This window comes from Temnothorax longispinosus, chromosome 1 (genome assembly GCF_030848805.1).
Source record: "Temnothorax longispinosus isolate EJ_2023e chromosome 1, Tlon_JGU_v1, whole genome shotgun sequence".
NCBI lineage: Eukaryota > Metazoa > Arthropoda > Insecta > Hymenoptera > Formicidae > Temnothorax > Temnothorax longispinosus.
Window position 1 is genome coordinate 16076722 of NC_092358.1, and position 72089 is coordinate 16148810.

General features: G+C 37.8%; 5 protein-coding genes across 6 annotated transcripts; 3 read left to right on the plus strand and 2 right to left on the minus strand.

Moving 5' to 3' along the window:
- The first annotated feature begins 1602 nt into the window (after nucleotides 1-1602).
- LOC139824346 (adenylate kinase isoenzyme 1) lies at nucleotides 1603-2889 on the plus strand. Its single transcript, XM_071796878.1, has 2 exons — nucleotides 1603-1793; nucleotides 2149-2889. Exons 1-2 carry the CDS (start codon nucleotides 1658-1660, stop codon nucleotides 2697-2699), a joined length of 687 nt encoding a protein of 228 aa, XP_071652979.1. The 5' UTR covers nucleotides 1603-1657; the 3' UTR covers nucleotides 2700-2889.
- An 8650-nt stretch (nucleotides 2890-11539) lies between these two features.
- Nucleotides 11540-46936, plus strand: LOC139811607 (photoreceptor-specific nuclear receptor). Of its 2 annotated transcripts, XM_071775911.1 has the most exons (9): nucleotides 11544-12060; nucleotides 12540-12709; nucleotides 19121-19529; nucleotides 25455-25558; nucleotides 36090-36204; nucleotides 42157-42275; nucleotides 44497-44708; nucleotides 45078-45363; nucleotides 45669-46936. In XM_071775911.1, exons 2-9 carry the CDS (start codon nucleotides 12589-12591, stop codon nucleotides 45905-45907), a joined length of 1605 nt encoding a protein of 534 aa, XP_071632012.1. In that variant the 5' UTR covers nucleotides 11544-12060; nucleotides 12540-12588; the 3' UTR covers nucleotides 45908-46936. The 2 variants fall into 2 exon arrangements, with proteins under 2 accessions (XP_071632020.1, XP_071632012.1); XM_071775919.1 differs by lacking the exons at nucleotides 36090-36204; nucleotides 42157-42275 and having other exon boundaries at nucleotides 11540-12060.
- Nucleotides 38580-41264, minus strand: LOC139811599 (uncharacterized). The gene is made up of 2 exons (XM_071775898.1): nucleotides 40839-41264; nucleotides 38580-40529 (listed from the first exon to the last, which is right to left on the minus strand). Exons 1-2 carry the CDS (start codon nucleotides 41234-41236, stop codon nucleotides 38666-38668), a joined length of 2262 nt encoding a protein of 753 aa, XP_071631999.1. The 5' UTR covers nucleotides 41237-41264; the 3' UTR covers nucleotides 38580-38665.
- Nucleotides 46937-66134: 19198 nt separating the features above from the next.
- Nucleotides 66135-67531, plus strand: LOC139811933 (uncharacterized). The gene is made up of 3 exons (XM_071776466.1): nucleotides 66135-66603; nucleotides 66681-66791; nucleotides 66895-67531. The coding sequence occupies exons 1-3, from the start codon at nucleotides 66480-66482 to the stop codon at nucleotides 67413-67415; spliced, it is 756 nt and encodes a 251-aa protein (XP_071632567.1). The 5' UTR covers nucleotides 66135-66479; the 3' UTR covers nucleotides 67416-67531.
- Nucleotides 67447-71243, minus strand: LOC139811923 (uncharacterized). The gene is made up of 3 exons (XM_071776438.1): nucleotides 69182-71243; nucleotides 69007-69106; nucleotides 67447-68845 (listed from the first exon to the last, which is right to left on the minus strand). The coding sequence occupies exons 1-3, from the start codon at nucleotides 69943-69945 to the stop codon at nucleotides 68387-68389; spliced, it is 1323 nt and encodes a 440-aa protein (XP_071632539.1). The 5' UTR covers nucleotides 69946-71243; the 3' UTR covers nucleotides 67447-68386.
- Between the last annotated feature and the right edge of the window lie 846 nt (nucleotides 71244-72089).

Below are 72089 nucleotides of genomic sequence, written 5' to 3' on the forward strand. Positions count from 1 at the left end.
TTCTTGGCATTGTAAACTGAAGTAAATAAATGATTCTATTCTGTATATTCATAAAAACACTCGTTTATCTTTGTTTGTTAATGATTCATAAAATATTCTTATACGCGGTACTTCGGAGAAGCGACATAAAGACTCGCGCATCAAGTGTACTGTGACTGTTATATGAGCCGGCATTAAGAATTAATAAGATACATTCGCAATCGGAAATCTGATACTTGAAGCTATTTAACTTATAAAGTTACTATTGATTAAAAATAAATAACATTATAATAATGTTACTAAGTATAATAACTTTTAGCGTTTTCTATTCTAATTCGCGGAAAATTAGTGTTACCATAAATAAGAAAATATTTTATAATTTTTTCAATATTTTTTTATTTAATTGACAATTATATAAAAATACTTTACAATATACTATTTTATAATTTGTTCTATATATATATATATATATATATATATATATATATATACACAAATATTGAACAAATTATAAAATATTAATAAAAAGATACAAATATTGAAAAAATTATAAAATATTTTCTTATTTATGGCAACTCATATGCTAATTTCTGTTTTGTCTTTCATACACTTTTAGCATTACCATCTCGTCGATGATAAAAGATTTGTACATTTCTGATGATAAAACAGTGATTATATAAGGTAAAACTCGATCCTTCTTTCGGAATAGTCGAATAGCCAAAACAGTCGATAATGTCAGTATTCTTCAATTACCACCGAGCCCCCGGGCAGTCACGAAAATTTACCCAGGGTTGTCGGTCTTTAATAGTATCTCGTCGGTACAATTACTCAATCAATTAATTACAGAGGTCTGTCGACTTTGAGAAACGGCTAAGTGCGGATACTTTATCAAACGACTGCGCCAACCGTCGCTCCGTTAGTTGTTTTATTATCTTTGACCTTCCAGAAGGTTCTCCAGACAGGAAGGGGTATTACTTGCCGTTAACGAAACCTTCTAGAAAATCAGAGACAAATTGCGGGAATTAGCATTGGCTAAATTACGGCTTTCAAGCAGTAGGCGCTTGTAATTGGGCGCCGCGGTACCGAGCGTCTTGGTAGGCGCAAGTTCTCGGTGCGTTCACATTGCGCGCGCTAGCGTTGCGTCACGCTATCGAAAGCGCGCACCTGCTTCAAAGCGAGATTTATCGACCGCGATTTTTGCTGGTTTGTACACTCGACGACAAAAATAAAAATTAACACAAATGACATATAGTGAAAATAAATATTACAGTTACTATTTTCCCTCTTTCTCGAGTAAGGTAAATTACCAACGATCGAAAAGATCGACGATTATTTTAGCTACAATAGAAGTTGTTAGCAAATTTATAATTGTGTTGTAAGACTATCGCATAATTTCGAGCTGAATTAAAAGTTACTGAATTATTAATTTATTGTTAATTTTGCTAAAATGTCATTTACTTCTATGTTCGTGACATTCTTCAGATCGATACTGATCCTTTTACAGCATATTACACATTACCATCTAATTTAAAGCTTCAACTTCAAGGTTCTTAATATGTCATACAAAAAATATGTAACTTTTATTCACGTGATTTTGCTTGAAAAATATCAAATAAAGCTATTTTTAATTATTTTTTAAGTAGTTTAAAACAGTAAACAGTACTCGTAGAAGATAAGGATGGGGTTGAACTGCGTGCGGCCTGTCGATCCCTTGTGTGCCGTGATACCAAGAAACATTGGACTCGATGCTTCATTAGTTAGAGAATCAGGACTGCCGATTATCTTTTTGATTGGAGGTCCAGGAGCAGGAAAGAGTTTGTTGAATTTCTATACTTACGATTTCATATATTTTATATAAACTAAGCACTTCATTTGAATAATCAAATCAATAAAGTTAATACTTCTTTCATTCGCAATTTTAGCTATTTTTGGAATATATTATATAAAATTATTGAAATATATTATATAACAAATTATTAAACTCTGTTGTGTATTATTACAATTAGTAGTATAATAGTTGTATAATATCCATGCATTATATATCTTAAATTTGTATGCAAAATAAAAATAAATACATTAGTTTCGTGAGTAAATTTCAAGATAATAACTTGAAAGCAATTTTAGTTTCTTTAGATTTAGGAATAATTTTAAATGATCTTTTTCCTGCAGCGACACAGTGTATCCGGGTAGCAGAGCATTACGGTTTCTGCGCCATCGTAAGCAGAGAATTGTTGCGCAACGAGGTGTCCACCGGCTCGCAGAGAGGCGTTATTCTGGCGTACTTGATTTCTGAGGGTAAACTAGTTCCCTCGGATGTCATGGTGGAGCTTATCAAGGTGCGGATGCTGAGCAGCTTAAGTGTCTCGCGAGGTTTCTTGGTGAGCGGGTTTCCCAGGGAGAAGATACAGTGTCAGCATTTCAATAGACAGATCCGACCGCCGGATCTCGTCCTATACCTGTACGTCAGAAACTCGCTGCTAATGGAACGAGTCCTAGCCAGGACCATCACCGCCACCGAGAGGCAGGAGCGCAGTATCGATGAAAATTGGCGGCGAATTAAGGATCACAGTCAAATGATCAAACCTGTCCTTAGGTATTACAAGAAACAACTGGTGGTCATCGATGGCGAAAGAGACGAGACGGAAGTTTTCCAAGATATTTGCTGCGCGATTGATAACGTTTTGATGAACTTTCCTAGTACGTCCGGTAGAAGCAGTTAATTAGAATTTACATGATAACTGCGCTGATAACTGAACATGACGCATCGATTATCGTGCAAAGTTATAAGTTATTGATGGATTACGTGAAAATAAACTTTGCTTTATTATGTGCTAAACAACTATGCTATATATTAAAACAATAATTATATATACATACCGAAATTGTAATTAATATTGTAACAAATTTTACAACATAAATAACAGGATATGTGAAAGAAATAAATATTGTTTTTTAATTTATTATTGTTATATCATTATATTTGTTATATTACTGTTATATTTATAATAAATTGGTTTGGTTATAATCACAAAATGTTTTATTTCTGGAAATCTATTTATTTTTAAGCAAAAGGTAGATTTATACTTCTTGTTTTATCAACGCCAGAATGAATAATGAAAACTATGCATTTAGCACTGGAAAGATTAAAAAAAGATAAAGAATTTTACTTTATATACTCCAAGAGGCCTTAAAGGGCGTTTTTGAAGAGACGTACCCAACCCTAACCTCCAACTTTCATCCACTACCTTACTGTTTCCTCCTTTGGACCAACGGTTTAACGTCTCTTCCAAAAGACGGAGCCCAGTTTTCTCCGCATCTTGCACGGAAGGGCGCGGTTTTTTCGGAAAAAAACTTTTCCATGATTCATGGCTCTAGTGGACTCGAACCTGGTTCCTCAAATTACGAGTCTGGCGCTCTACCACTAGACCACACCGCCGCCCTCACTGGAAAGATTATATATTCGCTTTTATTCACCAGCGATAAGTTATCATTGTTTGATACGTATGTACGAAAGAGCGTGAGATATTTGAAATAATCAATACATTAATAAATTATATATATATATATATATATATATATATTAAATTGCAACAATTCTTGTAAGAATTATTATATATACTTTTTTTTTTTCATTTTACGAATAGCACCCATACAGCACATAATATTGCAGTAATATTGCAATATAGTGGAAATATTACGTATTACAATGAAATATTTCAGAAATATTACTGATGTATTACACGTTTTCAAATAATATTGAAATATTACAGTAATATTGCTGCAATATATTGTTGAAATATAATACTTTAAGTAGCAAAATAATGTCAAATGACATTTTAATGACATCTTATTGACGTCATTAAGACGTTATTAAGGTATCACACAATCATACGTATTGCACAGATAGTATATACCAGTTAAAGAATTTTGGACTGAAAGAAAGAAAAATCTAAATAAAAAAATGTGATGGAATCAAAAGAGACTGACTTGTACTTTTGGGGAATAAAAGTGATTAAGATAAATTTTATAAGTGGTATTTAATTTTATAACTTGTTATTTGTTTTGTAATAATAAAAGGTAATTATATATACAATTAATTTTTAATTAAGAGCCAGTAAGTAAATTGATAATAAAATAAATGGATAAAATTTAAAATTTATATTTCTTATATAATCAATATTAAACTTTTCAAATTACGAGTTTGTCACACGGATAAACAGAACGTTTCTGTGTGCGTAAGTGGAGGGAAGAACGCTAGTGTGTGTGGCTATGCCAGGCTATGCGCTTGGTCGCAGCTCGCAGCACCGACCCCCACTATTCCCGGTCTTCTCTCGCTGTCTCTTGCATGGCTCCGTGGGACCACGCAATCACGTAGTACGACATCGCACAGAAACAATCGTTTTAATTTCAGGTAATTTTTCTTTATTTAATAAATATTGTTCACACAAATATTTTTAAAAGTATTTTTGTATAATTATTACTAATATGTACATTGTACATATATATTTGGCGATTTGTCGTTAAATCCAAAAATAGAGATTACGTGGCATAATGGTCTGCAAAAACCACGTTAATATCATAAAAATCATTTCAATGACCATCTTAAAATACATATATTTGCCTTTATAACCTTATTGAACGAGTCTCTAATGAAATTATTTATTAACGGCTTCATACTTAAATCTTGATGCTAACTTAACCTCAAAATTTTTAATAGTTTAATCTAGAGTTCCTATAATAAGAGTTAAGCCAATGTGGTGACGATTTTTGATTGGTCCCGTCATATGTTTCAGCCAAGTTAGTGAGAGTGAGACAAGCTGTAAGTGGGAATGAGACAAAGCTATCATGGTCGTCATATGTTTCAGCCAAGAAGTTAGTGGGAGTGAGACAAAGCTATCATTTGGCTGTATATGGCGGCGGTTTGTCCTAACTCTTATTATAGGAACTCTAGTTTAATCCAACTGGAGCCCTTTATAATAAAAAAAGGAGTTTTTATTTAAAAAATTTGACTTGGACCCTACTGGGCTCAACATGGGTTCCAGACTCAAAATCTAATAAGATCATCCATTATTTCTCTATAAACCCTCCAACTTTTATCTGAAACATTTACAATATCAATATCCTCTTCTAAAAAGGGCATGTCGTAGGTACTGTTGTCACTTTTCCGCGATGCCGATTGGTTCTCTTGCTGCGCTTACTTCATTTGCAGCTATCATTGTATATTTTGACAGTTGTGTGTATCAAGGGTTAATAGTGTAATAGTAATAGCATAATGTTAAAGCTAAATAGCGCGCGCGAAGCGCGCGTCTGTAGTGTCTAGTTATTTTAATATTGTATGTAACAATACTATTAAAAATAATTTAATAAAATTTAATAAAAATTATTAAAATGGTTTTTTAATTCCTAGCAATATTATAAATATCACGCAAATATTATAGTAATTTTACCGTAATATTACTGATATATTGCAGTAATATTACCGCAATATTACTGAAATAAATATCAGTAATATTACTGATATTCATTTTTTCGGACATTTTAATATTACTGAGATATTGCAGTAATATTACTGCAATATTTCTGCTATAATTCATTGTAATATTGCAATGGAAAAATAATATTGCTGCAATATTTCTGCAATATTATTTGCTGTGTGGGCATATATACTTGCAGGAAGGTAAAATAAGATACCTGTTAAAGTTTTAGCCCTTAATATTAACATTAACAGGTCGCTCATCGCGATTTTTTATTTTTCATTTAGTAAGATAGAAAAAATTTTATAACTATCTAACAAACAGTAATACAGCATTGCTCCACATAGAGTTTTTTTTAGTAAATTTACCGCTCTACAAAAAAGATCTATCATTTTTTCATAAATTCAACCGTTCAAAATATATTCAAAGTTAAAGTTTGATAAATTTTATAAAACTTGTTTTTGCTTCTTGTGAATTTTGTATCATATCGACTATTAAAAATTATGAAATAATCAATACATATTTTTGTAGAAAATTTAACGATCTACAAAAAAGGTCTCTTGTATTTTTTTCATAAATATAACCATTTAGACGAGGTTTATACTTTGAACTTTAAACCTTAATATCGTCTAAATGGTTATATTTAGGAAAAAAATATAAGAGATCTTTTTTGTAGATTGTTAAATTTTCTACAAAAATATGTATTAATTATTTCATAATTTTTGATAGTCGATAAGATAGTCGAAGATGTATATATGCTATTTGTAAAATAAAAAAAAAAGTTTCTCCAAAATGACACCTTAATATATATATATATATATATATACACACAAGATTTAGGAACCATGGGATAAACTTTAGAGTGTGGTAGATCTCACCAAAAGAATCGATTTTTGTTAAAGAATAACGTGTCTTCCGACACATCCTTAAGGAGCTACGCATTCTTTCTGGCACTACATGTTTTTTTATTTTATTTTTATTTACACATTTTATTACAAGAGATGTTCAAACTGCCTTGCATCTGATTACATTTTAATTATATCTGTACAATGAATTCATTAATACACAATATATTTCGTAATATACTATACATATATCTATACACATGTATGCACGTGTGTATGTATGTACACACATAAAGTGAGTCAGGAGAAACAAAATATCTAAATATCTTTGTTAGGTCGTCGATAAAAAAAATATTTAAGAGAAAATACAGTTTAAAAGGCCATATATGATGATACTTCTCCAGAAATGATATTTCTCTCTTATGGTTATTTTCAAGATCATTTTGAGGTAATTAGCACACATACATACACACACACACACATCTCTTTTAATGGCACTAGTTTATTTCTAATTTAATAGCGTTATAATCGGCAAATTCATTAACTTGTACGTAGCACTATTATTTTCAACTGACTGGACTTAGAAATTTAAGATTGACAATATAAATGATTTGATATAGATAGAGATAATGCATATTATATGTTATTTAAATTTACTTCGAGTAAAGTAACAAAAATCTCATAATTAAGAAATCTCTAATAATTAACTCTCTTAATAATTAACAAAAGATGTATGTGGAAAATCTGTCCTGTGAAGTTCTATATTGATGTAGTGATATTGTGATAAAATTGTGATGAAATTTATATACTTTTATATAGTATTTGTATTACACTTGATTTGTTAACGCCACCTTCTCGAACGATTTGCCTAGTACTGATATGTGAATTTTTATTTATTAATCGCAGCAAGAATATTTATCAAATTTTAGCTTAAAAATGTTTAAATCCAAGGTCATTTGAAGATCATAGTAGAATCATAATCATTGAATTTGTTTTGTATTCGACTCTATCAAATTGGATACAATCTGGTGTCATTTAAAAAAAATCACTGATCTGAAAATAATTTTGAAAATAACCTTAAAAGAAAAGCGATTTGTATGGTCATATATCTGGTCTCTTGAATAGTGCAACTTTTCTCTTATTATTGTTAGATATTTTCTTCTATTTTCAAACTTAACAGAGTATTCTCTTTTTCGTGACTCACATAATATACAGTATATAGTCTCATATATACTAGTATATGCACGCCCGCGCGTACATATGTATATATTGCTTTTTTTATATACAGGGTGATTTGGAACTGGTGGTATACAAGAGGGAAAATGTGATTCGACATAAAAAGAAAATAAATCAGGAATGTAAAATAAAACTTTTTTATACGAAGCTTTGTTTTCTAAAAAAAAATTGATTTGCTAGGTACGTTTATTTATGAGGTCACGTTAAATTATTATATGTCACGCATAATATTGCGAGTTAAAAGAAATCAGTAGCCTTTGAATACCTATATACTTGAAGACATAAAACACACTGGAAAGTGTCCATACCAATTTAATACGGAAAACATAATTATGTATACGACAAAGTGAGCAACATTTCTAACAATTTTTAATAAAATATAAAATTTTTGAAAAGTAAACACATCTTGTCTTATTGTGTAGAGCCTCGAAGTATCTTTTTAATATTTATAATTACAGATTCGTATTAAGTGCACGCGTACTAAATATTCAAAGTTGTCTTCCTGTAAAATAAAGCATATATAAAAAAGTTTTGTCCTATACTTTCTTTTTCTTATTTTTTCAAGTAGAATCACTCTGTTTTGGCTTCTATCACTAATATACAAATACATAAATGCATATGTGTGTACATATTTACATAAATTTTTTTTATATTGTATTACTTTTATATAATTACAAGTAAGATATTTATTTTAATTTTAGTAACTTAATTTAATTTCTTTAAAAATAATATCAATATTACTTAGAATTTATATCTTGAGGGGAAGCTTTTAAAAATAAAATATTTTTTCTTTTCATTACCATAGCTTCTTTTAATGTGTTTTTTATACAGCAAACCCCGCTGTTAAATATCATTATTATATCGGAGGTCATAATTTTTTTATCAAGCAGAACTTGACGCAACGCATAATCTCGTATTACGTAGGTCGCTGTCGTATTTGTGCTAAAAAAAAAGAAGTTTTTTCTGAGAACTCACATAAAGTACTACATATATATCTTTATCACACATGCATGAAAATAACGCTCGTCTAAGGAACGTTGCACAAAAGACGCGCTAAGAAAGCAGAGACGTGTAAATTTGCGGGGTGATGCTTGAGATGTGCGCACCGATCGGAGCATCCCCTTTGAGGTATTCATCGAGGGAAGAAGAGCGACTTCCTCTCTGCTGCTCGTTCTACTTTCTAGCGTGGCATTAAACGAGGCGAACGAGAGTTTGATGGATGTCTCGCAAATACTCGGCTTCTAAGAAATTGATCGTAATCGTATTCTCAAAAATTTTAATCCTTCAGTAAGGATTACGCAAAATTTACGATTATCCACATATCCTCTATCTTAAAGATATCGCGAGAATCCACAGGAATTTTAACTTAGTTGTGATGAAGTTTGCGTAAGAGCTACGATAGAAATCAATTTATGCGACAAATTACAAAAATTACTTATTTTAACAAATTAAAAATTAATGCCAACTGTATTTTATATTACTTGCATAGTTATCATAACGAGTAGAAAAAAATAATTAAAGTGATGAAACAAGGAATAATCAACCAAGTATGAATATAATATAGTAATTATAGATAAATGTACATGTATATTTCTGTAACAATATTAATTTCATAATATTAATTCTTTATTGAGAAACTGAATATTTCACCTAACCTGACCTAATTTGATATTTAATTAATCACGGAAATTATCATTACAAACAATGATCTTATATAATCCATTATCCAGCCTATACGCCAACGATAAAAACACATTGTTGACTTTTCGACTCTCCAGTTTTGAAGCACTCACTTATGGCGTAACGGAGAGCGTGAGAATATAAATTTCCATTAATTGTTATACCGCTGAAAATGGCTCAATTTGGAGCCAAAACATTCTGACCTTCTATGTGGAATATTTGAATAAATTAATTTCATCTAAGATTACGCACCAATAAAAAACAGCATATTGTACTCTCATAGCTCTTCAATCATATGTGTGGTTTATTTTCAAAAGTCCTAAATCTTTTTACTTTTATTTAAATATTTAACAATGCATCAGAAAATAAAATCAGATATGGAAATTGAATAGATACGCGAATTGAAAATTAGAACCGTAAGTTTAGGATCAAGTTAAATTCTAATTTGTATTATGTTTGTCCATATTACATTACGGTATTTATATCATAAAATTGTATTATAAAAGGCCGCAGTGTAATTTTAAATATAATTTTATCGTATAAATACGTAACTTTATACATATAATGTAAACGTTTTCTTCTCTTATAATATTCGGATGATTGATCACCGTCACTGTACCATTTCTATCTCCACAAACATATATGTATATATATAAATATATATACACATATATATATGTATACATGTGTACATATGTCGAACAATCCTGCCGTCCCATACGCGCATTCCCATGTATTGCCATAAGCTCGCGCGCGCGCGCGCTCCTCCGCTTCTCAATCCCCGATATTCCACGTAGCTTTGTATCCCCTTTCACTCCGGTGGATCGCAATTGTCTGCGTGCACACCAACACGCTGACGCCAAGTTCCTCGACTACTCCGCGTTTGCTGGATCCCTTCTACCCCGATCCAACCCTACGGCGCGCGGGTGGATGGGTGGTTGGCTGCGTTTATGAGGCCGCGGGCCCGAAATTGAAAGGCATGCAGCTTCGCTGGAAGGGGGTCGCGGGGGGCGGGAGGGCATGCAGCAGTCACCGACAAGCGAAAGAGCGTATCAGAGGGTAATCCTATTGGTGGACGCCGGCGTCGCGACGTCCCGGCGTCATTGGTCCATCCGCGATCCGCAGGGCGTGGCGACGTCAGCCTGGTGGGGTTGTCACATCCCTGGCAACGATTACCAGAAGGCAACCAGGGGTTCGCGCAACGGCAGGAATCCAGCATGGCGGCGACCCAGGCAGCAACCCCTAGAACACCGTCGCGAGCTCTCGCCTACCACACCACGCCGGCCGCCGCCGCCGCGCCGCCGCCACCACAACGACGCCCGGCATCGCGCGGTATATCGGACCCGTTGCCGATTGCCCGCACCCACTCTCTCTCTCGTGGATCTCGCTCGATTTGTCCGGGAGAACACTTCAGGAGTCGAAAGTTCGATCGTTCGATTAATTGCTCCGTTAGCATTTCCTTTTGAACGTTGATTCTCCGGCGAGAATGACAGGGACGACTCCGTCGGTTCAAGAGTTTCTTTTTTTCTCGTGGAGGACTGTTTGGAATATTTTTATCTAGAAAATATCAATTCTAATCTGACAAATAATACAATATTGAAAAGTATAATTCATCTTTGACGTGAACGTAGCATGGAAATTGGCATTCTGCAATCATCTTGATAATGCCTCGCTGCTTCTTGATAACATTCAACTTTTTCCTTTTCGTTTATATTTCAATTATGACTCTTGTGCTGCGAATTATATAAAAATAGATCGAGTGAAAGTTTCTTAAAAAATTGTTTAATCAAAGAGCAATAAAACAGAAAATTACGTAACTTTTATCGTCAAGTCCCGCTCGTAAACCTTTGCTTGTAAATCACTCGACCATATCCCTCGGCCGGATTCGATTAATCTACGGCAGATCAAAAGAGTCCCGGCCGTCGCGCGTCGTTCAGCGCATCGTCACTTTTTATCCAGGCGATCCGATGCCGAGGCGACTCGGCAAAGAGAAGCTCGCCGTCGCGTAGCCAACGATCAACAATTGCCCCGACGCTCCAGGTAGGCGTCGTTTCCCGTGACGGCGGCGTCTCGCTTCGGTAGGGGGGCAGTTTTGGTCTGGGGGGTCGCCGGGGGTGGGGAGATACCACTATACCAGGCGTCATCGGAAAGGGTCGGAGGGGTCGGCGCAGGCGCCTCGTCCCGACGACGGGCGTCGCGGCGAGGCACCGCGTCAAACGTGGAAGCTATAGGTTAAATCCTCCCGCTCCTCGTTTTTGTCGTTTTTCCGGCGTTGCCTCCTGATCCCGCCTTCAAAAGTGCCGGCGGACCAATCGGCGCCGGGCGTTGCTCGTCCGCTGCCTCCGACGGCACGGCAAGCGCCACGACGACGGCGACGACGACGGCGACGGCGGTGGCGGTGGCGGTGGTGGCGGCGGCGGCGTCGACGACGCCGACGTCATCCGCGGGTAACGACGACTCGCCCGAGAGATCCTGGATCGGGACGCCGCAGACGTCATACGCCAATCCGACATCGACAAACGATCGTTCCGCCTACTCGTCGATCTCGATAGCGCGTGAACCGCGGACACCCGCACGATATCTTCCTCGCGGTACCAAGATACTTCTTCTCACTTCGCGTTCGCCGGTCTCGATCGCGCCTTATGATTTTAAATTTCTTCGGATTCGCCCAAGTGCATCACATTCGCTGGTACCGGTGGTGATTGTTGGATTGGAGAATCTGAGATCGAATCGGGTCGAGCGGTCAAAGAACTTGGTGGTAGATTAAAGAAGATCGGGAAGTCAGTGATCGCAGAAGAAGTGACCTACGTTTTACGGTGCGGATATGCAAGCTTGAAATACCCTGAGTGAGTCTGCAATGATTTTCAATTGGACATGAGCACATTGGAGCTTAGCTTTGAAAGGAGCGATTTTTAGTGAAGATAAATTAAAATACTCTTTCTTCATTAAGAGGAATTAAAAATTTCTCGTTAGAGATAAGAGATATGTTTGATAAGATAGATAATTTTGCTAAAGAAGAGTGAAAGATTACTTTAGTTGTTGCAACGATTATTTTAAGAAAAATGTTATTTAAGAAATCATCTTTAACTTGATTATAAAATTAATTAAAAATCTTAGAAATTAAGTCCGCCGAATTATAAAAATAAATATATCAAACTTATTGTGATATATTATTTCTCGTTCGAGGTGTTTGAAGTTAATCCTCATAAAACAAAATACATTTTTGGACTTTGTATATTTTATATTAAAATATGGGGTAGTTGCATTAGGTTGCAAGAGAAATATATTTAAATTGTAAGCCACGTACAAAGGAGTTGCATGCCAGTTTTAGCGCATTCGACATCGGCCGGATAACGAATGATCGAGGAGGCAGGATGAACGGAACGGCGACAGTCATGGCCACCGAGGATCATCAGCATCAGCATCAACAAGGGCAAAATGAACCGACTTCGGAGCACCCACGGAGTCCCGCCAGTCCGCTGAGCGTTAGACACGGTAAGATAACAAAAAAGATATATTTAAAATATTAGATAAGCTCCTCGTACGCAAAACAACATGAAAGGGTCAATGGCCACAATATGAACACAAATAAGGAAGTTATAATTGAAGTGATCTACTGTTATTCTCCGATAGTTGAGGGAACATACCTAGACAGCACCATGTCTCAATTTTGGACATGCGTGCTGTCTGGGATACAGTTAAATATGCTGAAAATATAATAAGAAGATTGAATACATTCGAAAGTCTAATATATTCTTGGAACTTTTGTACCGCGCGTGAAAGTCAGTCGAGATTATAAACCTTTAGCATGATGGCTAGGTGTTAACCTCTAGTGAACAGACTTGACCTCTAGTTTTCATGCATGCGTTCCCGCGCGTTATAATATGCGTCTAACACACGATATGTCTTCATGCGCGCGTTATACAAATACGACATAGCTTGCATTTTTAACTATCAATACAAGTATAATAAAGGTCGACAAAAATGAACACAATTTACTTATAATTACTAGTAACTTATTGTTGCACGAATTAATAATGTTATTATTTTTTGTCATGTTTTTTATTTAACTTTTATAATAAGTTATTACATAATATGACGCGTTATCGCGTTAACGTGTGTCTAAAAGGATTAAATCTTTCTAATTTCAATGTGCCAAGGCACACGTAAAAAAAGATACAATTTTAAATGATGGAATACGTGGAGATGCGCATTTATAATGCACGGAAACTGAAAGTAAGGATAACTGCTAGTTGATAATAAACAAGTGTACGGACTTATTAAGACAAGATCTGAGAAATTATATAAAAAATATATATTCGTCGGAAAGAAAGCAGCAATATATTTTTTTACAAAAGAATATTTTTAAATCTTAATCCTTTTGCTGCATATAATTTTTACTGTAGATCAATAATTAGACATTAATTTCCCCAATATATCCTCCCCGCGACATTTCTTTCGCGGCTTAATGTAACGCATAATGTAATGCATAGCGTAATATAATGCATAAACTTGCATCAACGCGCGATTCTTCTTCCTCCGGTCGCGCCAGGTCAGCCAAGATTTGATTATTCTAATGGTATAATGTCGTTGCCTACATGTCACCCTCTTTTTCCCACTTATCCCACCCCACGACTGTAACTCGCATAAAAGTCCGCCGCGGGGGTGGACCTAGGTGCATTCTGCCCATCGTTTCGCATCGCCGGCTTTTAGCGACGGACAGAAGTGCGAGATGATTTTCTCTGCTCATTCCAATCTTTTTCCAAGGTCTGTTAAAATAATCACAACATATTTTTTAGCCATAGACTGTTAACGATCCAAAACTGTAGATATACTTTTTTTATTGTACTAATTTTATTTACAATTTAAATTTTATTTTGGACATTAAATATGTGTAATACTTAAATAAAAATAAATAATGTATATTATGTATAATGTGTGTTACTCGTTGTGTATTGTTACTTATTTACATTTTTTAAGTTTAATACGAGAAAAGTGATATTTTCAAACACTAAAAGTTTATTGAATCAAAGTTGGTTTGCAAAACTACACCTGTAAACTTTAATCCAATGATTCGGTGACATTCTCTGAAATTTGTGTAATACTAAAAAATGCACAACTTGAGGACATTTAATAATAATTTTACCTGTTTGACAATTTTACGGAACTACAGATACAATTCGATCTCATGTAATTTTTGTCGAATCACAAATGTTTATCCAATCTTGTTTATATTGTATGCATGATGACACACACTTTCTCAATCATCAATAAATTCCCGTTGTATATTTAAACTTTAGCCGTATCTTGAACTGTAGTTTGAATTTAAACGGTAAGTATACCGAGCTTCTGCGATTTTTTAACACATTGTATCTCACTGTATTTCGTCATCATCAACTTGCATTTATTTAAAATAGCTGTGTTTAATACTATATTTGCCAACGCATCAAATACTGTTGTCCCAGTAACATTATTTCGACATTTTTTAAATCTTGATGGCAATAAATGCAAGATTTGTTTTTTCTTTCTGTCTTTTGGAAAATAAACATGTACACATGCGGAAAGACCGATTTTGCAGAAGTAAAAACTTAGCTAAATACAGATTTGAAAATAATTATGTTAGGCCATCTAAATAATTATATTAGACGTTCAAGCTGATTGCTATAGATTAATAGAATACGTAAATTTTTGCAGCATTATGATGCTTGAATCTACAAAATTATTTTAATGGTCAGCATAGTTATTGTTAGATCTGCATCTAGCCTAATTTTTATATACTTTAGTAAAACCGTTTTTTCAGTACATAGCATTCTTGCAATAATAGCTGCTTTTCTTTAAATCTTTTATAAAAATCTGTTTTAAATCATATTTATAATTCCGTTCGATAACACTTGTTCCACATATTTTTTCGGTAAAAATAGCAAAGCATAAAGAAATGTTCGCTAACGTTGTATTCGCGAAAATATGCGACAAATTGCGCTAACGATTAGCCGAAATTAGCAAAGAATGTATCGAAAAAGGGGGAACAAACCACTTTTTTTATCTCTCCAACTAACGCAACCCCTGGCCCCACTCGCAACTCGACCCCCTCTCGCTTTTCCCGATGATCCCATAATACGAGGGCGCAGGTGGCGCCTTGCCATCCGCCAGCATTGATATGCTAATGAAATTTGACGCCCCTGCTTTTGCGTGCGTTACTCTCGGTGCGGGTGGCTTATAGCGGGTGTGTATTTTATATTGGACCATCATTTTTCTCCTCTCAGTTAACCCCACGCGGCCGACAGATTGCACCGCGACAAGATTTGATTAGCTTAATGCCGTCATTTGCGAACGCGTATGTGTACGTATGCGCATTTTTAAATATATATACATTTAAAACTAAGAAAATAATGATTTTACAATTATTTATCTTTTGTGTACTCCAGCTATGTAATGCGTAAACCAAATACAAAGATCGAAGGTAATATTAATCGGTGATTGCGAATAACTGTCACCGGTTTATGAATGAAAAGATATAGTCATCACAAATCGATTGCATCTCAACGTTATCGTCGAACAGATATTTCGCTGTTCCGAAGATTGAATCAGAATGCGTCAGAATATACTCTAATCGACAGGATTAGAGGGTGTGCGTTAACGAGATCGAAAAGCCCGGACGCTTATACAAAGTCACGTGAGTTGAATTAATAAGACTGACACCGGCCGCCTGTCCCGACGTGATTTGATAACGATCGGGAGCGATGCGATTTGATGCAATCGGATTGTCCAAGCTGTAGCGAATTCGTAGATAGGTTTGGGTTTCCGAGAGGCCACGTTGAGATAAGAAGAGAATTTTGGCAACAGTATAGGATATCTCTTTCTCTGACGGCAGAGTTATTATATTCGATAGCTTCCTGGCACCCCACGAGGAATCTCTGCTCCTTCTTCGCGTCCCCGAAGGCTTACCGGATGGATCGCGAAGACAAACAGTATTTACATCGGGAAATGAGTTTGGAAAAAGCTCAGGAAGTAAGAAGGCTCGAATATAAATATTTATGTCGAATAAATGAGAAGGGACCATTCCGGTGTAAACACGCGTCGCGCGACACGCGTCGTCAACCTGCTGCCTACTTGAATCAGAATTTCCGAAACTTATCGCGATTTTCCTTCCGTGAATATATTTCTATAATATGAACGAATATAAATCGAGAATCTCTATATGTACAGCTGCGTCAAATACATTTATTTATTTACACTGTTAACTATATATTAAAGAATTATATTTAAAGCAATACCTTGAGTTAAATATTGTTTTGTTATTTTTAACTACCATGTGTGTCAAAATTTATTATTGAACTCCATTATATAATTTAATTAAATTAACGTCATATTGAGTATAGGAGAGAGCAGTAGCGACCTATAGGAATAATTAAAAATGACTAAAATTGAATATAATTTGATACTAAGAATTTAACAGTGTAGCATAAGTGTTATCAAGTTACGATTAAACTTTATTTTCTAACGGTGCAATTACATTCCGTTCTATTTTTATTCACGTCTAATAGCAAGCCTGTTTCAATGAAATTCCATTTTCATAAAAACGCGATTGCGGTCTCGTAAAATTGGCAGCGAAAAGTGCGACGAAAGAGGTGAGGTCTCCTCGAATCCTCGAAATGTGTTGCCAATACGATAAACAGGTTTCAGCGGAAAAATCGCGTGCGCCATTGCGATGAACATCTGCGCGATCAACGAAATGCGATTTTGCTTCTCTCTACTCGGCTCGACTTTATTAGTCATGCCGGTGTCCTCAGTGAGGCGCGAGATCTCGCCGGAATTGTATTTGTCGGCCATCCCCGAACTCGATCGAAAACTCGTTTCGGCCTCGTTAATGCTGCGGGGTCAGATAAAATCCGTTTGAGAATTACCACGCGGATTGACAAGCGGGATGATGTCAAGATAGCGCCCGCACGAAACGATTTCGCTGCGCTAATCGCTATGAATTGCTAAAAATGACGTGTCTTCGACAGTCGATGAGAGATTTAAATATTTCTCATTGTTTGCTAATTTCAAAATTCTGTTTAATTAAATATAAACAATTTATACTTCGTAAAAATGCTACATTCTAAAAAGAGTCTTGGACAAAATATGTCGTTGTTCACTTAAGTAATCATCTCGAAGTACATGTTGTTATGAAATCTAATCGCTGTTACGTAATACGAGGATGTCATGTCATCCCGACGAAAAAAAGGGACGACAGAATCCTTTGAATCGCTTTTGTCGAAAGTTATGAGAGGTTTCAATTACCAATTCAAGATGATATCGATCGCCAATTGAATAACGGTGAAGCAGACCGCGCGAACTTCACGGTCCATAATGGTCGAGCGTTAGCTGGTGCGCGCAATTATTTTATGCGCGATCGCGATGCTCGACGACCCTCGTTCTTCGAAATCAATCAGGGACTGTGGCAGGGACTTTTCGACCTGCCCCGGCCGGGGGTTGATCGCCCGAACGTGCGAAAGAGATTTCTGGGATTAAGCCGAAAGTAACGGCCGGCTGATCGAAATGAAAACGCCGAACTGATTGTGGAAAAATGATACTTTGATCGTAAATCTCGGGCCTTTCGTCGCAGCGCCAAGGAAGCGGATTCTGCGACCAAAAAAGATAATGGATTGCCACAGTCAGACATGATATTGCAATTGGAAAGATAATGTGATTTTATCTTTTCCCGCTCTCGATCGCGATATTGCGGTCCACAAAGAATTATATCGATTTTCGTTCAAAATAAAGTAATTATTATATAATGTATAATAAATAAAACTAATTTTTACACTGTGCACGAAATTGTAGGAAATTGTGACGTTGAAAACTGTTACATTTCTGTCTCGTTGAAAATGTAATGGATTAAATTAATAGAAATATGTAAATGCCATAAGTATAATTCAGCTAAATTGAAGCTCGTTATAATTAAAACTGTAATTAAAGTTATAATCACAGATAAGCGCGGGGTAATTTAACAATCCAGCGATATTTTCAATTAAGTTACGCAAGGATCAAACTAATATTATTAACAATTCCAATTTCATTTTACATTTGTATTTTGCAAGCAAATACCTTCGTAAATTTATTTAATAAAAGTACGAAATTATTCAATGTTTTAGTCTGAATTGAAAAAATTTAAAACTGGATTTACAATCGATCAAATTACAATAACGCTTTGTATCACCTTTCGATCCCCACGAAAAAATCAAGACACTCCGTCAACACTTTCGTTCAATCGCAGTCGCTGCAATTGTACAAAGTGTGGCACGAGATTACAAGGAAAATAATTCGTATTGATACTACTCGTATTCGTACTGAAGAATACGAGATATTTTGACGATGGCAAATTATCGACATAATCATTTTTTCGGAAATGTTTTTCTTAAAAGATTTCGACGTCTGGATAAAGACAGTATATATTAATTTATGCTTCCCTGTTTATATCTTTTTATTATCAACGCAAGTCATTTACCGATAAAATTTGTGTAATTAACTCACTCTTTGAGTTCAACACCTTTTTGACACCGGACTCGTTAATTTTACATTCAGACAGGCTGTAACTTATAATAAGAGTTTAATATACTGTCACAAAATTTGTAACAACTTTTGTAATAACAAAGTTTTGTAGATTCGATTAAAAAATTTATACCAAAAGAGATACATACATATATTACAATTTTAGTCCCTGTGTTTTCTTCTTGTCAAACAAACAAGATCGTTTTGTACCTTTTAAAGTGCTGTTGAAGTAGATTATATATTTTATCCACGCAATAAGGCAAAAAAATCTGTATTATATAATAATAAATAATTAAGCGAATACAATATTTGCCTCTTTTTCTTGTTAGATCTCATTGCGAAAATTATGAAATAAACGAACTCGTTTTCCAGACTCAGGCGAGAGCAGCGTCATTTCCCCGGGCCTGCCGGAGCGTTACAGTCCTCTGGGAGCGACGGGGTCCACGTCGAGCCACGATCCTTACGCCTCCCGGTCGGTCCAGGAGTGCCCGGTGCCCCTCTGCAGAGGAATGCCGACGGACTTTCCTCTGGCCCGGTCGCCGTACCTGACCGCACTCGGGAACGGTCACCCGCACTTGCTGGGTCAGGTGCAGCATCAGCAGCAGCAACAGCAGCAGCAACAGCCACAGCAGCCGCAGCACGGCAGTAAACCGCCGCGTAGCCTCGGACTGATATGCGTGGTCTGCGGTGACACCAGCTCCGGAAAACATTACGGGATACTCGCCTGCAACGGCTGCAGCGGCTTTTTCAAGAGGAGTGTCCGACGAAAGCTGATATACAGGTGAGTCCAAGTTTCGAATAATCGGAACATAGCATCTAGATTCCTAGAAATTGTGCAGTGCAGGAATAAATTGTTGGGACATCGAGATTCATGCTTAATAGTTTATTTCGGTTTTAAATTAAACGTGCTAAACCTGGATTCGTATATAGAAACAGGACTGCATTCCCGGATTCACAAGTCTTCAGAAGTCTGTACTAAATGAGCTCGGGTTTTAATTTAATTAGGCAACAGTTGCGCTCGTCTACCGCGTCTACACTATTAGCGCTGCATCCGCACGGAGAATATAATTGGGATTAATTATTATTCACCCAACGACGTCCTAATTCCTTAACATAATTTTAATGCATCGCAATGTAACAAGTAATATGGATGTACAGTCGCGGTTGCAACGGGCAGAATTTTAATCGATCAAGTTGAGCAAAAGCGCAATCTCTTTCTCTACGATACGAGAGATTGTACGATACGAAGTACCGTATCCGCGAGTGGATAACAATATTCGTCACGGTTAAACGTCCCTCATACGCGATAGTTCATCGACGCACTCGTTAACAGTCCGGCAACTCAATCCGTGACAGGAAAAGAATTGTAACGCCGCGGATGTGGCATCGGGTCTGGGCTCTCGGCGAGACGCCGCTTTGCATTTCGGTCACGAAGCCGTGCCTGTTTATTTTTCAAAAAGCACGGAGGGTTAATAGCTGCGCTAGTATCGAGTGCCGCCGCGCGCTTGCGTGTCCCTGACACGGATCGAGCGCGGGGACGAGCGAGACCGGGACGGCCGATTCCGAACTCGTGCGCGCGAGAGGGATCCGATGGAGATGGATGGCCGTTCCCGGGGGACGGTAATAGTTCCTCGTACGAGCGCCACCGGCTTTGCCACCGGCACTCGGATACCCCGGGTATAACTCTCGTCGCCGATACGGCGGCGGCGGCTTTTGGGTTAGCTCTCGATGGGCCCCCGGCGGATTCGACATTATACCATCCCGCGCTTGTGACCCGGCATTAGGATGAGTTCACTCAACTTGGCCCACATGGCTCCGCTCGATACTTAACTCGATATTAACCCTGGATGATCCGAGAGCAGCCATCGATAACCTTCCTCTTCAGTTTTAAAACTCTATATAATTCTATTGTAAAAATATGAAAAATTTACGAGTCGAAAACTCTAAGATTTATCCAAGAATGGTCACCTGGGGTGATTTTTATACGTAAAAATTTTGTACGTAAAAATCACCCCAGGCACCATTGTGATATGAGCTTCAGTTTTTCGACAATTTTAATGTTTCTTCCATATTTTTAAATATTTTTTTGGTTTTTCCTTACTTTTTCAGAAATTAAGTAAATCTAATATATACATACCTACTGTCCTCAAATACTAATAAATTATAGAACAATAAAAAATATGTAATATGTATTTAATAACAATGACTTTCAATTGGAGTGTAAAAATCATCCCAGGTGAAATTGCTTATAAAAATATAATCAAGTTAAGAGTAAAATTAGAAGTTACGTATCTCTTCAATTATAGATTTCACAGTAAAGTCGAAAATCAATTAAATCTATCATTTGTATAATTTTTACAACACGCATATTTGACTGATAAAAGTGTTTAAAGGAGAAAGAGACACATCAGATAATGAGAGGAATAATGTTTAGTAAAAAACAGATACATTCTATCTTGACGCGAGCGTGGTAAGCGAAAAATTTTCGCTCTCGATCACGACTGAACGGAGGCAAAGAAGATAAAAGACGCGGCCTTTTGTTGTTGGAGTAGCGACATTTGCGTGCGAGAGTTCAAGTGTGAGCCCCGCGGGAGCCCGTGCGAACATTTCGGCCGTTCTTATCCACGCACGATGCACTTAATTGCATCTAACCGATCCGTGAGGATTTGCGCTAATCCGGCGATTGTGGGCGGCGCGCCATCGCGGCGCATCGCGTCGGGACGCATCTGTCGCATCTCGTTCCCCTCTCCGCGGATAATTGGTTATCTGTGCGGAGGCTCTTCAGTCTTTACCGTGTTGTAACCGCCTGACCGAGGGCAAAACTCTGGTCTTCTTGTCTTTCCATTTTCGCAAACGATAAAATTAAACGTCGATAGCGTTGATATGTAGATAGCCAATATTGTGCGTCATAGCGTAGCAAAAATTTAAGAACATTTATAGTTAGGTCGTTTAACAATCCCTTGACGCTCTAAAAACTCTTTAAAAAAATGTCATACTTTGCGATATGCAAATGCAAAGTAATATACCGAGACATAAATATTCTATATGCATTAAACTATTTCATATATTTTATACATTAAAATATTTTATATATTTTACATTAAAGTATTTCATACATCTCATTCATTCAAATATTTCTATTTATATATTTTATTTATATATTTTAATACATAGTTTACATGGAAAAGATCAGTTCTATTTTCTAAATCTCATAGAGTGATTTCGCCATTAATATATTAGACATTAGAATGATTGCGATAGTCACTCCAAAAGAAAAAGTTGTCACTCTAATTTGAGTAAATGCGGGCATGAGGTTCTATAGGAGTGAATTTTGTACTCAAATTTTTAGCGCGGCTACTCTACCGCAGTGATACGATCTCTGCACTCTAAAGCTATAGTGAAAGAGATAGAGAGAGAGAAAGAATATATATATTCTCGCATAATATATTCAAGTATATCAGTGTTGATTTGACACTCTTTTTTCTTTCTATGTTGTGAATCGTGATTCACTATAGCTTTAGAGTGCAGAGATCGTATCACTGCGGTAGAGTAGCCGCGCTAAAAATTTGAGTACAAAATTCACTCCTATAGGATCTCATGCCCGCATTTACTCAAATTAGAGTGAACTTTTTCTTTTGGAGTAACTATCGCAATCATAATCTTCTTATAAGAATTTCAACTTCTTATTTTAACTTTTTTTTTTATTGACCTAAATAATACTTCGTTTAACTAAATAAATGATTTCATTCAAGCAAGTTTCCTTTGTTTAATATAATATAATCTCATTTCAAGTTTATATATATACTTGCGTGTATACAAGTATATCTGTATTTGATTTCATGTTGATCAGATTTGACGTTTCTTTTCTTTCTGTGTAAAGATCGACTGATAAATGACTCTAAGATAGAGTAAAATTACGCTACAAAGTAAAATTTTCCACTCAAAATTGTAGAGTGATATAATTCACTCTTATGATCATTGATCTACTGCATTCGAAAAGAATGCTCTTTCAATCAAATGGAGTGCGATTTTACTTTTTCTTGGAGTGGCGAATCACTCAAAGTGCACAGGGTCACTTTTTGTTACACCTGCATTTCACTCGTTTTGAGTGATATTTCACTCTTCGACTTTTAGGGAGTAATTTATTCAAGATTTATAGTATTTCTGCATTTTACGATTTTTTGGAACAATAACGTATATCCAAACGTATAACAAAATATCATTTTGTACCCATCAGCTTAATCAGCTGAATCGCACTTATTATGCAAAATACACACGCCGCATATATATGAGAATTAATACCGTAAGTTTTCCGCCAGCGGCTGTCGTCAGACCGCTGTTAGCGCGATTTTAACAAACGCCAGTCACAAGGAGCCGTGCGCTATCTTGTCCTGAGGCGTTTTAACATGCCAAGGGCCCACCGACCGAATCGGTCCCTCGGCGTGGTGCCGCCAGCGTCAGCGGGGGGCTCGCCGTGCAAATTGATTTGCGTTCACACCCCAGCGGATCCGCAGGGCGCGAGACTAGCGCCCCTCGCTGCGCGGGCCCCCCTCTCCTGTATTCACCCTTCAGAAGCATATCATACATTTATTTACGCATCTCTCTGTTCTACGAGCGGCCGGCATTGTTCGCCCCATTGAATTACCGGAAGCATGTGCTGCCGGTTATCACGCCCGTCGATCGCCCTACTTTGCGTTGTCGGATGCACGTCATGGATGCACTGGATATGTGTTGTTTATTGCTGTTGTGCCGTCAGCGAAGCGACAGGCGCGCTGTAACCCTTTAACCAATAGGCCTACGTTAAACGATCTTTCTGATGTAACGTGCATGATGTTATGAATGCTAAGAGGCAATAAACGACGCGTGTTAAGCCATACGCATCGGAGAAGATTATAAATAATTGATGCAAAAAATAGAAGTTTATTACTAAAGAACACGGAGGTAAGAATTCATAATTTTTTCGAATAATTTGCTCCAAGAAACAGTGAGAGAGAAAGAGAGAGAGAGAGAGAGAGAGAGAGAGAGAGAGAGAGAGAGAGAGAGAGAGAGAGAGAGAGAGAGAGAGAGAGAGAGAGAGAGAGAGAGATACATTATTTTATACTATTTATTAGAAATTTTTAAAAATTATATAGAAAATCATATATCTGATAAATTGTCCGAACTCTTCTTCTCTTGCTTAAATTCTTTATTTGTTTCAGCTGGTAAAAATAATTATTTTAAATTCACACGGCTAGAAATCTAACGAGTTCGTCATTCTGCGCGAGATCGATCGATCCTTGACGACGACGTTTCATCAACAATCGTCGTAATTCCGTCGTAGCTCTCTTGTCCCTCGCCGAGAGGTCGAAGAAATTCGGGCGCACTTGTCGGAAATCCGGGGTGCGCACTCTTCGGGAGATGGTGTTAAATTCGATTACTTTCATTGTTGGGCTAACCCGGTTATCCCTCCGAGCTGACTAACGTAAAGAGGCGACTGTCCTGGGGTCACGTACTTTCTTCTTATCCCTCTTAATCTCGTCCAATTCAGCGACAGCGTCCCCGCCACTTCGTTGCCTGACCTTAAAGGAGTCCTATTTTTCTTTCCTTGTTACGCAGCACGGATATAAAACCGCTATACGATTCCAACGAGACCGGAAAATTGGTACGCAATGTGATTCAGATCCTTATAGCATCGCCGCGATCCTCTTTTTCTCGTTAGTAACATTACCTGCGATTACAGTGTTTGACGGTATCTAGATAAAATTATCTCTATAGATGATTATCCAGATGAAGAAATGGAATAATCTCTATTTTATTTAGGTAAAAAAAATACAAAGTATATTCATTTTTATCTAAGATAAAAAATTATGTCATCTTATTTAAAAATTATTCAAGATAGTAGGATTTTCATTCTTTCTACTATTTCTTTATTTAAATAAAATTGGATTCTTGAATGTTATATGTATAAAATTTACATTACAATATTGTATAAAGACTTATTTTTGAAAGAAGTAAATTATTTATACTTACTACAAAAATGTCATTATACTCGAAAACAGATCAACTTCTAGTAGTAGCAGAGAGGAAGATTTTTTCCGCAATATTAAAAAAAAAGAATAATTAGCAAACACAATTATTAGTGGTAACATCAAAGTATTTTCGTATTTGGAATCTAAATCGAAAGAATCTTGTATAAATTTTCCAAATGTTAAAAATATTTTTCTTAAATATAATACATTCCTGCCATCGTCGGAGTAAAGCGTCTTTAGCACAGCAAATAAATGTACTCTGTTAAAACCGCTTATCAGACAAAACATTCGAGACTTTTATTTTTGAGAAATAAAAACTTAAAATAAAATTGTGAGTAAGTACTGTTTTTTAATATTTGTTTTATGCATCATTCTTTTTATTTTATATTGTAAACACAAAATTATTTAAAAAATTTTTAGATAAATCGCGATAATCATTTCATCTTTTATCTAGATTTTAATTATATTAATTTAAATCAAAAGCATCTTTATCTCATCTAAGATGAATTTATGGATTTTTATCTTATCTTCGTCTTAGATGGTTTTGAAATCATCTAAGGCAAACTGCCTACGAGAATCAAAGATTTTAAATATTTTAAGACAAATTAAGTTTACATGTTAAAAATCTTCGTGGCAGAAATTTGTTGTATTTTAATGTATGCAAATGAATTAAACGAATTTTATATCTTTTTATACAGATGTCAAGCTGGTACCGGAAGATGCGTTGTAGACAAGGCGCATCGAAATCAGTGTCAGGCTTGTCGTCTGAAGAAATGTATGCAAATGGGAATGAATAAAGATGGTGAGTGACAACTTATGTATTCTTAATTAATTTATTTAAGTATGAAACTCGAAATCTGAAATTATATTCAAAAATAATTTCGCAAATAAGGAGAGAAAGAGAGAGATAGGGATAAAAAATTGAGTAAAATTAGCTATACATATATATAGCGCATAAGTACGAAAGCACACATAGCTTTCATAAATTATCGAATTTTCAGTTTGAGACTTTTATTTATAGATTAGAAGATATAATAACAAAGAACTTTTACATTAAATTGTGACAAATAGGACACAAAATATAATAAAAAATATTTAAAAAAAAGATATACCAAAAAGCTGCATTCTTTTGCCTAAAATACAATATGTAACGATAAAAAATAATTGATAAAAAATGAGGATTAAGGATCCAATAAAGTCCATGTTGTACGATAAATTCCAAATAGACGTACGCCATTTTCCGGATAAAAATCGACGCGTTGTTACGACGCGATTCGACTCAATCGGAAGCATCTCCCCTTGCGACATCGAGTTCGGCAATAAGAAAGTTATCAGCGGGACGGCGGCGAGGGCCGAAGCAAGAACGCAGGGGTGGGAAGAACAAGAGGAATAGACGTAGAGACAGGTGCGCGCCCGTGTCTCGCCGGGAGGCATTAAGAGTTGGAATCGGGAGGCTGTTCGGAGCAGCCAGACTTCCGCTTGTACAAGCGCCCGCCCCCGCCTTTATCCACAGTTATTTATGTCGCGAACATAAAGGGTCCGCCCGAATTCCGCTTTCCCCGCCGCTGATTGATTCCGGCATTACCCAACGAAAATGGATAATCCGCTGGATCCATAACTCCCATTCGGGCGACAATGTCTCGAGAACTCTCGCGATGGGATCCCAATATCTTCGCGACGGTGATCGACGCGAGGCGATACTAACATGTCATTCTGACCGATTAATCGTCCAATTCTTTCTTTTTGAGCGAAATCTTCATCAGAGATAGAAAGAGAAAAGAGCAAAGAAATATTAAAATCAAACCTTATCTAGGGAAGACCGGAGCTAGTTGATACATGGGGCAAGTTGGTGCACGACAATTATTGTAAAAGTGACAAAAGATAATATTGGATAAAAAATATAGTATTTCCGTAAAAACATTGCGATAATATTTCAATTAGTTATTTTAGGCTGAGTAACGTATTTTCACAAACAGAAAATATTTTTAGTTTTGTATAGCCAAAAGTAAAATAAATCAGTGATATATTAAGGATGTTCTCTCGTCCTTATACTAGAGAAAATCGATTTTCTTAGGATTTTCTTGAAACTGTGAATATATGTTAATTTAGGTGTGCTTTATGCGTGGTATAAATTTCAGTACCTCTTCCGGTATAAAAAATCAAGATACTGACAATGAGTCTCAAAGTTTCAACTTTTACTAATGAAAAGGTTTTCCAGGCCAAACGGTAAGAGATACGAGGTTGGCCAAGAGGACCAAAGTTGTTCCTCTCGTCGAGTTCTATAAGGAAAAAATGCCAAAACTAAAAAAAATTAAATTAAAAAATTTTTTTTTTGAACTTTGAAGCTCAGTATCTTTATTTTTTATACCGGAAGAGGTACTGAAATTTATACCACGCATAAAGCACACCTAAATTAACGTATATTCACAGTTTCAAGAAAATCCTAAGAAAATCGATTTTCTCTAGTATAAGGACGAGAGAACGTCCTTAAATGTTACATTTATAAATCTAGTCATCATATAATTCTAACTGTCTTTAAAATTTTTATACTTTAAACGTAATAACTTCCAGTTATGTTAATATCTTAAAACATTTTTTTGTTTAACCAATAATAATCAAAATATCTAAATATAGCAGAACGGGATAGGTTGTTACTGCTTTTCTACTTATAATTTCGACCAACTCCGTCGATGTAACACATAACCTCGGCATAACAGTGGCAAATATTTTAATCTTATGTAAGATTTCACCATTAAAGTCTCTTATTACGTATTAGAACCAATCAAAATATAGAACATCAGTTAAATTATATCTATATTATAATAATAAGAGATAATAGGATCGTAACAAGCCTAGGTCTTTTGGCAGCCTCATATTGGTTTCTGTATGCATATATACTATATATATACATATAAATTTTCCAATCCACTGCGCGCGCCGATTAAATTTTTGGACTTAAAACACAGTAATTGTTAGAATTAAAAACCCTTTCTCTCCCCGGAATTAAATCGACTCGATTTAATTATCTAAAAACTGTAAAGAAATTTATTGCGAAAAATATTACCTCAGCCAGGGTTCGGAAAATTTATATGTAATACTAGATTTTTCGCCCGCGCTTCGCGCGGGCTCAAAATCTATTCCCCTCTCCCCAAACTCACTCATTAATTAGGAGCACCAATAGAACACCATAAAACCCAATTTTCAATCCCATAGTAGCCATCTCCATAAAATTAGTAATTTTTTGGTACCAATTTCATCAAAATCATCAACAAAAAATTAGAAAAATTTTGGCACCGGTTTCAAGAAAATCGATCCATTAATAAAAAATTATCTATTAATAAAAAATTAAACTTATCCTCTAAAAATTTAAAAAATTTTAGCACTGGTTTCAAAAAAATCGGTCAATTAATACTTATTATTTCTCAACAAAAAATTATCCATAAAAATTATCCATAAAAAAGTTCAGCTTGATATCTCAAAGTTTGCGAAAATTGAAGCAATCACGTATATTTTTTTTTTAACAGAAATCGTAAACCATCTTTACTATTAGCAATTTTTCTAATTCTATTACATTCTTTAGTTCTTTCTACCCCTATCTATATAATTATATATATAAGTACCTGACGTCTGTATGTCTGTCTGTCTGACCGCGAATTACTTGTTATTTTCCGAGAAATTGGAAAAATTTCGTAACCGGTTTCCAAAAACCGGTCTTAATCGCTCACGACAGTCACGAATTGAAGTGATTGGTTAATTCCCGAAAAATTTGAAAAATTTCTGATACCGGTTTCCAAAAAAATTGGTAACACAAAATTATACACTTTATAGCACTCCCTGGAAAATTCTACCCTTGTTTCATATACAACTCTTTGAAATTCCGTCAATTATTTCCCGAAAAATTAGAAAAACCGGTTTCCAGAAAATCGGTAACAAATCCTACATACAACATATTTCATTTAAAACTAATCGACCTATGAACGATTTAATTCCCGAAAATTATAAAAAAAAAAAGATTTATTTTTTTTTCCCTTTGCAGCTTTTTCCATTTCATAATTTAATGCTGCTCTTAGCAATAGATCATCCTGACCGTCTTCTAATGTACATTTTTTTAAAAATCACGTATATTTTTTAAACAAATATTGGAAACTTTTCAAGAAAATCAGCACATTAATGAAAAATTAAACTCGCGGTTTCAAAAAAATTAGCATATACAATTCTTTGACATTTGGTCAATTATTTCCAGAAAAATTGGAGAAATTTTGGAACCGGTTTCCAGAAAGATCGGTAACAAAAAATTATACACTTTATGGCAATCCCCGGGAAATTCTACCCCTACTTCATATACAATTCTTTGCAATTCGGTTAATTAATTCCCGAAAAATTGGAAAAATTTCGTAACCGGTTTCCAAAAAGATCGGTAACGAAAAATTGTACACTTTATGGAACTCTCTGGAACATATATATTCTACCCTTACTTCATATACAATTCTTTGAGATTTGGTCAATTAATTCTCGTAAAATTTGAAAAAATTTTGGAACTGGTTTCCAAAAAGATTGGTAACGAAAAATTAACCACGACATTTTTATCCCCGGAAAATTCTACCCCTATTTCATATACTTTTGGTAAAAATTTGGTCCACTAAAGGTGCGATTTCATTGACGCTAGAAACCAGCGGCAGCGTCAAGAAAATGTAGTGGGGGAAAAAGTTCAGACCGTCTCAACTTTTTAGCGTACCGCAAAATTTAACGAAACTTCTTCCCCCATTACATTTTCTTGACGCTGCCGCTAGTTTCTAGCGTCAATGAAATCGCACCTTAACGAATAAGTAGTTCGCGTACAGATAGACAGACAGACGTGACTTATATATATAGTATACAGAATATGCATACAGAAACCAATATGAGGCTGCCAAAAGACCTAGGCTTGGATCGTATGGCTTTGTTACTAAATTGATCTATATTATAATTTTGCATTCAACAATGTAAATGTAATATAACACATATTGTTACATATTGTTATTTCTATTTATTAAACATATTATACTCTGAAAACTAGATCTTTCACAATTTAATCCAGTACTGTAACAGTACTGTAACTAGGGCTAGTTGTTACAAATGTCGTCGCCTTATAATTGTTATTGGTGCAACAAAATTAATTATTCAGTTAAAAAAATAATTTTTATGCAACACGTGCATGGAAAGTGCCCTATTACGCCATAAAATAGGGAGTGTAAGCCGTGTGTAAAGATGAAAATTCCCGGGTGCGGAGTTTACGCACTCGCCTTTTCGACTCGTGCGTAAACTCCGCACCCGGGAATTTTCATCTTACCTCACTTGTTACACAAATAACTATTGTGTTGTATAAGCATGCTATGCGGGTATTGGAAAATTCTTTTGCGGCTTGTATTCCATTTATTAGTTACGTGTAAAAAAATTTTTTAAAAAGTGTACCATCTAGGCCCGATCTCCCCTAAGCCCCTAATATAATATTATTAAACGCAAAAAGCGGCAAATGACTGATAAAGCATGTCAATAATTTGAACATAAAAATGTGTGAAGTAATCAGAAATAACAAGATATGCGCGCAAAAATATAAATCAATATCACAGTGAGATATTCGAGTACGGAAACTGAAGTCGCGAATGATGCAAATGCCTGACAAGTGAAAACTCTTACAACTCGTCGCAAAACTGGCACATTGGCTCCTCGAATTTACGCGAGAAGGCTGACGCGGGATAATTATGACGGAGCCGTATTACCACGCGTGAAAGACACGCACTCGCTGTCACAAACGCCGAAAAGGAGAAACTCGTGGTGTCCGCCGTGCTTTAATGGACGCGCGATTAGGGCACTCATTGCCGCCCAGGCCGGGCGGCAATTTTTCCCGGCTTCCCTTTTAGCAGCGGCCCCGCAGCAACGGGCGCGCAGTAATTTCGTAATAATAAAAAGCGTGCCGGCTCACTTTACCTCCGGCGTGCGGCCTGCTGGGCGGCTTAATGGGGTCCCTTTTGCTTCGTCGGACCTCCGTTTCTTCTCTCCCTCTCTCTCTCTCTCTCTTTCTCTCCTTGCCGCCTCTCGCGGCGTGTCTCGCACCAGAAAAGATAAACGCTCCCGTACGCTCTGTTTCCGTTTAATTTGCATGCACCTCGCTGCGAGAGGCCGCCCTGCTCTCCGTACATCCCTTCCCTTTTCTTCTTCGCTCTTTTAATTGACAACCCCTTTGGTCACTGTTGTGTAGGATTCTGCATAATTATTTTTACTTAATCCTTAACGCAAGTGGATAATAAGGCCTCCTCGCAATTCTGTTTTCCAAGAATATTTGAAAAACAATACTGCCGCTCTCTCAAATTTATTCTTAATAATTGTGGCGTAAATATTATAATAGATAAATTAATAAGAAAGTAGATAAATTAATAAGAAAGTAGTGCGCTTTAGTATACAATGTAAATCTTAAATTAAAAAAAAGAAAACAGTATTGTTTAGTTCGATATTTGCAATCACATCAAGTGTGGTCTATGAGAGTCGATTATTACGCTAACAATCATTAAAAGCGTAATACTCTTGCTCATATCCACCAGTGTGGTTCCATTGTTATCCCCTGTAACATTTTTCGCGCGGATTCTCGCACCAGGACGCGCAAAACATCCCCGTGCACATTGTTTCTCTCATTTGCATCGTCGCCGCGCCACGGGAGAGCACCCTTTCGCCGATGTCACTCCGGCTCCGTCCTTCGTCCTTTTTACTTATCTCCGCCGGCGAAGTCGCGAACCGGGGGGGACGCCAGGGCGGCGGCCGAAGGGTTGTGGCGCCGCCGGAGTCTCCGCGTGCGCATCGGGCGGTCGGCCGCACGTTGCATACGTTTATTTCCTCCAATTAACCCTTCGGGGATTCGTCGAGGGCCACGCGACCGTCGCTAACGACCGCAGTGTTTACGGCGCGGCGACGAAGAGAGCGAGGACCGTTCGCGCCCGCCGCGCGCGCCGCGCCGCGGCAAACCGCACGAGCGTGAGCTTGCAAATGCGCTTGATTGGCTCGCGTGAATAAAAAGCAGTGCGGCGGCGCTCTCGCCGTTAACCCTTTCAGTTTCGATCGTCTATTTCTACGAGTTATTTACGGGATATTTCAGAAAAAAGAAACGCGCGGTACAAGGTATCCCATGTGATTCTTTTTTCATATAGGGTGACACGGACGATTTGAATTTTCTTTAACGTAAATGTAGAAAAACTAGTAAGTGTTTTTGTAGATGATATAGAAGATGCGAAAAAACTACGAGCGTTAAATGGGATTCTGTACGACTGCTCTTTGTGTTATCGTACCTTCACACTCTAAATTTCATAGAGTGGTTTTGCCACTAATATATTAGAGTGATTGCGATAGTCACTCCAAAAGAGAGGATTGTTATTCTAATTTGAGTAAATGCTGGCACTCATAAGGTAGGAGTGAATTTTTCACTCAAATTTTTAGAGCGGCACTCTACCGGAGTGATACGATCTCACTCTAAAGCTATAGGGAATCACGATTCACTAAAGATCGACTGATAAATGACTCTAACAGAGTGAAATTTTCCAAAATTGTAGAGTGAGACATAATTCACTCCTACGGACACTGATCTACTGCACTCGAAAAGAGTGCCTTTTCATTCCAACTTATAGAGGGCAATTTTCCTCTTTCTTGATGGAGTGGCGAATCACACTTAAAATGCACAGGCTCAATTTTCACTTTTGTTACACTTCCATTTCACTCGTTTTTAGTGATATGTTTCACTCTTCCACTTTTAGAGAGCATGGCATACTTATTAATAAAAACGTATTAATCATTATCATTGTCATCATTACGAGAAGCGTTCTTTTTTCGTTCTCTCACATAGATGGTCGGTAAATGAAACCCTCGGGTGGTCGTACACTGCGTTACGTACCGCAAACAATAAGCGCCGCCGGTTTGCTGCGTGCCCTGTTGAATTCACGCGTGTCAGATGCAGACCGTCGGCGTGACATAACGTGGCGTTACGTGAGTTTGACGAGAGGGCGGCAGACAACCGCAAACTCCCGCCCGTTCCCCGCCCCTCCGTCCCCCCGTGAATCCGCTGGATTAATATTTCAATAATATTTCAATCATCCGCGAATTCGACAAGCGGCACAATGCTCCTATTGTTCGCCGATAGCATCGCCGTTTACAACGTGTTTGCGCTCGAGGTCGCCGGGTTTTTTCCGAAAAAGTATGAAAAAAATGGCAAAAAAAGCGGTCGATGAATGCGCGTCGCGGGAGTTTTACCGCGCTCTGATTTCTCTCGTTATCAATCAGTCGGAAAAACGATTTGGTTTTTAACGAAATATGAGTTTGCTAATACCACGCTCATTTTATTTACCACCTCCCCATCGTTACGTTATAGGTTCATATTTGAATATGGAGAATGTTGTTAGGTATAGCGATTGCAACTTATTGCCAAATATTGCACAGCATAACGGTGCTTACATTGAAAATATCGCGTCAAAAATTGCACCGGCTCGACAGAAACACAATTGCATACAATTTTGCACAAGACACTAAAAAAAATACGATATTTGTAAAAGTAATGTGTGTAAAAATCATCATCATTATCATCAGTTGCGCTACAACCCAATGCGGGTCTTGGCCTCCTTTAATGTGTGTAAAAATAACGCAGAATATATGGCAATTATGTTATTTGTACACGCAATTGACCTGCGGAAGAAAGCATCGTGACATATCGCAAAAACTTGCGATAACCGGTTACAACTTGATGATTCATCTGCAATTACTGAATTTAAGAAAAAACTTTCGATCGTTGCGCCTGCAAAAACAATTGCCGCGCTGATCGCCAATCAAAAACATCGAATTCACCGCCGCCTTGCTATGTTGCTATACATATTCATTATGGATGGTGTAGTGCACTGCGTGCGGGAATATCTCATTCCTGCACGGCCTCGAGTGAGAAATCTCTCGCGCGTGCGGAATCGGCCATCCGTCGCACAGATGGCGCGTGCGCAATGGGCCACTTTCCATGCACTTTGTAATATAAAATAGGGTGTGTAACACGTGCGGGTTGAGAATTGAACACTCGTGCGTCAACTCCGCACTCGTGTCCAATTCTCAACTTCCCGCACTTGTTACACAACAACTATTTCCTAACAAGAGCGTGAAACAGGCCGCTTTTCACGCTTGTTTTACAATTTTATTTCTCCACTAGTTGAGAAATAGCTCCATGTTTTAACGCTTACGTCATCATTGCGAAATGGATCGTTTTGCTCACTTAAAACAAGCGCGAAAAACGGCCCATTTTACGCTCGCGTTAGGAAAAAATGTATTCTTCAGTTCTTTGAGTCGCTAATTTTTAAGGAAGACATTATTTTTGTAATTTACATAACAATATTTAATCTTTAATCCTACATTATTTGCGTGGAATGCATTTTGCACCCCAATGTTATCTCAATTTTCATTATTTTCTGTGATGATTTACAATTAAATAAAGGTTGATAATGTTCTGTATATCTTCTAGATAAAGATAAAAGTAAAAATTCATCTTTAATTGTGACAACAATTTATACAGTATTCGATCAATAGAAACGTTTTACTCTGTGAGTTTAGTAAATTTCTAAAGCTGGCATATATTTTACATTCCACGCGAATAACGTAAAATTAACACAGTAATTGTTAACACGGTATTTGTGTGTATATGCGCCTATATATCTTTCAATACCATCACAAATGCTTATGTACCCAGGTAGCCAAATCTGTCAAAAGCAGATCTTGCCGAATATCTGCTACAAATTTTGTCTGCAGAATGTCAACAAAAGTATAACAGAGTCTACTAACATCATACAGCAGATTGGCGGCAGAAATCAAGTAGATCCTGCTGGAACATTTTAGGCTCTGCGCGATTTCTGCTGCCAATCTGCTGTCCGATTATGTTATCTGTTAGCAGACTCTGCTGGCAGAACATAGCTGAATGCGGACGCAGTTGATATCAGTCTGCTGATATGTCTGATCAAATCAGTTACCAATCTGCGATATTTATGTCGATCTCCACTGTTAAATTCGTAGTGTCAAATTAATAAATTATACTCAATTTAAGTCATTTTTAACATTCCTGTAGGTCGCCACTACTCCTACTTAATACGTCGTTAATTTAACTAAACCAATGGCAATAAAATAAAATGTTGTGTTAAAATAATTTAGACACACATATATAGTAATTAAAAATAACAAAATGTTATTTAACTTGAGGTACTGGCTTAAATTTTATCCTTTAATATTTAACAGTGTCGAAAGTTTTTAAAATTAGATCAAGAATAAAGAGATCCCCTCAAAAGGATAATTTTTAGGATGGAGTCGAACTCATCCCCAATAAAATTTTGATGGAGAGAGTAATAGTCGAATTTTTCAAATAAAAACCCCCGATAAAAATAACATTATTTGATATTTTATAGGTTTCGAAAAGACGAATCCAATAACCCGCATTTGTCATAATAATTTTATTTTCAAAAAACAATAAGTACATTGTACTTTGAAAATTTGTTCTTTGAAAATAAAATTATTATGACAAATTACAAAAAAAGTACCATTGTTATTAATCTATCCATTTTACAAATATGAGTCGCAGTAAAAAAACCATTGCAATTCGTAAAATTGAATGGTGTTATTGTATTAGGCAGAAAAGAAGTTGATGTTGTAACAAAAAATTATTGAATATGTAGCATTTGGATAATTTATTATTCTATCAACTTAAATTTGACAACAAAAGTTGGAATGCAATACAGACACCTAAATAAAGATTATGACATGCGTTATTTCTGGTAACGTGGTTTTTTGAATTTGTTGTTTAAACAAATTTTCAGCAACAAATTCACCGATGTTCAAGCATTTGATTATTGAAATGTAATTTTGGATTACCTAGATGTAATTTAAAGTCAAAACCATGTCCCAGATCGCTGGCGCCTATTTGTTATAGACGATTATTTTTTTATTATAAACAAAAAAAACGTAAAAAAATTGTTTTCAAAAATAAATTTTTTAACTCGATATTCATAAACTACATGAATTGACAAAGATTCCCTGAAAATTTCATGCCTCTATCATTAAAACTCGAAAAGTTATGCAATTTTGAACATTAAAAAAAACCGATTTTTTAATAAAAAATATTATAAATCACTGGTAGCGATCTCTAAAACTTGTTCGATTTTGCTCAACTTTTGAGGAAAATTCTTTTTTTAGGTAAGTTTTGATATTTTGGGATGCGTCGCGAAAAATAAAAAAAGAAGGTTTTTTTGAATCACCCTAATGTATATATATAAATACGACAAACTAACAAATTGCAGCTGTTCAGAATGAACGTCAACCAAGGAACACTGCTACAATCAGACCAGAAGCACTTGTTGAGATGGACCAAGAACGAGCGCTGCGCGAAGCCGCCGTCGCCGTAGGCGTCTTCGGGTAAGTAATAACTTATCGCCCTTTTTTGCGATTTTCAGTTACTACATAATTCCTCAATCTACCTATTGCGGTGGATATATCGTTAGGTTTTTTTTAACTAAATCGTTAAACATCAGAAATCAATGGTTTAAAAGAAAAGCAGAAGGAAGAGATCGAAGAGAACACGATCGAATAAAATCTCATCGAGAAATAACGCCGAGTTATTAATTATAATGGTGACCGACAGTGAGACGTTCGCGTGAATTGACAGCGACAGTATCTGTCGGGGGGCGTATCCGAAGCCTCTCGAAACGCGATTACGTCGAAAGGGCAAGAGTGTTGAATGTTGGTCGCACACTTGTGAATCGCGCGTCACAAAGGTTCTACGAAATTTCAACTTAGACATGGTCAATTAGAGAACGGCAGGCGATGGACGCAGACGATCGATAGTCACTTGTCGGCGGATGCAACGGCAAGAGCAAGCGAGGGCCGGCGACACGTTGTTGGCACGTTTGATCTTCTGCTGCGCACCAGGCTTACCTTTCGCCGTTGTTGAGCGACACGCCGAGCGTGATCTATCATGAAAAATTACCTTTGACTAGCAGCCCGTAGTAGGCGTAGCGTTTTTCAGGTAACCGGCTGCCCAGGTTGGAACTAATGGAAAATCCATAGAGCGCCAAGGGGTGAACGTTAAAAGCGACGGCCGTCGTCTCGGCGCGGCGCGGCGCGGCGCAGTGCAACGCGTCGTTCTCAGCGCGAGTTATTATACCGCGCGCGTTACACAAGCGACACTGATCTCTTTCCGCGATATAAGCTTAGTCTCTACTTAATTTGAATCCATTCTTGGTCGCATTCAGAAACATTAAAAAATTTAAGAGATTGAGAATCGAAAGTAGGATATCGAAAAGAACCTATTGATCTAGCAGCTAATCTCGACAAATGCAAGAGGAAATTTCAGAGAAAAAACTCCTTTTTTCTATTTTTGTTCATTTGTGTAATTGATGTACGATTCAATTAATTTGATAAAGAGTATAGAAAATGTAATTGAATTGAGGAAGAGCGTCGTCGACAGTCAGATGCATATCTGTGTCAACGCGAGAATTTCGCAGTTTCGAATTTACGTAATTGGATGTATAATCTATTGTCATAAAACGATTCACACTCCGGCTGTTTGGTTCCACGCAACAATCCGATACGAGTCATGAGAGAAGAGAGAGAGAAGGGGGAGGGAGGGAGAGGGAGGGAGAGGGAGGGAGAGGGAGGGAGAGGGAGGGAGAGAGAGGGAGAGAGAGAGAGAGAGAGAGAGAGAGAGAGAGAGAGAGAGAGAGAGAGAGAGAGAGAGAGAGAGAGAGAGAGAGAGATCGTTTCTATTAAAATCAACCATTCGATCGCGTAAACATGAGGCTTTGAAACCCGCACCGGCGCAGACACCCGTATAATCGTCAATGACATCGGAATCTATAATTACACATAAATTAAGGTTGACTCAAGATTATTGTTTACAGTTATAAACAGGCCCATATAATCTGCCTCACCGAGAAAACCGAGAACGATGAAAGGAAAACGTTGTGCGAATTGCAATCTGGAAGAATTATTTTAACTCCCTCGCGCGGCAAGAAATGTTTGAACAAAGTTTTTACAGAAATAATAGGCAATATTTATTCCATGTACAGTATAACGCGCTAAGAAAAAATATGGCTATAAATGGATTCGAATGTTACACACGTTTTTCGTCGCGCGAGCAATCGATCTTCCCGATTAGCCGCATTGTTTTCGGACCGTGGATTACAAACTTCGTCAAAGTTTATTCAGAAACGCTAATTCATATTTTTAACTCGATCACTAATCGACTGCTTAATTTCCCACGTCACGTCATCCGTCACTTTTATTTTACTCCAAAAAAATATTTGGCGATTGAATGCGATACAATAGAAATAAATGCATTTTGCAAATGCATCTTTATATGATGCTCGAATCATCGCCGTGTAATCACGGATTAAGATGATGATGAACAAGTTAAAATATGAAGCAAGTCGTAATCTTAATTTTTCTCAGCTCTGTTACCAATTTCGCGAGAAATGTCCGGACGCAGTTTTATACATATGTATATATTGGAATTATAGAAATAAAAATTGTTTACTTCTCACAAAATAACACACCAAAGTACAAAAGACATCTATTAATAAATGTCTAAGAGTTTTTTACGTGCTTTTACGGCATCACTTAGAAGTTTATGTTCGAATCGAAATTAATGCCCACAACGAAGAAGTCGCGCTATGGAGAATCGAAGTATCTCTTTAGTGATGGAAAGTCTAAACGCGGCGGGTGCGTGCGTGCATTCCCTGCACGTAGTGTATACATGTATATAATATACGTGTACAAAATATGTATATATACATCCCACGGGTGAAACCTCTGAAGAAAGGTGTCCCACTATACGACTGTCTTTGCATACGATTGCCGAGCCCAGCCGATCGATCGGCTAGCAGAAGTCGAGCACAGCCTCGCCGCTAACGATGCTCGCGAAGATCGCTCGGGCTCGATCGACGGACGTCATCGGCTTGTTATTGGCGTCGCGATACCAATAGCGCGGCTCCCTGTTCTCCGGACATTCGCCGATCTTTCTCTCGAGATGCGTCACCGGAATCGGCATATTCGATCTCACGTCACTCTCGGACTTGACGAATTTTCGCGCGCTGTCCACAATGTACTGTGGCAGCACGTTGTCGATGTCCATTTTGTAGCCCCGCTTCAGATTCTCCGACTTGGTCTGTCTGATGACGGACGTCAAGCGTCGCCTGATATCCGCGCTCGCGATCTGCTGCGAGCCCAGCGTCCTGTCGGACGGGTATTTGCCGGTGACGTTCTCCAGCAGCTCCAGAAGCCGATCGAAGGACAAGCATATCTCGTCCAAGGACTGCTTGCTGACCAGCAAGTAACCTCTGGTCTCGTTCTCCTTTATCTTCAGAGCGCATTCCAGCTTAGCCACGTCATTTTGCGCCGATCGCAGGTTCATCTCGGCGGCTTCGCGGCGCTCTCGTTCTTCGACGAGCAGAAGATCGGTTCGTTTGGTCTCCTCCAGAAGACGGTCGTGTTTCGCTTGGGCTTCCGCCAGTTGCCTGAGGATACGTTGGATCTCTTCTGAATCGTCCTGCAGGTTTACGCTTTGTGTGCCGACGTCCATCTTGGTCGAATCCAAGCTCTTCAGGCTTGTCACGTCGGAGCATCGTACGACGTTCTTATGTTCCGATTGCGCGTCTACGTCACAATCGACGCGAGTCGCGGGCTGTATGCAAGATTGAAGATCCAAGTGAAGGGAGACCTTGGGTATCGTTCGTACGTTGTCAATCGTCTGCGAATGGATTAAATCGCGTTGCTGCATAGCGGTGTCGCGAACTGGCGGCGAAGGAGGTCGGATCTTTATCTTCGTTGGCAGAAGCGTTAACGGGACTGTTCTCCTCGGTGGAATCACCTGACACGGTCGCTTCGCGTACTTGGTAAAGGCACTTCGCACTTTCGAGGGCTTCGCGGTGTCCTCGTACTCGTTGCCTCTTCGAGTGTCGGCTGGCGCGATCCTTTTGTCCTTCGGCGCTAATCCCATCCACTTGTACTCCGACTTTCCCTCGACGTCGTTCTCCACTAGCCTTCTCATTACCTCCATCGCGAGCTCGTCGTTCAGATTCGCGTTCCTCCTCACATCGAGCACCGCCAGCGTGCTGTTCTGATCCAGTAGGTTTAGCAGATCCGCGCCGATCTGATCTGTCAAGCCGCAGTGCTGAAGATCCAACGCCTTCATCCACAGACTGTCGCGTATCGCCTCGAGCATCTCCCGCACGGCGCAGTTACCCAGATGCGGATTGTCGTTCAAGGTTAGTCGACGTAGCCCCGGCATCGTCTCGAAGTTGGGCTCGCGATACCTCAGCGATTGCTTCCAGGTATCGTGATACAACGCCAGTTTTTGCCTCGAAAGCGCGGACGCCAACACGCTGCCGCTGCTCGGCGTGAGGTTGCAGTAACTGAGATTCAGCGATCTCACGCTACGAATGTCCGCTATCATACGGCAGATCAGCTCGCAGCCGTTGTCGCCGATGTAACAACGTCGAAGAGACAAATGGTGTAAGGTCTGCGTGCCCGACAAGCCGACGCAGAGCACTGCGATGCAATCCGGTGGAAAGGGGATGCCCTCGAGCTCGAGGTGTGTGAGGCTGGGCGAATTCCTCACGCATTGGCCGACGCTCTGCGACATCCACTCCAGCAGGTAGCGCGTGAGGACCACCGGGGCCTTACCCATCGCTCGCGCCTTGTCCTCGGAATTTATCTCTTCCAACGGCTTACGACATTGATACCTGATAGAGATTTTAAAGATATTTTAATGTATGTGACAAGTTTAAGAACAGTAACTATAGTTTGTTGGTATATTTTTAAAATAATTTATTTGCGATTTTATAAATTTTTCAATAAAAGTTTGCAGGACTAAAATAAGAGAAACAATTTAGAAAAATTTAATTAGCGTAATTTAACAAATATACAGGAAAACATAAAAATAACACTGTCAAATGACACCTTAAAAAACAGCGCGTAAAGATCAAGTGACTAACATTATAAATAAAAGGAAGACAGTATATAAAAAGTATTGAAATCAATCAATTTTCAACCTGCTATGCACGCTGATCGATTTAAGCGAGCGATCGAGGGAAAGAGAATTCAAGATCGGTCCCCAGTCGTCCATCTTGATGTGATCGGTGGTGAAGTCCAGACTGTGCGGCAGGGTCACGCATATCACCGGTAACGGTCGCAATCGTTGCTGCTTACACAGCTCCATGTAGCAGCTGGCAAAGTTTCTACCGGCCGGGATCGCCATCTTCCGCAGCGAAGCTGCTGGCGCGGCCGCATCGATCTTCCGTCGGTGTCGCGACGGAACTTTACCCTCGAGCGTCGTAATGGTGCCGGTAATTTTGCCTCTAGAATTACGAACGGCTCCGTCCGTTCTTGCTGCAATTTGACATGTCATCATACTCGCTTCTTCGTCGCTCGCGGAACGACGAGCTCTCATTTCTAGAGGCTTGGCTAGATACGCCAAGATACGATTTGAAACGCAATACTCGTGGGACAAAAGTTTACCTTTGCCGTTGCTGCTTCGCTCGAAGATCAACCGCGATTTCACCGCGAAACGTCATCTGCACCGTCAGATTTGCATGGGAACGATTGCCGAGCATCGGCGAGAATCGGATTCATCGAAAGGAGTTTATTTTACGAAGGCATCGACGATGTCTTCCCCTCGATCGTTTTCCCGGTGATCGCGATCGCTGTTCGCCGGCCTACCTACCTGAAATTGATGTAAAATATCCCTGCGCAGAACAAGACGAACCTACAAAACGAAACACGCGCACAAGCAGACTGAAGATATCGTCGCTTGCGATCGTTGTACTTTGATTTAAAAGATAGTTTACATTTGAAAAATTGTAATGTAACGAACTCGAAATTGTAGCAATCTGTCAAAGCAGGCAATTCAAGAGGAACAAAGTTTCTTCCGTCTTTTTTATATTATTCAAGGAAGATTACAATATCAGTTCCTTTATATCAATATCATGCGAATATACGATTCGATAAATTTTGGAAATTTATAATTTTAAATAATTCTAGAGATCAAAATTGTTGAAATTTTCTTGTATATATCAATGTTTACCTCAGACTTAAATTAAAATGTAAAATAATTTTTGATTGCTCCCTCCTCCTTTAGTTATAAAAACCACATTCATGATTTTGACATAAGAGGGACGATGTTATTTAAAAATAAAATATTTTTGAAATACGCATAATGCATTTTTGCGCGCTAGCTCTTTTAGATTTTTATATAGTACTGAAATAAAGTTCTAACAGATTTAACAGAACATATCAATAGAAATTGTTAATTATATAATTAATCTTTATTATTTAGATATTTTAATCGTTTTATCGTGAATTATTTCTTAGACCGCCGGTGTCCTTAGCTATGGCGAGATATACCACGCCACTACCTCTGCCTACAGTCGCACCGACGACAAATTCCACAAACAACGCGGCAACACCACCTCGACAAGACAACGAGGACGGTACGCAAATTCTGCGTTTAATATCATTAAATTATGTTTATAAAAAAGTCATTAACATGTTTTTAAGGGGGTATTCTGGTATAGGCAGCCTAATTTTAGGCTTGTTTTAGGAATTTTTTGCTAAAAAAATAAAAAAACTCAAATAATTGTCCCTCTACATAAGTTTTATTGTTATTTTATGATACGAAAAATTGAATTATTGTTTATTTTTATATTTAAACAAATTAATTTGATCAAGTATCTCTTACTCTGTCCTTCTTTTAAGATATGTCCTAGTGCTTCTGAAGAAACCTCTGAAATAAAAAAACGAATTTTGTTTTATTCATTACAAATATAGTTATTTTAATAAATCATCGTGGTAGACTACAAAAAATTTTTTAAAGAAAATGGCGGCTAGTTAAATATCACTTAATGGAATTTTGACCTTTTTTCAGTTTATAGATTTAAAGAAATAGATTTAAAGTGATATTTAACTAGCCGCCATTTTCTTTAAAAAATTTTTTGAAAATTTGTGCAAAAGCGAAAGTCGACGGAACTAATAATTTTTTAGAAAAACGTTGGACAAGCTTGAAAAACATAGTTGTGAAAAAAAAACACTTTTTTCTTGCAATTTTATATATTTCACAGAAAGTAGTTTATTTGTAGTGTTTATTCTGTCTAGTCTGATATATCAGTCCCATAAACCTTTCTCTTCTTTAAAAGAAATCGCGAACCGCCTTCTGTTTCCTATGAGTGATCCTAGCTTTCTTAAGGGGCAACAACACTGTAGCGTCCGGAGAAAACAGCCTATTTTTGACATTTTTTTAAGGGAATATAGTGAATGGAATACAAAATCGGTTTAAAGGCCTTTATTGTACATACTTTAAAGTGTGTTCACAATTTTTTTTAATTTCTTTTTTTACAAAATGGCGGCGCCAGAGCTCAGCAAAGGAAGCCTCTTCGTATTTTGCGGCCGGAAAGATTTCTCCTCCAATTTTTGACCTGGAACAAAAAACCACAAATTTTTTAGTTCTATATAAGATTAGCTCGGGAAAGACGTACGGAAATTAAAAAATATCATTTTTTGTAAAAATGGTGCACGTTTGAACAAAACGTTTTATTGTTTAAAAATGAAACGTTTTGTTCAAACGTGTACCATTTTTACAAAAAATGATATTTTTTAATTTCCGTACGTCTTTCCTGAGCTAATCTTATATAAAACTAAAAAATTTTTGGTTTTTTGTTCCAGGTCAAAAATTAGAGGAGAAATCTTTCCGGCCGCAAAATACGAAGAGGCTTCCTTTGCTGAGCTCTGGCGCCGCTATTTTGTAAAAAAAAAATTAAAAAAAATTGTGAACACACTTTAAAGTATGTACAATAAAGACCTTTAAACCGATTTTGTATTCCATTCACTATATTCCCTTAAAAAAATGTCAAAATTAGGCTGTTTTCTCCGGACGCTACAGTGGTGTTACCCCTTAAGTGACTAGTGAATAAGTGAATAAAACTTTTGTTTTATTTGTAATGGTTATTCTTATCACTTCCATTATCTTTAATATTAGCCTGCATTCTTTATTAAATGTATAAATATTTAATACAAATATTTAATACAATAAATATTTAATACATTACTACATTGTAATTTATATTGTTTTTTTCCCACAATGCAGATGTTTTGGAGCAAAAATTCAAATTAATGAATTTAAATTCATATCGACGAGAAAAATAAACCAAGATCCCAAATAATATAACAAAGATAAAATTATCAAGATTTCTTTATGATGAAAGACTGATTTATTGTAGCAGCGTGGAACGTTATCAATCTGACTTATATGCAACTTGAGATACCTACTGATCTCTTCAAATCTTCATAACTTCATTAATTTTTAGAATTTTATTATAAACTGCTTTATAATTAAAAAGTAAAAATAAAGAAAATCGATTTTTTGACCCTCTGGACTAGAATACCCTCTTAAGATAATAACAAAAAAGAAAATAACACTTGTAAACTAAGCAAAAGGAAGTCTAATAAAAAAAATATATAATAAATATTTGTTTTATCTTATCAAAGATGCATGAAACCTTTTAATACGAGTCTCTATCGCTCTGCTTCTGATCCTACCTCTCATATAAATTCGCGTGAGTGGATATCATTCCCAGATCTTGGTCATTCGTTATTGTCACCGCTGTTATGGAAACTCTATATTTGCATGAAGAAAGAGAGCTTTGCGTCTGAACACAGGAAACGCATCCGAGGACAGCATAGACGTAACCAACGAGGAGCCGTTGACGCCTCAGCGGAGTGGATGTACGCAGCTTCCACCAGTGCTGCCGTCGTTATACTCACCAGCGAGTGCTGAAACGGTTTACGAGACCAGCGCGAGGCTGCTCTTCATGGCGGTCAAATGGGCGAAGAATCTTCCCTCCTTCGCTGGCTTGCCATTTAGAGATCAGGTAACGATTGTACCGATTCACTTGTATCTCAACATGTATGTATTTATTATCAATTTAACATATTTGCCTTATGTATATTTAGCCACGTTTTCATTTCATAATTTATTTTGATAAACGTTGATAAACAGTAATCGCGACGATAGAAGTTGTCGAGAATTAATCAGACCAATAAATACCTATATACGTATTTGTATGTCAATACGACAGATGAAAAATAGACTGCCAGTATATAGTGGCTTAATTATTATTTCAAATCTTACAATATAATTATCCGCGGATTCGTTATAGGAAGATTCAATACAATTAAAATGGTGCTCTAAAAAGCGATACAGTAAAATAAACTGCAAGTGCGTTATTTATATCGCGCAGGTAATACTCCTGGAAGAAGTTTGGTCAGAGCTGTTCCTATTAAATGCGGTTCAATGGTGTCTGCCGCTCGAATCTTCGCCTCTCTTTAGCGCCGCCGAGCTAACTGCTCTGACCCTCTCGCCTCATCCGCATCCGCACTCGGGGCTGCATCTGCAAACCACGGGAAAGCCCAGCCAAGTGGCGGCGGACGTCAGACACCTGCACGACACCCTGCAGAGATACAAGGCGGTCATGGTCGATCCTGCAGAATTCGCCTGCATGAAGGCCATCGTTCTCTTCCGCCCAGGTTGGCGACGCTCTCGTTTTCGATTTTTTTTGTAAACAACTTTATAATTAATTTGTAATTTTACTATTTTATTTATTTCTCTCGCTATTTAATTGTGAACTGTATCTCCTTCCGCTCGTCGTTTTTTAGTAGCGAATCACTCGAAGTGCACAGGCTCAATTTTCATTTTTCATTACACTTGCATTTTACTCGTTTTCATTGATATTTTACTCTTCGACTTTTGGAGAGTATTTTTTTAAGTTAGTTATTCAATTTCGTGTAAACTCGCGACATGCACTCCTAGAAAGCTGATTTTCCCGTTGCAGAAACCCGCGGTTTGAAGGACTCGAGCCAAATTGAGAACTTGCAGGATCAGGCACAATTAATGCTCGGACATCATGCGCGTGCTCAACAACCGAATAGTCCAGCCCGCTTCGGCAGGTTGCTGTTGCTGCTGCCGTTGCTGCGAACGGTTCCAGCTGCAAGAGTGGAATTGATCTACTTCCACAGGACTATTGGGAACACGCCGATGGAGAAGGTCCTTTGTGACATGTACAAAAACTAAAATCATCTTAGACACCAAAGGACTTCGCTACACGAACGCCACACAATAAAATGCAAATACCACACGATCCAAAGTATTCGGCGCTAGAACGAGAACGAGATTCATGAGAGGCGAAATTAATTATCAAAGGAAAATAGCAAAGACTGGCGGGCGAGGCTTTTCTAAATGAAAGGATCAAGGAGCAGGGCGCGCGAACTTTGTTTCACGATCAGGCCTAAGGACAAAGTCTTAAGTCCCTCTGTAATGATTGTGAGGATTCCAATTGGCGAGTATCTCTATCGTACAAACGCGAGGCACTGAAAGAATGGCATCGCTAACGAATAAAAACGGCAACTAAAGTCGACCGAGGGGCACTCAATTGCGGCGTAAATATACACACATAGATATATACATGTATTTATTTATTATAGACATATTTATCGGGCGTTAGGCTCGGCACGTTGATAGCACATTTTCCGTTTTTCGTAGAAAGTCAATGAATTAATCCGAAAAGACATTTCGCTTTTTTCCTATCTTCCTTCTTTTTTTTTTAATTTAAATTTGTCATAAAGTTACCGAATTAGAGAGAAAAGTGACGGGGTGGGCAATAAACACTCTACAGCTTTGTGAACGTAATACGAAAATCAATTATTTTACATATTTGCAAATTCGCGTTGGAATTGCTTAAAAAAATTAACGCAATTAAAATACTTCTTTTTTTTACCCACGGACAAATTTATGCGTCAGAGGTACGATTAATAAACCGTGACGATACACGTTGCGAAATCAAAATTAAATTGCATTTGGAAATAACCGAGGTGGCAATACGAATTCATAAAATTTAATGTTGCATAATATCGATTAATGAAAGTAATTTGGTTCATAAAGGTGTGAGTGAGATTGATTTCTTTCTCGGCGCTGTAAATGAACGCTCGTCCGCACTTTCTCTGTATATTTCGTGTTGTGATACTATTCGCTGTAAAACGTATTCTCAATCAGTGATATATATTGTAATGATTACTTGTAATAAAAATAAATCTGATTAACTGAGTTATCGTCATTGACTCACTCTTTCGCAGATTTATTACTGCTATCTTATTTATTGTTACTACATATTTGTAATTCTAGATACTAGCTCCTCTGTTAATTAAACGCAATATCAGGTAAGCATTATAACACAATATAAGCATTATAACACATACTTATATAACACAATTTTAAATAAATATATTTAATACAACTCAATTTGTGCGCAGGCATAGAAAATAAGAGAAAATAATAATATTAAAAGTAATGTGATGCTAATATAAAAATCTAGAACAAAGTAGAAAATGAATTACAGTAGAGGATAAAAATATATTTTGAAATAACATTGTGGAAAAAAAGGGTAACATATAATACTAACATAATATATTATTATAAATTTAATTAATAATTAATTGCGAAAACAAGTTTTAGATACGAGAGTATAAATGATTATACTCCTCAAATGGGGGGAGAGGGCAAAGCTCAAAGATCACCGGCGTATTTGACTCGGAGGAAAGATAAAGATTCGGCCCGCGATCCCCTCGGAACACGATTTGACTTCGGTCGCTACAACGCACAACGACGTATATATTTGCACCCCCGCAACTCCGTCACGGCGGTTGTTGCATAACCGTACATATTTATTTATCACCGCATAATCCCTGACTTCCCCTGCCGACGAGGGTTTTGCCACATGGCAGTTTGACGGTCCCCGGCGGAGTTTACCCCCTCGGCCGCTTATAAATTACATCGGGGCTCGAGCGAGGTTTAAGGGCCTGCTTAAGTTGTCAAAGCAATCGGGGAGTTAAACGCCCCGGCGCCGGGGGTGAGCGTCCTTAATGCCTTTTCGAGCGGATCTAGCGAAACACGCGGAGTCAGGCGGCGAACCGCGGAGAATAATTGAGGGAAACGAGTAGACTTCATTCTTCGGAACTTTTTTGAAAGAAGAAGCGTCGGGCGAACTTGCATCACGCTAAGTATATTTTTAATTTTATATATATATTATCTCTTTTCAATCTTATATTTGTTCGTATAATTTGGAAATGCGATTTATTAATAATTATCGAGAGAGAGAGAGAGAGAGAGAGCGCATTTCCACTTTTATTTAAAAATTAGGTATCTCATATTTAATGACAATGCTATTATCATTATTTATTACCATAGTTTTGAAATATTTAAAAAATCTATAAAGGTAAATATTACTTTTATGAAATATTCCACGCTTCGAAAGGAACTTCAACTTATTAAATATTATGTAGGAAATTTTTTTTACTTTCAATAATTTTTCTCTGTTGAATTGTCATAACTTCGGAAGTTCTTATCCCTAAATTTAGATACCAAGGATGATAAACAGACAGAAAAAACATTAAAATTATTGTTTACAAATCCACCTTCCTGAAATCGATGTTGAAAAAGGAGTGAGGCTTGCGAAGATTTCTCAGTAGATTAATCCTATCATGATCAGACTCGCGGCAATACGGCATAGAGAATATATCGACCATGTAACGGAGGATTAAAAAAGCATTTCTCGCTCAACGTTCAATCGTTAAAGTGGGACGACAAATCGACACTTCCTGCAAGACACCTATATCGAGCCCCTTTTGCGCGATCAACCCTTCCTTCTGCCCTCGCAATCGTAAGTCCCGCGGGGGTCGCGCAGAGCCGGTAACGAATTTCGATATCCATCCTCCGGCGAGAGAAAGGGTGAGCATAGGCATGGCGGAACGCGGGGGGCGCGGAAGGCAGTGATAGTATTGACTCGCTTTCACGGATGTGCGGGGGCGGAGTTTTCAACCTATCTACCCCAGCGTTCTCCGTGCACCCCCTTGCTTCCATTCCGCTGCCCCCCCCCCCCAGGAAGCAGGGAAAGCCAGGGTCGTGCAGGGCTCGACCGGGGTCGGTCGGGAAGGGTGAGACTGACTCTCGTCGCGCCGCGCGGGGCTGTCAACCCCCCACCCACGCGACGACAAAACTCCCGCTGAAGGGTGATCCAGCAATGGCGGCGGGACTTGTTGTATTTCGCTTTCGAGGTGAGCTCTCTCCATTCCCTTCTACCTTCTCGATTCCATCCCTGTCCCCCTGCTCCCCCCAATTTCGCGGGGCCAAATAGGGATGGTGGTGGCAGGGGAGGTGTGAGCGAGCAATAATGGTGAGGGGAGAGGGGGTTGCAGCGGATTGCAGAGTCCCAGAGAAATGAGGAGGAGTACGAGGAGAGAGAGGGGAGAAGAGAGTGAGAGAGAGAGAGAGAGAGGCGGAAAGAGAGTGGAAGACTATATCGCTCGGGAGAGGAAGCAGCAACCTCCATTTATTTTATTACATTATCATACCAACTAGGCGCTCGATAAGTGGGGCTTTAAAGCGATGGTTCTCAAATCGTATCGCGCGAAACTTCCGCGACTTTTGCATTGATGACAACGTTCGCTTTGGCTCCACCTCTTTGGCATCTAATATTCCATTTTCTCGAAAATTTAGATATTTTAATTCCTGATTGAGGTCGCTAAGTCTCTCGCGTGTTAACGGATAAAATTAAAACATTTTATAAAAATAAAAACAAGTTGTCTCTCTACGTCGATAAAGATATAAAAAAATTAATAAATAATCGAAGTAATTAATTAATTACTCAAACATTACGTACTTTTTTGTTATGAAAAATGTTTTATATCTCTATATATCTGTTCTCGGAACAGGATATCTTTCTTTAATAATTAACATATAAGATTCATTATGCAGTATTATTTCATTAGATATTATAATATTCTTAATGTCATTTAGTTTAACGACTAATTAAACAATGCTGTAATGATGAACGTATCTGAAAAATTGTTTTTGCGTATCTAGAGAGGCAGGCCTTGCATGTGCAAATAATATTAACAAATATACGTATAAAGACATTTTGCTGAATTAGCTATAAATAAATTTATTAAAAACGCTTTTATAGTTTTTAATAAAATTACAATATCCTATTTAACGATAAAATCTGGGACAAATAGATGGAGACTTTGAACTAAATTGTGACAATAGAGAAAAATAAATTCTAAATATCGTTGTATGTAGCCGCTATAAACGTTAGTCACATAAAAATAAAAATGTAAATTATGTTACAAATTTCTTTCTATTGCACCGTCAATTAGTCCAGAGGTCATTACAATCTTTATTAAAAATTCCTGTCGTACAGTGCCGATGCAAGTGTCGTTTCATGCTTTAACCAATTAGCTTCTCATTAAGTCCGAGCTACTGACTCGATTAAATCAGCGGCCAATCTAAAAATTTTTCCGCGTGTTTTTTTAGCGAGGATTGATATGGAAAATTGGCGAATGCGCAAACAGGCGGTTCCGCGTGTTACGACAATATATGCAATTGCATGCGGCCGGAACCGCGGTTTCAATTATATCATAAACGGAATTTGATGCAATGCATTTTGTTTGAGCATTAAATCGCGCATCGGGCCGCTCGTTAAGTAGAATTAAAACCGGAAGCGACACGACAGAGAGAAAGAGAATGAGAGAGTGAGAGTGAGAGTGAGAGAGTGAGAGTGAGAGTGAGAGAGTGTGAGAGAGAGAGAGAGAGAGAGAGAGAGAGAGAATATTGTACGATTTAACGACCATCGATTATCAACGTGAGTTTAAATTGAGCGCGAATACAATTATCCTGGCGGATTTTACAATCTCGTTAGACATATCCTTTTCACTGGGCACGCGACCGATTTAATTTCGCACAAACATTCGCCGTCGGATAATATGTCTCCTTTGCGCTGATGATCCTCCAGGCGACAATGTTTCGTAATTGTAGCGATAAATAAATTACCCGGACCAAAATTTCTGCTTTGACGAAAGTAAAGCTATTAACGAAAATATGCATTTTTAGGGAAAATAAAATATAATTTCTATAAAGCAGATTCTGTGTAAGGCCGCTACATGATTTTATCGTACCAAGTTTTATTATTTTTTATTTTTAATATATTAAAAAAGATTACACACACAAATCTATTATCTTTGTTACTATTAAAGATAATTAGAAATTATCTTTAGAAAACGAAATATTTTACTAAATTATTACTAAACTACAATCAAAATAATTGATTATTATTAAAAATAAAATAAAATTAATGTTTATTATTAATCAAACATGTAGAATAATTTTTAAAAGAATAATTATGTTTATAAAAAGTTAAGTAATCCGATTAAATTAATTTTTGGGTATTTTGCTTGATTAATCAGCGCTTAAAATAAATCCACTATTTATCACAGAGATGGAGGTTTAATATTCAAATATTAATATTTTAGCAAGTAATATTCCAAGCAAGTTTGAAAAAGCATATATTTGTCAATCAAATAGAAAATATAAAATTACCATATATTAAAAGAGAAACAATAATTGAATCATCGCCTCCAGAAAAATTAAGATTTTATCGGAAAAAAAACAAAAGTATAAGGTAAGTCGCATTGGGTCGAAGGGACGAATCCCATTTCCGTTTGTGGATATTCGAGATGAAGTGGCCGTCCTCCTAGCTGGAGGACGAAGACGGACCGTAATCCTGGGGAATACGTGAGGCGGAAGTCTGATTTCTTAAATAGAACTCCAGGACTTGCGGGGCCCCGGATGAAAAATTCGCCAAGATCTTCTTGGGGTAGCTACCCTGTAAACAGCGATAGACTGCATGAGATGGACGAGATATAGACTCACAGAGCGACCTGAAAAATCGTTAATTCTCTACTGGGTGTTTCCAAAACCAACTGACGCCCTGCGAAAAATATATCTCCTTCATAAATGTCCATATAAAGAAATTACAAATTAGAAACAGCTACATTTTTTTATATGTGGATGTTATAAATAAATTTTTTTCCACGATTTAATTAAATCTTAAATGTTCTTTACATTTAATCCTGAAAACATTTAAGATTTAATTTAAATTTTCTATTATAAATGTTTTCATATAAATCTATTGTAACTTAATTGAAAACTATTTTTTAATATTTAAAAAAAGGAAGCAATAAAATTTTCAAGGGGAGGTTTCGAGAATTAAGCTGCAACGGTCAGAAGAGACTGTCGGACCACTTTTATCCCCGCTCCCTCCAACTCTCATTCTCCCTCTTTCCTAAAATCAATAGATACGTCGCCGCCCGTCACACTATGTATTGTGCAACGTAATTGTTGAACGATTAAACAATATATATTATAAACCGCGTTGACATGCAATTATTAATGCAAGCGATCGCGTATCATCAACGTAATCGCCAATAAATAACGTCGCAGGTCTAAATTTTCATTCTCGCTAACGTTAAATGATACGTTCAAAAACTTTGCTATAATCGTTTTCATAAAGAAATGTTTATAAAAATGCGATTATATATATAAGATCTACAAAGCACTAATTTCTTTGTAAAAATAATTTACTAGCAATGATTATATAGACTCAATATAACCATATTTGAGTCTATCTTACCGATATTCTCACAGAAATGTAATCCCTTTACCACACAGCTGCAGTCACGACGATGTCGTTACAATTATCTATCCAATTATTTTCTTTCCACTCAAACAACGTTTGCTCGCCGCGTGCCGACGGCTTGCTATCCGTAAAGCCGCACAATTCGTTCAGTGAACTGGGGGGCGATGTGCCTTTGTCTCTTTCACGAATTAATTTCAAGGGCGAGGACCTTTTATAACAGACGAGCCTTACCTCCTCGAACTCAATTTATGCTTAAACAAGAAGCAACTTCGCATAACTTAGCGTTGCGTGAAACACGACGTCAAAGGGAGGAAGCTCCTCTTTCGGAAGGTCCTGCGGACTTATTGAGCTTTAAAGACGTGAACGAGTAGGAGGAAAAGGGTCGACGAGAAAAAAGGGAATTCCCGCAAAGACTCGTCAGTTTAGCCGAGATATACGCCGCTCTTTTGTTTCGAAACAAACAAATAAAAAAAATAGAAAATAATTTGTTGATTATTACCAACAAATGTTGATAGTAAAGTAATAAAATTAACCTAATCAATGCTCTTTATCTTCTTACCACGCATATCTCCATTTAGAACGAATTTTGAAGAGCTAAAAGATTAATTGAAAAATCAACTTTTTCTCTTTTTTGTTGCGATGTATTATACACGTCACATCTTTAAAATAAACTTTAGTGATATTTATTGCTTTATACGCAAGCTTTTTATACTGTTTAAATATATTTTTGCAAAGTGACAGAATTATACTAAATCAATTATTGATCAATAACACAATATATATAATAATGCAAAACGCTTTAATTCATTAAAAATAGAATTTTTATCCGAATTGATGGAATAGCACAGATAATACTTTTCTCATTAAGAAACTAATGTAAACTAGTCAACATATAGTTTTTCTTACACATCTTCATGGAATAACATGCATTTAGATCAATATTTAGTTGATAATGAAGAAACCGTCGAAAGCAGTGAGCTTTTATCGGAAAGAAAACATTCTACATTATTGAATTTCGAGAAGAAAATACCATAGTTTTATCTTACTTTAATAAAATTACTAAATTACCCACAATAGAGAAATAATATACTTAGAATATATATCATTAAAACAAGTATGAACTCAAAATATTGTTAAGATGTACGCCTACATATCGTAAATTTACAAGTCTATACTATTATTATAAAGAGACAGAGTTTGTCGGTTTGATTGTTTGTGTTCGATGATCTCGGAAACCAATGGACCGAATTTTTACCAAAAGTATATGAAATAGGGGTAGAATTTCCCGGGGAGTGTCACTGTGTGTATAGTTTTTTGTTACCGATTTTCTGGAAACCGGTTTTTTTAATTTCTCTAATTTTTCGAGAAATAATTGACCGAATTTTAAAGAATTGTATATAAAACAGGGGTAGAGTTTCCCGGGGAGTGCCATAAAGTGTATAATTTTTTGTTATCTTTTTGGAAACTGGTATCAGAAGTTTTTCGATTTTTTTGGGAAATAATTGATCGAATTTTAAAGAATTGTATATAAAATAGAGGTAGAATTTCCTGGAGAGTGCTATAAACTGTATAGTTTTTTGTTACCGATCTTTTTGGGAACCGGTATCTTTTTGGAAATCGGTTACGAAATTTTTCCAATTTTTTAGGAAATAATTGAGAGGGAGAGGGAGACTAATTATATATGAACAATTGATATTCAAAAAATAAGTAATAATATACCGTAATAATATACTTATATAAAAAATGTCGATTTTTTGGAAACCGTTTTTTTTTTTTAATTTTTTTAACTACAATAAATGTAATACATTAGATTTATATAAATCCTACATATTTATTAATAGAGCGTAAGCGTGTACGTATGTGTATAAAAGTGTGAGAAAGAGAAAGAGAGGGAGGAGGGAGGGATATATGTGAATGTAAGCGGGAGTGTGTTGGTATGGGCATGTTTTGACATTCAGTGCTCTTCGCCAGACTTCAATTTAATCTTTACTCTTTGTTTCACACATAAATGGTTAAACTTATTTGCCATTTTTATGTTTATATTTAAGTAAACTGTGGTTAGCTTATAAATGCTTATTAAGGAAAGAGGTCGATTAGTGGATTTAGAGAGTGGCAAAGTTAAAATAATTAAGGAAGTGACGTCAACAGAGGTATACATGAATTGTCTTAATACATTTTTTAAGTTAGTTATAATACAAATGTAAGAATTTTAAAATTTTAATTTAAATAAATAATTAAGGTAAATTTAAAAAACAATTAATTACAGTACTGGACGATAATTTAGATGAAATTCTGAACAAGGCTTATGATAAATTTTCTGAACGAGGCTTATGATAAATTTGAATTGGATAGAAATTATAAGTTAGAAATTGAAAGGCAGAAGATAGAAATATTTGGGAAGACGAGAAAAAAGAAAACGTATAAAAGGAAAGGTAAAGAAATAGAAAAGGGTGAGAAAAGGTGCGATTTAAGAAAATTAGAAAGTGAATTAAAAAAAAGGAGAGAAAAAGAATTATAGATAAGATTAGGTTTGAATAACAAGAATACGAAGGCCCGCTGTTGACTCTTGTACATACGTTTACTGGGACGCGGAAACGCTTGCCGCGCGGCAATGAGCGACGTCGAAATGCGTCGAGACGCGTCGAGACTACGTCGAATTTATATGCGCAGTCACCCCACTTCTGTTATAGAGTAAAATCAACACTCCTTTTCTGTAAATTTTTACTTCCATTTGTGTTAAAGAGTAAAATCAACACTTTTTTTCTGTAAATTTTTATTCCCATTTCTGTTAAAGAGTCAAATCAACACTCTTTTTCTGTAAATTTTAACACATTTAATAAATAAGTTCAAATTGTGTTACTTTAAGATATTTTTTTAATTAATTTAATAATTTTACATTTTATATTTGTTTCTATACTATTATTATAAAGAGACAGAGTTTGTCGGTTTGATTGTTTGTGTTCGATAATCTCGGAAACCAATGGACCGAATTTTTACCAAAAGTATATAAAATAGGGGTAGAATTTCCCGGGGAGTGTCACAAAGGGAATCTAAAAAGGATTTTCCACGCGTGTGAGACCGCGGGCAAAGCCGCGGGGCATGCTATAAATTTGATAAACCTAAAGATAATAATAATCTAAAAACGTTTATATAGTCAATTGATGTGATTAATTTAATACCCCCAACAAATACATATATTACTTTCTCTTTTTAATTTATATAAGATGAATTACTTACAATTAGTGGAAATTGCTACTTGCAAGAAATATGTTTAAAAAATATTTCTATTTTTATTAAGTAAAAAGTGAAAAAAATCTGGTAAAAAAAAGCTAAAATTTATGTACGGAATATAAAAATTCAGGATTAAAGAGTCTTAAATGCAATCTAAGAATTATAGATTTTAAAGAATCCCTAATAAAGAAGGTCATGAAACGCTCTATTTAAAAAAAAAAAGAACGTAAAATCAATACTCGAATCTATCAAAGTATATCGTTGGCTCTTTTCCGTGATGCCGATTGATTCTCTCGCTACGCTTACTTCACAAGTGGCTGTTATACATTTTGACAGTTTCATCAAGGGATTAAAGCTAAATAGCGCGCACGTAACACGCGTCTGTAATGTCTAGTATAAAAAATAATAGAACTTGCAGATATATGTGAAAGACAAAATTTTAAAAATTTTTCTCCAATTTATTGTAACTACATATTTAGTAAATTATCTTAAACAATATAGGTCAATAAAACTTTCAGAATTCTTTATGTAAGAAAATACCTTTCATAATTCTTTATGTAAGAATTTAGACATCATTTTTTTTTAAATATCATTAGATAACAAACTTATGAGGTTGGCGCGTTTGATGAAATATAAGACAAGTTTATAATATAAGTGTTACGTCAAACCCCAGAATTTATGGAATATTAGTTTTTGAAGAACAGCAAGCGAAAGGCTATCTAGAGGAGGGGAGATAGGGGAAAAGGCTCATGCCTCGAGACGAATGCACGTTTCGGAAAATTCCAGTCGTGAGTCAACGTCTAGAAGAGACGCTATTACGCCTACTGTGAGTTTCGTCCACTCGTGGTCCTATTTTTGGTCGAGGAAACTAATCCCTATTACCAGGGATCGGACCGTGTGCGATTTCAGAGAGAGCAAGGGAGCTGAAGGCAAGGTCTTATTCTAAGAAATAAATGGTACTTTTTTACAATTAATATACATTTAATAATGAAAAGAATTTAAACATCATTTATTATAAAAAAAAAAGAATTAACGCATTTGTTATACGTTATACAAAGAATTAAACAGAATATCATTACAAAATAGAAAAGCAAATAAATCTTTACATATACATGTGTATGTGTATGAGGTGTATGCGTGTGGAAAAAGCGCGGGTGTTACATTGGTATTACGGAGGTCATCGAGCAGGATTTTGAGGGAAAATAATTTAATTTAAACTTATTGACATCCTTCTCGGATTAATACAGAATTTTTATTAACGAAAAATTCACATAAAAGAGAAAGAAAAGAGGAATTAAATAATGTAGTGTATGTGCATACCTACTGAGAATCAGTTGCGCTTAAGTTATATTAGATTAATGATTTTCTTTATCTAATTTAAAGAAATTGATTCATAGACGATTTCCATGCTGGAACTGGAGAGCGCGGGGGAAGGTGATCGAGTGTAGAGAATCTTGATGCTTGATGGGCCTCTGCCGGAGATCCTCGAGTTCCTGGAAGGAACCGGAGAATAGGAGGACTCTAGGAAGGGAGATGAGTCAGGGATATCGGGAAGGACTCGATAGCTTAGAGAAACTGAGAGTGATAGAGAGGCACGAAACGCGGCGAATATCTATTTCGTTTTACGTAGAAGCGTAAGAGCTTCTGCTCTATGACGCGCGCCCACCTGTTCCGATTTATCCAATTCCGGATAGCTATCCCCAGAGACTTGCGGCAGCGAACTTGCGAGTACATATTGCTGGTTGCGATCTCGGGATGTGGGACGTCTCAGGGCCGGTGATTGCGGCGGGTTCCGTTAACGCTGGATTGTGGATTCTTCCGGAGCTTTGGCTCGGCTCGGGACTGCGACGTGATGTTAACGCGCACAGAATTTGGTTTAATAAAAATAAAGGCAACGGCACGGATCGAGACCGGAAGCGATGGTATTATGAATGCCATTGCGCGGGGACTAAACTGTCTATAATTTCGGAGTGATGATGGTGTCCCGCTCTGTCGCGGTTTATATATCTCAAAATCTCGGGTACTCGTAACTCGTGTGTTAGATCAGAACGAAAATCGCATTCGCCTTGCGCAGCAGGTTAATTTATGTGAGAAAGGATCAAGGCCGATAGTATAGTAACAGATTTATTAGTTACAATATATCACGCGGTATCGAGACGGGCACACACAACAACCGCCCTCGTACATGAAGAAGACTCAATGCTGCCAATGACAAAGTAAAAAAAAGTTCTTAGAATCGCGAAGCTAGCGCGTCTCGCCGCCAACACAAGAAAAGAACTAGTCACGCTTTCCGCCTTACCGACACGAAAACTAATGCTTCAATACTACCGCCGTTTGAGTGTCTGTTTGGATTGGTACTACATTTATCATATCGCATAATTTCCTGTGTCGATCTCTTGGAAGCGCTTTAGTGAATACATCTGCACGCTGTAACTCGGATGAAATATACTCTATCACCACATCGTTGTTCTCATGTTTTTCTCGAATGTAGTGATAGCGTATATCAATGTGCTTTGTACGCTTGTGAAATGCAGGATTTTTCACCAATCGTATTGCACTCTGATTGTCTACATATATAGTTGTTCCATTTTCGCAGGTACAACCGATATCTTTTAATAATTTACGCAGCCAAATGGCTTCTTTGGTAGCTGTCGCTGCTGCGACGTATTCGGATTCAGTTGTGCTAAGCACAACTAGCTTTTGTCTCTGCGAGGACCAAGATACTGGGCCGTTTGCCAAGAAAAAAATATATCCTGTATTTGATCTTCGCGTTTCTATATCGCTCGCGTAATCCGCGTCGGAGAATCCGATCAACTCTTTCTCGCTACCGCCGCTTTCATATTCTAACCCGTAGTCGATAGTACCTTTTAAATACGCGAAGATACGCTTGACTGCTTTCCAGTGCTCAACACTGTGATTGTTTAGGAATTTGCTTACAGAGTTGACTGCAAAGGCTATGTCTGGACGAGACACAGCTACAAGGAAAACTAGTGACCCTACTGCCTCTCGATATGGCACTGTATTCGACTTTTCATTCGTTTCTTCTACAGGGTACAGAATTACATGTGGATCGGCCGGTACGCTTACCGGTTTTGCATCGCGCATTCCGAATTTTTCGATTATTCTTTCGATATACATTCTTTGGTGAACAAATAGCCTTTTATTATACCTATCGCGTTCGATTTGCATCCCTACAAAAGAACTTGAATCACCGATCTTAATTTTAAACGCTTCACTTAAATGTTTGGCTACAATGTTCAATGTTGACTTAGACTTAGCCGCGACTAGACCATCGTCCACAAACAAGGCTAAGTACACTGTTTCACCATTGATTTGCCCGACAAAGATCACTGGTCTGCTTCACTACACTTGAAATTGTACTTGATCAGAAATTGTAGAAATTTCTTGTTCCAGCACCTTGGTGCCTGTTTAAGACCATACAGAGACTTGAGCAGTTTGCACACAACACTTTCCACTGTAGCCTCTACAATCTTGAGCCCCTCTGGAATCTCCATGAAGATATCCTCCTCGAGCTCACCGTACAAGAAGGCCGTCTGCACATCGAATTGGAGTAATTCGAGATCCTTCTCGGTTACAGTTGCCAGAAGCACTCGAAGTGAGTCGTATCGCACGACAGGTGCAAATGTCTCGGTGTAGTCGAGCCCTGGTTGTTGCATGAAGCCACGAGCACACAGTCTTGCCTTAAACCTCTGAGTCTTCTTTTTGGGATCATATTTTATTTTGAAGACCCACTTGGAATCGATGGTCTTCATTTCAGATGTTCTCAGCACAATTGACCATGTGTTGTTTATCTCGTGCGCTTGCAGTTCTTCCTTGATGGCACGCTCCCACTGTGCAGCGTCGCTGCCCCGTGTTGCTTCTTCGTATGTAGTTGGCGTTGCGAATTCGGCCACATCAGCTTCATATCTGGTTGGACGATGTATTGTTGCTCGATCTCTCAGAATTCGTCCTTGAGATTGTGGACGTTGTGCCACGTTTTCCTCGTCTCGATTCTCATTGCCGACCTCTTGTTCATTCGGATTTTCTCGTTGACAAACTATTGGTTCGACTTCTTGCCTGGGCTCTTTGTCTTCTGGTTTTGAGAGCACTATGGTTTCGTTCGACGATTCCTCTTCTTCGTCTTTTTCTACTTTCCCGACTCTCTCGTGAAAAGTCACATCTCGCGTAACGTTCACTTGCTTTGTTACCGGATTGTATACTCGATAGTTTGTAGAATCGTTTTCGTAGCCGACCAGGATCATTTTTTGTCCTCGAAGATCAAGTTTCTTTGTAAATTGTTTTGGTGTATGAACAAATGCGACGGATCCAAAAATTCTGAGGTGATTCATCTCCGGTTTCTTCCCGGTCCACATCTCGTAGGGTGTTGCATTGCCACCTGATGACACTGTTCGGTTCAACACATAGACTGCGGTGTTGACCGCTTCCGCCCACAAACTCAGTGGAAGAGACTTCGCATGGATCATCGTTCGGGCGCTTTCAACAATCGTTCGATTGTCTCTTTCAGCTTTACCATTTTGCTGTGGTGTATAAGGGGCGGTGTTCTCCTTCTTTATACCTCGAGAATTGAGGTATTCGTTCATCTGTTGATTGCAGAATTCGAGGCCGTTGTCGGATCTCAAGATTTTCATTGGGCGTCCAAACTTGTTTGTCACTCTCTTCTCGAAAATCTTGAACTTCTGGAACACATCTGATTTGTGTCTTAGGAAATACACATGTCGGTACCCGGTTGCGTCGTCCTTAAATGTTAGAAAGTATTTTGCTCCTCCCGGTGATTCAACGGACATCGGGCCACACACGTCAGTGTGCATAACCTCACCAGGTTTGGTTGACACTTTTTCACGTTTCTTGAACGGCAAACGGTGCGCCTTCCCAAGATGACACATTTCACACACGAAGTCACTTGAGTCTTTTAATGATATTCCGTGGATGAGCTCTTTTGATACGAGCTCACGTATCGCACGTTTATCCACATGGCCAAGTCTCTCGTGCCACACGCGTAGATTATGTTCTGATAGATTTGCCTCTTCAGCACGAGATTTCAAAACGCGGAAGAGCATCCTGTAGATATCATTGTCTTGCCTCACGCCCAATGAAACCACTTCCTTTCCACGCACTACAGTCACGTAGTTGTCCTTAAAGTTTACCTCGAAGCCTTTCTTCGTACAGGCACCCACGGAAAACAAGTTTTTCTTTAAGTCGGGAACATAAAGCACGTTGTCAATTTTAGCATCACACCATAAACCGTCAATTAGTCTCTGAATGTGCACTGTGCCTTCGCCAGTAATGATGCATTCTTCGCCGTCACCGAGAACCACTGATCCTCCGTTTTTGATTGGTCGGTAATCGATGAGCCAGTCGAGTCGATGTGTCATGTGCCTCGATGCGCCGCTGTCGGTAAGCCAGACTTCTCTTTGATTGACTGCAAGCAGCTCTTGCAGTTGACTGTTGCTCGGCAGTCCGGGCTTGCTCGACTCTCGCTTGTCGCACTGCACTTTTTCGACGACAAACGCGCAGTCACGTGACTGTTCATCATCGCCATTTTTCGCGCCTTTTTATTCGAGCACTCATACGCGTAATGTCCCATTTCGTGGTACTTGTAGCATTTTATGTCCTTCTTAGCTTTCTTAGATTTCCCTTTCTTCTTTCTGTGATCTTTGACATCTTTCTTCGACGCAGCGAATGCACTCGCCCCGTCCTCGTTGTCGGCACTTAATCTAGCTTCTTCACGAAGCAGTCTTTCTTCAAGATTGTTTAGAGTCTGACGATCCGGATCGACGCTATCCCACGCGGTTTGAAGTGTACTGTACTTAGGTGGCAAGCTGCCCAAGATCTTGGCAATCACTGTTAGTTCTGACACTCGTTCACCAACATTTTCGAGTTGCGCGGCCATGTTCCGAATTCTCGCGATATGATGGACAACCGAATCACTCGATGCCATCCGATATTCATGGAACTTCTGTAGCATTAGAAGTTTGTTTGTGGCAGATTTTTGCTCATGAATCCGACACAAGTTGTCCCACATGTCTTTCGCCGTTTCACACACTAGTAACGGCTCGAGTTGAGCGTGTTCGAGTGCCGACGATATTAGGAACATCGCCTTAGCATTATCGCGATTCCATGTTTTCGCCGCGGCCGTTGTCCGATCCTCCGGCTTTACTCGCGAGCCACGGATGATATCGTCGATATCGTTTGCGACGAGTAGTGAGTTCATTTGAAATTTCCAACTTTGGAAATTCGTTCCATTGAACTTCTGTACACTCTTGGCTGAGATGTCCTGAGACATGATGCGAATCACACGCGCCCGTCTTCTTCACGAATGTTCGACCGTACAATGGCTACCGTCCGCGATTCGCGTTCACTGCCTCGATTTTTTTTTTTCACATACGCGGTATACGTAACCTGGGCCCATAACCTGTTAGATCAGAACGAAAATCGCATTCGCCTTGCGCAGCAGGTTAATTTATGTGAGAAAGGATCAAGGCCGATAGTATAGTAACAGATTTATTAGTTACAATATATCACGCGGTATCGAGACGGGCACACACAACAACCGCCCTCGTACATGAAGAAGACTCAATGCTGCCAATGACAAAGTAAAAAAAAGTTCTTAGAATCGCGAAGCTAGCGCGTCTCGCCGCCAACACAAGAAAAGAACTAGTCACGCTTTCCGCCTTACCGACACGAAAACTAATGCTTCAATATCGTGCGTTCGCGTAAAAGAGTTACGGTGCAGTCTCGCTCCGCGCGTACTTGGCGCGAGACATTACCGTGTCTCTTGATGATTTTTAGAGATGGGTAAAGCCCCGGACACACAAATCGACGGAAGACGTAAGACGTAAATCGTAAGGAAATCCACTAATCAGAGTCGACTATTCCCCTCTTCTTCCCTCTTAAAGAGGGGAATAGTCGACTCTGATTGGTGGATTTTCTTACGCTTACGTTTTACGTCCTTACGGCATTTTATGTGTGAAGGCCTTTATCAAGGGATATGTTTTAACCTTTTGATGGGTAACTTGTTTTTCCGATGATGACTCTCATTAGTCATTGATTAAAAAACATGTTTTCACAACACCTCCACGGAAAGTTCGACTTTCCATGTCTAGAGAGGGGCGAAAATGGCCAATTTCACTCAGGGCTTACTTTCCTTCCTAGGGAAAAAAGTAAGCCTGGCGTAAAATTGGCCACTCTCGCCCCTTTCTAGGCACGGAAGTCGAACATTTCCGTAAAGGTGTTGTGAAAAATATCGTGCGTGCACCTCGGATCGAAAGTTTTTTCAGACGAGTGTGAAAACTTCACACTCGTCTGAAAAACGCTACTTAGTACTTTCTCTCCTTGATGCACAATATACTAATTTTTCACGTATCGAGACGCTAGATTTCGAAATTTCTATTGTCTCGCCTTAATCTGTTATTGTCTAGCGTGAAGTGTTTTTCACGAATTTTCCTTGGGAGTCATATGACGACCCGACGTTATTACCATTCCGGCGACGCAGGTTTCACAATTAATATACTATTTGTTTGATTTTGATGTCGGGAAGAATGGTGATTCATTATTATCAGTAACCTGCCCGCCGATCGACAAATATTATTCGATTCTCGTCATCCCAAAGATAATTCTGTTAGAAAAACATCTTACGAAAGGTTTTTATGAAAAAAGGAAATCGCGAAGTCCACAGGACGTAACACCCCTCGCCTTAGACAAATGTTGGGAGTATATTGACACAACATTTGCAGAAATAAATGGATTATGAACCGGAAATAAGTTGGCAATGCAAGTTCATATTTTTTAATTTACTATAGCTCAAACGATTGCTCCCTAATTGCTCCCTCAGAATCGACGATTGCTCCCCTTTTAAGATTATTATTTTTTGAGATATTTAATAAAAACGAAAAATTTCTAATTTTTATTGAAAAACATATTTATAATAACTCTATGCAACTTTATAGGGCATAGAACGATTGCTCTTTCATTGCTCCTTATTGTTCCATCATAATTTTAATGATTTATTGCATTTTTATTGAAAAAATAACAAATTAATCATTTCACTATCGGCCGCCTATTGTAACTATGGCTCGGCAGCGCATGCGCATGCTACCATAACTATGCGCATGCGCGATGGTATCTGTTAGAGCTTTTACGGATACCATAGCGCATGCGCGTATGGCTTCTGCTTTCTGCTCATGGCTCCTGCAATTTTATGTGCTTCCATCTTAACTATTTCTCGCTTCGCTCTATTGGGATTTTTAATCGCTCCATTCGTATAATTAATTTTGTATGATATTTTAGCAGAGAACTGTTTATTTTCTTGGAAAAATACATTTCTCACAGTCTTCTGCAAGTATATCCAACATAAAACGATTGCTCCTTAATTGCCCACCTGTCAGCATTGTGCATGAGCCCTTATTGACGTTAGGCTTAGTTTCCACGCGTCGCGTCATCTGTCGTTAAAGCCTCTTGCACAATGCCAGGCAATAGGAACAGGGAATAGAAATCAGAAATCATGTATAAATGCAGAATAAACAGTGACACAATCAATAGACACAGAGTTTCAGTCACGTTGGAAATTCTGTGCCTATTGCCTGTTGCCAACCAATCATAGCATTCGAACTTTTTAGGTTGCAATTAACGATTTTTTTAGTTATTTCCTGTTCCTATTGCCTGTTGTCTGGCATTGTGCAAGGGGCTTAACCAATCTAAACATCCCATTACAAATAATGTAATAAAATAAGATGTTTTGATTAGTCGCGACGGATAACGCGATGCGTGACGCGCTCAGTGGAAACTCAGCCTTTTAGGCCGAGTTTCCACTGAGCGCGTCACGCATCGCGTTAAGCCCGGTGTCCACGATGCAAGAACTGTGTCCAAGTTTCGATTTAAAGTCCGGTGTCCACGATGCTAGAACTGTGTCCAAGTTTTGGTTTAAGCCAATCATCTTGCAGCTCTTACAGAAAAGTAGCAGTTTCATTGGCTTAAACCGAAACTTGGACACAGTTCTTGCATCGTGGACACCGGGCTTAAGCCAATCAACTTGCAGCTCTTACAGAAAAGTAGCAGTTTCATTGGCTTAAACCGAAACTTGGACCCAGTTCTTGCATCGTGGACACCGGGCTTTAAGCCCGGTCTACAATGAATGTCGGAAGTCGGAGTCGTAAGAAATTGACCAATCACAATCTATTATTCTCCTTGCGGTCGAAAAATAATGAATGGTCAATTGATTGGTCAATTTCTTACGACTTCGACTTCCGACATCCATTGTAGACCGGGCCTTATCCGTCGCGACCAATCAAAACATTCCATTTTGATCCCGTCACAAGTAATGTAATAAAATGGGATGTGTTGATTGGTTAACTTGTGATGACGCGACGCGTGACGCGCTCAGTGAAAACTCGGCCTTAGTGCCCATCTACAATGACTACAATAGGTGTTTTAAGCCCTAAGGGTGCCTCCCCATGCAAGACGGAATCTCGGAATCATTCTGATTGGTTAATCCCATGAGGCTATTGGTTAGCCTCATGAGACTAACCAATCAGAATGATTCCGAGATTCCGTTTTCCGCGATTCCGTCTTGCATGGGGAGGCACCCTAAGCCTTAAGAAATTGTTCAAACACAATTGAATTTGAGGAGAATAAATTGACTGTGATTGGTCAATTTCTTAGGGCTTAGGGCTTAAAACACATTGTAGATGGGCACTTAAGCCTTGTGTCCACATTGTTAGAACTGCGTCCGAGTTTTGGTTTAAGCCAATCAACTTGCAGCTCTTACAGTAAAGCAGCAGTTTCATTGGCTTAAACCGAAACCGAACGCAGTTCTATAAATTAGGCCACATGATGTAACGCGTGTAAACGCAGGTGACCTAAAGTGCAGAAAGTGTACCCATAGATACTGGTAGATGGCTCTGCGTTTCCGCATTTGTGTACATTTTTCGAATAGTGGAAGTTGAAGCTCGACATCAACGCATAAAGAAGGCCAGCAGGATTTACACGGAAATTATACATATTTCTGAAAAACATACCGTGTAACATACCGTTCGAAAAGAAGATCATAAATCTGAAGAATCTCGAGCAATATACTTCAGAATACGAGCAGATTAATTACTTAAACGAGCCGTTTAAGAAAATACCCGTTATTGAGCACGACAGCTTCAAACTTGCTAAAAGGTATCGCTTTCTCAGCAAAATAATATATATATATATATATATATATGTATGTATACATATATATAATACTTTTACTTTATCGTTTTGACCGCCTTTGATTGTTTTAGTGTAGGAATCACGCGATACGTGTGCCCCGTAGTGAGAGTTTACACCCTGATGTGAGAATTTAAGGTGGACGATTACTGGTATCCGTCCGTTTTGGAAGAAACAAAAGTTGACGAATACCTCGAGTGGCAATATCTCAACACGAGACTTCATTGTGCAGCATATTTTTGCAACAAGTGCTACGTACAGACGGCCGACTGCGAATTTCTCGATGGAGAAAAGCTCATGTATCAAGAGTACAATTGAGAAACACAACAAAATGGAAAGTGATAGCGAAGAAAGCTTGGATGCACTTTGCAAAAATGTAGAAAACATGTCAAAAAGTACAATGAATATTAAAAGAAAGAAAGGAATGAATTGGACAGAAAAAGAGACAAATTATTTCATTCAATTGTGCATTGAGAAACGAATTTTAAAGTTGATGGACGGGAAAAAATATAAACATATTGATGTTTATAAATCTTTGGAGCCTAGTATGAAACAAGCTGGTTTTGTCAAAAGTGGCGAACAAATGCAATTGAAAATGAAGCATTTAAAAGTAGTACAATTTCTCAATTGTACTACAGGTGCAAAAGAAATAATTCAACCAGTGGGCATAATCGTATGTCATTTCAATATTTCGAAGCAATGGATGAATTGCTTGGTAGTCGACCATCGGTTCAAGCAGTTGATGGTGTCGGTATCGAATCTTCAAGTGCCTCAGAAACTCAGGAAATTGAAATTATAGGTATATATATGCATATTTTTGTCCTTTTCAACTACTTCATTTATATTTCATACAAATAATATAGATTTATATTTCAGAAGGAACGGAGAGTGATACCGAATTTCTTGCAAAAGACGTTATTGTGGAAATGCTAGATGCACCACTCGCTATCTCAGATAAGAATAGAAAGGGAGGTAGAAAAACTGGAGGTTAGTATTACAGATATTTATGTATTGTCTAGGAAAAAAATAGTTAATTATTTACATTTAATATTAGCAGAAATCACACAGTACTTTGTTTTCTTTTATGCAGGACGGTTATCGAATATACAGAGGGGAGAACAATTCAGTGAAACGTTTGTCAAAAAACAAGCTGAGATGTTTCATAAAATTTTTACAACACAAAATCAATTGCTGAATAAATCTTTGCAAGAACAAATGGAAGAACAGAGGAAATGGGAGGCAGAGATCATGAAAAAAGAACATGATCATCAAATGCAACAGATGGGCATGCTTATGGATGGATTTCTAAAAGGATTGCAAACGATCCAGCAGCAACAGTATCAACCATCATTTTATCCGACAGTTCAATCCTCCGTATATTCTTCGCTGACACCGTCGATGTCACCGCAAACATTAAAAACTTTTGTGCCACCAGCTTCACCCTCTCCGTCTGCTACATCAGACTATACTACATCACTGCCTTCTTCTTCATTAGAAATTCCATCTAATCATGAATTACAGGTATCATCACCTGTTCCACAAAACAGGTATTTTGTTCAACCACTATATTCTTCGCAAACATCGCCTGCTACTGACAAACTAACTAAATAAGTGTACAATAGTATATGCAAGACATATAATATAAGTATATATAAGTTTTTATTAGTCGTTTAAATTTTTATTGATTGTTTGAAATTACAGTAGTCGTTTAAGTTTACATTTATCGTCACATATTTTAATGTTCTTGTATATCTATTGTCGCTACAAGTGTTTTATATACAGTAATAATAGCGCAGATTATTAAAATAAGGGGATTTTGCAAAGTAAAGTAACAAGAAAAAATGTGATGAATGTGCAACTATCTAACGTTAGAATGTAAGACATAAGTTTTCATTAGTTTACGTTTTTATATTAATCATTTAAAATTACAGTAGTCGTTTAAGTTTACATTTATCGTTTAAGTCACATATTTTAATGTTCTTGTATATCTATTTTCGCTACAAGTGTTTTATATACAGTAATAATAGCATTTGCAATAGTATATGCAAGACATATAATATAAGTATATATAAGTTTTCATTAATCGTTTACGTTTTTATTGATTGTTTGAAATTACAGTAGTCGTTTAAGTTTACATTTATCGTCACATATTTTAATGTTCTTGTATATCTATTGTCGCTACAAGTGTTTTATATACAGTAATAATAGCGCAGATTATTAAAATAAGGGGATTTTGCAAAGTAAAGTAACAAGAAAAAATGTGATGAATGTGCAACTATCTAACGTTAGAATGTAAGACATAAGTTTTCATTAGTTTACGTTTTTATATTAATCATTTAAAATTACAGTAGTCGTTTAAGTTTACATTTATCGTTTAAGTCACATATTTTAATGTTCTTGTATATCTATTGTCGCTACAAGTGTTTTATATACAGTAATAATAGCGCAGATTATTAAAATAAGGGGATTTTGCAAAGTAAAGCAACAAAAAAAATGTGATGAATATCATGCTCAATATGCAATTATTTAATTGGAATGTAAGATATAAGTTTTCATTAGTCGTTTAAGTTTACATTTAATAGCTATCTCAGCATACTTCGGCGTAAAGGAAAATTTTGCGATAAATATGTTGTTAAATGCTGACGAATGTCTGAACCCAAAATATTGTTGCGTTCCCGGTTAATTACATGTCCTGGTTGTGGAAACAGTATTTCTGCATCAGCCACATGTTCAAACCATTGCTGCACAAAGTGTTCATTTGTGTATTCTAAAAAGTTATGTAGAATGCAGCACGCGCTGGTTATATTCGGAACAAATGTATGTGATACATCTAGTCTCTTCAGAAGAATTCTCCAGCGTCCTCGCAATCTGCCAAAAGCCATTTCTACAGCAACTCTAGCTGAATTTAAGTGAACATTAAAAGAATCTTGTTCGGGAGTCACTGAACCAGGATAGCCTTTTATTAGCCATGGTAACAGCGGATACGCTGGATCTCCAATAATCAAATATGGCACTTCCATACCATCAATATTTTTGCTTGACTGTAAGAATTATTAATAAAGTAATTGGAACATATTCTTTAAAATTGTTCAACATAAAATAAATCTATTCGTATTTTCGAACCGGAACATGTATAGGAACAAACTTTTACCTGTTATACATGAAAAATAGATTACTTTAATAAGTTGAATGTTTTTCGTACCTGTGGAATTAGTGTATGTACATTTTTATATAAATTAGAATCTTTGAACACCGCAGCGTCGTGAGTATTTCCTGGATGTCGGATGCAAATATCTCTAAATCTATAAATGTAAAATATGAATAACTAATGATTTATAAACATGATTACATAAAGATAGTATGTATTGCTTGCATACCTGCATTTGTCATCAACAACTGCTTGGAGATTGTATGAAGGCCAGCCCTTTCGATTCACATAATCTCTATAGCCGTCAGCAGGAGCCAGAATCGGTATGTGCGATCCGTCTATGCAACCAATAATTTGGGGTATGTGAGATCTCTTTTCAAAATTATTTGCTATTTCAACAGCTTCGAATTCGTTCGGCATATGTAAGTAATCTGCCATCATCACGTTATTGATGGCATTCACAACTTTATATAAACATTTCTTCACCGTAGATTTGTGGATACCAAAAATATTACCGACTACTCGATACTCTGCACAACTTGCCAATTTGTATAGAGCAACAGCCACTTGTTTTTGCACCGAGAGTGGTTCTCTGGACTTCAAAAAAATAGGTTTTGGTTCTAATTCTCTTTTAACAATATCACATAATTTATTAAATGTATCCTTGCGCATTCTAAAACTTTCAAGCCACTGTGCATCATCATATGTATTCAAAACGATGTCATCCCAAAAATGATAACTTCTACGTTTCATCCAAAGACGTCTATTCGAGACAAAGCAGAATTCCGCAAGATTCATAGGTGGTAGCAACATTTGATGTTGTACATTCATAATCAGATTCAGGGATCTTTTAATTTGTAAATGAATTCTTTTCCATACTTGCTGTCTTCTATGTATAATTTTCAATAACCTTGCAGTTCGTCGTTTATTATTTTCGATTACCATCATTTGTATCATACTTTTAAAAAGTTCCGTATACTGTAATGCATTCATTGTGATGAAAATGAATCAAATATATTTCTTCAACAAACACAGCAAATAGACACGATCGACACGATACAAAGTACAAAGTGTACAAACGATATTGGTTATGTATAAGTCCGTAAACCTTTCAATCTTCTTCAACAGATGGCATTCAGATGAGGACTAAATTTTTACCTATATTCGACCCAAAAGTATCATAGGTCTACATGGTGTAAACGTTTTGTTTAGAAGCCTATTTTAGGTCAGGGCATAGGTCAGGTCGCGATTAGGTCGCACGGTGTAAACTAAAAATGTCGCAGAGATTCTTTGGTTTGCGATAGCTTCCGTTGCACGTTCTCCACCGCTCGGCTTAGATGTCAGGAAGTACACAGTCTACGTGAGATTCTGATGGCTGCAGAGCGCGAGAGCTTCTTCATGCGCGCTCTATTCGCACTCCTCGATGAAATTCTCCTCGGCCTCGTGCATGCGATCGCGCATCTACGGCTGTATCCGCGACAGAATCGGATGCTCGCTCTCGATACGATGTCGCAGAGATTCTTTGGTTTGCGATAGCTTCCGTTGCACGTTCTCCACCGCTCGGCTTAGACGTCAGGAAGTACACAGTCTGCGTGAGATTCTGATGGCTGCAGAGCGCGAGAGCTTCTTCATGGGCGCTCCATTCGCACTCCTCGATGAAATTCTCCTCGGCCTCGTGCATGCAATCGCGCATCCACGGCTGTATCCGCGACAGAATCGGATGCTCGCTCTCGATACGATGTCGCAGAGATTCTTTGGTTTGCGATAGCTTCCGTTGCACGTTTTCCACCGCTCGGCTTAGACGTCAGGAAGTACACAGTCTGCGTGAGATTCTGATGGCTGCAGAGCGCGAGAGCTTCTTCATGCGCGCTCCATTCGCACTCCTCGATGAAATTCTCTTCGGCCTCGTGCATGCGATCGCGCATCCACGGCTGTATCCGCGACAGAATCGGATGCTCGCTCTCGATACGATGTCGCAGATTCTTTGGTTTGCGATAGCTTCCGTTGCACGTTTTCCACCGCTCGGCTTAGACGTCAGGAAGTACACAGTCTGCGTGAGATTCTGATGGCTGCAGAGCGCGAGAGCTTCTTCATGCGCGCTCCATTCGCACTCCTCGATGAAATTCTCTTCGGCCTCGTGCATGCGATCGCGCATCCACGGCTGTATCCGCGACAGAATCGGATGCTCGCTCTCGATACGATGTCGCAGAGATTCTTTGGTTTGAGATAGCTTCCGTTGCACGTTCTCCACCGCTCGGTTAGACGTCACATAAAGGCTGGGTTCCACTTATCGCTCACAACGCTCGCGACGCGAGCATCATTTCGTCCTTGTTTAAGGCCTTCACACATAAAATGTCGTAAGGACGTAAAACGTAGGCGTAAGAAAATCGATCAATCCCAATCAAGTATTTCCCCCTACTGTGGTTACGGACAGCACAATACTTGATTGGGATTGGTCGATTTTCTTACGCTTACGTTTTACGTTCTTACGCGATTTTATGTGTGAAGGCCTTTAACATTTGACAAACAACAAGGATGAAATGATTCCACGAGCGTTGCGAGCGATAAGTGAAACGCACCCAAAGGTTATTCTACCATAGAAGTCGTAGTCGTGAGTTGTAAGAAATTGACCAATCACAGATTGAATATTCTCCTCAACTTCGAATGTGATTGGTCAATTTCTTACAACTCACGACTACGACTTCTATGCAGAATAACTTTAAAAGCGCGCGGAGGACGCAAACTGCTCACCGAGAAGTCGCAACAGCCCCGTTAACAATGCTTTAAGGGATTGCGAGACACTTGGGAGCAATGGAAAACTAATCTGTAGCCTTTGCCGTTACAACGAAAAACCTTAAGTCGCCAGGGCGAGATCTGTGAGCAACGCGACCCGCATCCATCTCGGTCGCGCTGCAGGAGACCGCTCAATTGCCATCGGTGCTAAAAAATTTACTTAATTTGTAAAGATCTTGAAATGTCAGAAATCATGATCGCTATTATATATTGTTGTAGTTGATGTAGACGTCAAAACTTCAATAACCTATCTTGACGTAATCTCAATTGATTTAAATGTAAACTAACATTTTACTTTGCGAATAGATATTATTATATATATTCATATTATTATAGAAATTGCA

Coding starts and splice junctions, on each gene's coding strand:
- LOC139811599 (XM_071775898.1), bottom strand. CDS start 41,236: ATGAGAGCTCGTCGTTCCGCGAGCGACGAAGAAGCGAGTATGATGACA. Junction 40,530..40,838: donor TCGATCAGCGTGCATAGCAG/GTTGAAAATTGA, acceptor AATCTCTATCAG/GTATCAATGTCGTAAGCCGT.
- LOC139811933 (XM_071776466.1), top strand. CDS start 66,480: ATGTCATTTCAATATTTCGAAGCAATGGATGAATTGCTTGGTAGTCGA. Junction 66,604..66,680: donor TCAGGAAATTGAAATTATAG/GTATATATATGC, acceptor TTTATATTTCAG/AAGGAACGGAGAGTGATACC. Junction 66,792..66,894: donor GGGAGGTAGAAAAACTGGAG/GTTAGTATTACA, acceptor TCTTTTATGCAG/GACGGTTATCGAATATACAG.
- LOC139811607 (XM_071775911.1), top strand. CDS start 12,589: ATGAACGGAACGGCGACAGTCATGGCCACCGAGGATCATCAGCATCAG. Junction 19,530..25,454: donor CGACGAAAGCTGATATACAG/GTGAGTCCAAGT, acceptor CTTTTTATACAG/ATGTCAAGCTGGTACCGGAA. Junction 44,709..45,077: donor GCTTGCCATTTAGAGATCAG/GTAACGATTGTA, acceptor TATATCGCGCAG/GTAATACTCCTGGAAGAAGT.
- LOC139824346 (XM_071796878.1), top strand. CDS start 1,658: ATGGGGTTGAACTGCGTGCGGCCTGTCGATCCCTTGTGTGCCGTGATA. Junction 1,794..2,148: donor AGGTCCAGGAGCAGGAAAGA/GTTTGTTGAATT, acceptor TTTTTCCTGCAG/CGACACAGTGTATCCGGGTA.
- LOC139811923 (XM_071776438.1), bottom strand. CDS start 69,945: ATGAATGCATTACAGTATACGGAACTTTTTAAAAGTATGATACAAATG. Junction 69,107..69,181: donor GTTGTTGATGACAAATGCAG/GTATGCAAGCAA, acceptor TTACATTTATAG/ATTTAGAGATATTTGCATCC. Junction 68,846..69,006: donor TACATACACTAATTCCACAG/GTACGAAAAACA, acceptor TAATTCTTACAG/TCAAGCAAAAATATTGATGG.